This window comes from Eretmochelys imbricata, chromosome 12, assembly GCF_965152235.1.
Source record: "Eretmochelys imbricata isolate rEreImb1 chromosome 12, rEreImb1.hap1, whole genome shotgun sequence".
Classification (NCBI taxonomy): Eukaryota; Metazoa; Chordata; order Testudines; family Cheloniidae; genus Eretmochelys; species Eretmochelys imbricata.
The window spans coordinates 33,025,497-33,086,444 of record NC_135583.1 but is presented as its reverse complement, the minus strand read 5'-3'; the positions used below and the strand labels follow the sequence as shown (position 1 = coordinate 33,086,444).

The 60,948-nt window shown below is 40.0% G+C and overlaps 1 protein-coding gene across 1 annotated transcript; it reads right to left on the bottom strand.

Annotated features, from left to right (window-relative positions):
* Positions 1-12,628: 12,628 nt before the first annotated feature.
* Positions 12,629-55,938, bottom strand: GAN (gigaxonin). Its single transcript, XM_077831428.1, has 11 exons — positions 55,772-55,938; positions 37,822-37,936; positions 36,060-36,410; positions 35,328-35,545; positions 33,341-33,462; positions 32,750-32,862; positions 31,131-31,280; positions 29,876-30,012; positions 26,827-26,955; positions 17,420-17,529; positions 12,629-15,285 (listed from the first exon to the last, which is right to left on the bottom strand). The coding sequence occupies exons 1-11, from the start codon at positions 55,936-55,938 to the stop codon at positions 15,104-15,106; spliced, it is 1,794 nt and encodes a 597-aa protein (XP_077687554.1). The 3' UTR covers positions 12,629-15,103.
* Between the last annotated feature and the right edge of the window lie 5,010 nt (positions 55,939-60,948).

Here is a 60,948-nt window from a genome sequence, read left to right as displayed (position 1 = left end):
TGTACAATTAGAGGCAAACGTTTTCCATTTTTAATCGTGTTAACAAGGGGATGAGTCAAAGGGGATAGAAACACCACAAGACAAAACAAACTTTACTGGAAGACAAAATAGTGAGAGAACTCAGGATCTCTAGCAAGACTCCGGAGCACACAGGATCCATCTCTGAATTCTAATGTAAGTGGCAAAACCAAAAGAGTGGCAGAAATTAAACAGATTTAGGCTGGGTTTTTGGTATCTAACTTCTTTAGGCTCTTTTGAAAAGTCCAAGCTACAAGTATTTCTGAAAATATCAGCGGCACCAGTGGATGACATAGGGACACATGCAAGATCTACATTTACCTGGAAGGATCCAGTAAGCTACAATGACCCAATAAACCACTAGCATAAAGGAGTACAAATGCTATGAAGTTAATGGGATGACACTCACTCCAACTGGTGGTAGATCTGGCTCCATGTCTAGAAGCTCTGCTTCAACAGGAGGAGGTTATTGGCAATAGTAATAAGAGACTGCCTAGTGGGAGACACCGGGAAGTATATTATTTAGAGAGAGTCAGAATGCTTAACAAATCAGAGAAAAATCTGGCAGGAAATGGTGGATGTAGTTTATTTGAATGTAAGATTCTTGGGCATCAGTCCATCAAAAGCTTTCCGAAGCTAAGATCAGCATAGTATAAAGAGACAAGTATTTGAGTGGATAAGTAATTGGTTTTATTTTAAAGAAAAAATATCATAGCCAAAACATGCTGATATTAAAAACTAAGCACTTCAATAAGTTTCATCTTCAAAAAGCTTTAACCATTAACACCCCCATTTTGCAGAGGGAGTCAGAATAACCTGGGGAGACATTAAGGTGAGAAATCCAACCTCACCTCCATGACCATGGCAGGCCTCTCATGCAATAGAGCTATTGTGGTAGGGCTGATGGGGGAGGGGAAAGAGGACTGCATTTGGAAAAGACACACAACACATGCACCCCTGTGTTGCAAAAGGATTGGCTCCATGGTGAACCTTGTGTGACTGCACAGGGTCCCCAGTTGCACAGATCCTCCAGTCCTTCCCCTATGGAAGAGGCAGGGTGAGGCTAAAGAGGATTCCTACGATCATGAGTCAAGGCTCTTCCAGACCCCCATCTCTCAAGCAGATACACTCAACCTCAGCCTGATTCCCCGATTTGGCCCCGAGTGACTTATACTATTCAGTTTTAAGTCAATTAATGAAGATCCAGAGTGGGGAATAAGATGGAAATAAAAGATCAGTTTCCATAAATTACAAAAAAAAAAAAAAATAAAAAAAAAAAATCCAAGTTAAAACCTTCAACAACCAGCAAGTTTACAGAATGACAGTCTATGAACAATTCGGTGATGTATTAACCTTGTTCCTAAACTGCGTATATGGGACCGACCAGATAAGCACATCTCCAGAAAAACCTATACTTGGAGGCTTTCTTATGGAAAAGTGACAATATATTTTCCTTGACCCAGTCAGACAGGGTTTTACAGGAAAGTCCTCATAAGATAGTGCTGTCATAGAAGATATTGATGTAGGATACCGCAGGCGTAGCACTATGCAAAGGCTAGACATTATGGGGATGTCAGCATTCTGACTTTTCTAACACTAGTTTCACTCAATGACTAATGCAATTACAAATGCTCTATTGGGATTGTTATTGCATTGTCTAGTGCTAAAACATAGGAAGGAAACAAGGTGTGTGAGGTAGTATCTTTTACTGGACCAACATCTGTTGCTGAAAGATACAAGCTTTTGAGCTATAGAGAGCTCTTCTTCAGGACACCTGAAGAAGAGTTATGTGCACCTCAAAAGCTTGTCTCTTTCAACAATGGAAGTTTGTCCAGTAACTTCACCCACTTTCTGTGTCTAATACCCTGGGACCAACATGGCTACAACTACACTGCAAAAAAACATTAAGGGCCCAGTAGGGATTGCATATGATTCAGCAGCAAGACTGGACCTAATAAAAAGCATGAGTGTTTTATTATTCTTTAGCCCAACTCAACAGGATCCACGATATTGTATATACCTGGTTTAAAGAACGCAAATCCTGAAGTCAGAGTAAGAAGGAAAACTGTGACTTTTCTTTTGAAGGAAAGATTAGAAGAATCTCAAATAGCCAGACTCCAAAAGAAAAAATCGTGAAAAGTGTTCAAACAATTAATCAAAGTGTACACATCCCTATAGTTCTTTTCTATATGCTTGTAAAGAATTTAGCTGTCAAATTCTTCCTAATATTTATTACAATACTTGCTATACTGCCTTGTAGTAAGACTTCCATATTCTTCACTCCCAAATTTCCATTATCTTCCACCAACATGGCAATACTGCATAAGAGGACAATTAGTTCCTCTGCCACAGGTATTAGCAGGGCTGAATTAATCACAGAACCACTGCTTGCAGGCCCACAAACCAAAGGGAGCCCTATTCTAGCCTTGTTCAGAACAAAAATGTTTTACGTTGTTGAGATTTGCATTTTGTTGCAATGTGGCAAAAAACATTCCATTTTCATAAAAGGCCTGTGAAATTTTACTATTTCTCATTTTCACTCAAAACATCCTTTTTTGAGCAAAAATTCTAGCCTTTTTTAATGTCACTATTTTGAGTTTAAACTGTCTGATTTGGAACATTATCAACCTTCCCAATGAAGAACATGAAAAAATTGACTTTTTATAGCCATGCAAAAATCACATTTTACAAGATTTCAGAGGATGGACATTGGACAAGCATGGAGTTAATTGCAATGAAATTGGGAGAACTGAAACAAAACACTTTCAGTTTCCTAAAGCCCTACCAGTATCACAGCAAAGTAGAATCACAAACTTCAACCATGATGTAGTGACATGTAATGCCACCTACATCTCTCATCCCAGGGCTTGTATAACCCATTTTTTCTTGCCCTGCTACATAGGAAATGATGTGGACCCATCCTTACCAAAACTCTCAGAGAGCTGCAGAGGCCACGTCTACACTGCAGCAGGGAAACGTTATTCCCAGTTTGGGCAGATATATACATACTAACTCTGCCATTTTTAGCACGCTCGTTCAAGCAATGTGGCCACACGGGCAGTAGTTCAGGCTAGCCACCGAAGCACAACCCTGTCTGAGATCCTGGGTATCTACTGGGGCAGCAAACCAGAGCCACCAGGGCCACATTGCTCTTTACAGCATGACACCTTGAGCAGAGCTAGCTTGTGTATGTCCACCTGAGCTAGGAATTACACCTCCCAGTTGTAGCGCAGACGTATCCAGAGACGATCTGTCAGTGGGTTTGGCTCTGGTGCCCCCTCCTTCAGCTTTCCTAAAAAAGGGGGAAGAGTCTATAATGAAGTATGGGGATGCTTTAGGTTCCATTATGTTTTGGTGAATTCCCCAACAGGCAAGTGGACAATGCATATAACTCCCATCCCCCCTTCACTTATGGGTTCCCTGCATGGAGGATTCTTAGTAAGTTTGTAATGCTTGCCATGGGGGTAGCTGACCCCATTTTATGTTTGGAGGAGTGACATAGGCTCATAAATGGCTATAATCCCATGATTCTTCCCCCTCCCCCAACTGGTGCAGGAGCAAGAGCTTCCATGTTCTCCATGGCATCAAAAATGTTTTATAATTGTCAGTTACCAATTCCCCAAACTAAGCTGATGATCTTGATTAAAAGAAAACAGGATTAAAACACAGCTTTTTATCCCTTAGCCAGCGTTTAAGGAACTTGATCATCAGAGCCACTAAGACTGTTTTGTGCTGCTCTGCAAAGCAAATAAAGCTACACCACTTCAAGCTGGCACACCACGTAAGTGGCAAGGCTGAGGGAAAAAACGTGGGGGTAGAGGGAGGCCATATCCAGAGCTCCACTGTGGTGCAGTGGTCCCTAGCTGCTCTAGTGGCCCTTTGTAGGCCACTGCACCAAATGCAACTTGGATCAGCCCTGAAGACTGTGCCTCAGGACTGGCCCAACAACCAGAAAAATCAGGGAGCCACATGGGTGGGAATGCTCCCCACAGGCAGGATGCATGGGGCAACCTTCAGCCAGTTCTGAGGATCTGGCTCAAGAACTATGAATAAAAAGAATGTAATGGGTATCCCCTATGTTCCCAATGAAACGTTCCTCAATTCATAACTTATCAGTATACTCCACTGGCAGTGTAGAGAGCTCCTTGTTTCGTACTCATTAAGGGTATATCTACGCTGCAATCAGTAGATACAATCTAGCTAGATCAAAGCTTGCCCACGTAACAATAGCAGTGAAGCCGGGGCAGCTGATCAAGTATATACCAGGGGGGGTCCTGGGTGGGTGAGGCTAAATCATTCGGCCAGGGCTTCGCTGCTATCATTAATCTACCTAAATCGAAGCTAGCTGCAGTCACACCTCCCAAGTGCAAAGTAGATGTACCATTTGCTGGAACATGCATAGTCATTACAATTTTAGTTTAACTGGGTTAAATTTATCTGAACTGCAATTTAATATGAATATTTTGAGGAAAGCTTTCGTTGTGAAATGTTTCATATTTTGATTTTACAGAAAGATCTGACGGGTATTTCTTAAAATTTTCATTTGTATCTTTAAGGCCCTTACAAGTTAAGGAGCTGTACAAAACTAAAGGTAATTGCATATAAGCACTGAATATTCAAGAAAAAAAGCACTAACACTTATCAATTTACTAGTGTCATTTTAACAAGTCAAACACAGTGTTTAAGAAATCAGAAGTGTGTCAAAACAGTACATTTAGGAAAGAAAGAATGAATTGGTCCCTTTTTATTCAACTGAACAGAAGCTGGATACCTGACGGTTCCAAGGTAGGTGGAAAAATCATGCTCTCAAATCTGGAAGATGGAAATCATCTTAGATATTCTGCTCTCCCTAGATGGGCAGGTTGGGAATTCCACACAAAAAGGGCCTGATCCAACACCAATCAAGTCAATAGGAGTTTTTCCATTTACTTCAAAGGAGATGTAATCAAGTCCACACAAAGAGCAGAATATACAGTAGGAATAGAGAGAAGCTTGTCCAACTGGCCTAGTTCACAAGTACAAAAAATTTTAATATATTAAAATACTTTCCTATTTAAAGCCATAAGAACATATGCCTTTGACTGCTTCTTACATTTACGGTTTTTACCCACGAAAGCTTATGCTCAAATAAACCAGTTAGTCTTTAAGGTGCCACTGGACTTCTTGTTTTTGTGGATACAGACTAACACGGCTACCTCATGATACTTATAAAAGTTTAGTTACTTTCAAACAATTGTCTTGCAGCAGCTGCAGGAGAACCCCTATACCTGCTAGTGAAGACAAACATTGTTAAAGGAAACTAGGGAAAACCATCCTTGGACAATGGCAATATTCCACCCTGCTTCCCATTTGCTTCTAGCCTTTTGTTAAAGGCTAGAATGCAATCTAAAAAAAAATCCCACAATTTGGCAAAGTGCAAAAAATAAAATAAAATAAACCACTGAGGTAGCTGGGTATAAGGGTTTATCCCCAATCAAAAAAAAAAAAAATCAAAGGACAAATTATTAAAAAGACAAATACTTCCTGCTACAAATACAACAGATACGTGGAAGCGTGCTACACGTGGTCTATCCATAGACCAATCATAGGTATTCAGGTGAACTATAACCCATACATGTTGTAATTCTAGATGTTTGATGGAAAGCAAGTCTTAACTGAAAATGCACAACTGAATTATTAAAGATAAATAATGCAATGCGTAGCATAGAAGAGAGTACAAAGCCAACATAACATAAGAATGGCCATTGCCATTGGTTCTTATGTTCTTAACACAAGAATGACCATACTGGGTCAGACCAAAGGTCCATCCAGCCCAGTATCCTGTCTACCGACAGTGGCCAATGCCAGGTGTCCCAGAGGGAGTGAACCTAACAGGTAATGATCAAGTGATCTCTCTCCTGCCATCCCTCTCCACCCTCTGACAAACAGAGGCTAGGGACACCATTCCTTACCCATCCTGGCTCATAGCCATTAATGGACTGAAACTCCATGAATTTATCTAGTTCTCTTTTAAACCCTGTTATAGTCCTAGCCTTCACAACCTCCTCAGGCAAGGAGTTCCACAGGTTGACTGAGCTGAGTGAAGAAGAACTTCCTTTTATTTGTTTTAAACCTGCTGACCATTAATTTCATTTAGTGGCCCCTAGTTCTTATATTATGGGAACAAGTAAATAACTTTTCCTTATTCACTTTCTCCACACCACTCATGATTTTATATACCTCTATCATATTCCCTCTTAGTCTCCTCTTTTCCAAGCTGAAAAGTCCTAGCCTCTTTAATCTCCCCTCATATGGGACCCGTTCCAAACCCCTAATCATTTTAGTTGCCCTTTTCTGAACCTTTTCTAATGCCAGTATATCATTTTTGAGATGAGGGGACCACATCTGTACACAGTATTCAAGATGTGGGCGTACCATGGATTTATATAAAGGCAATAAGATATTCTCCGTCTGATTTTCTATCCCTTTTTAAATGATCCCGAACATCCTGTTTGCTTTTCTGACTGCCGATGCACACTGCGTGGATGTCTCCAGAGAACTCTCCACGATGACTCCAAGATCTTTCTCCTGATTAGTTGTAGCTAAATTAGCCCCCATCATATTGTATGTATAGTTGGGGTTATTTTTTCCAATGTGCATTACTTTACATTTATCCACATTAAATTTGCCATTTTGTTGCCCAATCACTTAGTTTTGTGAGATCTTTTTGAAGTTCTTCAGTCTGCTTTGGTCTTAACTATCTTGAGCAGTTTAGCATCATCTGCAAACTTTGCCACCTCACTGTTTACCCCTTTCTCCAGATAATTTATGAATAAGTTGAATAAGATTGGTCCTAGGACTGACCCTGGGGGAACACCACTAGTTACCCCTCTCCATTCTGAAAATTTACCATTTATTCCTACCCTTTTTCCTTGTCTTTTAACCAGTTCTCAATCCATGAAAGGATCTTCCCTCTTATCCCATGACAACTTAATTTACATAAGAGCCTTTGGTGAGGGACCTTGTCAAAGGCTTTCTGGAAATCTAAGTATACTATGTCCACTGGATCCCCTTGCTCACATGTTTGTTGACTCCTTCAAAGAACTCTAATGGATCAGTAAGACATGATTTCCCTTTACAGAAACGATGTTGACTTTTGCCCAACAATTTATGTTCTTCTATGTGTCTGACAATTTTATTCTTTACTATTGTTTCAACTAAGTTGCCTGGTACTGATGTTAGCCAGTAGCAAAATGCCAGTGTATACAAAAGTAGAGTTGTTTGTGGCATATTCCATGCAGTTCCATGCAAATTTAGGGATCAAAACTGGGCTGGAGCAGTAACAGAGCCATGGTGCTAGCAAGGAAGAAAATGGAGAGGGCAGGAAGTAGTTAAATAGCAGGCCCTCCACAAGAATGGCGGGAGACCTGTGACCGTCTGATTCCATAAGGATTTGAAAGCTGCCCCTCTGGATTTCCAACAGAGGTCTGCAAATCCTCTGCCCCTCGATTAGACAATTGGTCGTTAACACTGCAGAGTGAGCTCTAGGCCCAAATTACAAGATGTGTCAAATACATGATGGATGCAGTTGAGGAGAGGGTCAGAAAAGAAGCCAGTTGCAGCCAGATTTCTACAGGTCAGGCCCCTAGAGGCCATTCTGGCAGTTTAGGATTACTGGGGCACTGGATCATTCTAGCCATGGTTTCAATGCCAGGAGCTGCAAAGGAGGCAGCACGTGTGCCAGAATTTATGGGCCCTTTGCCTGGCATGCCACAAGACTCTAAGCGTGCGTGTCTGTCTCTTGGAGCTTGATATTTCCCTCCTCACTCTCATGTTTAATATTAATGACATTTTAAAAGCCCGCTATTAGTACTATGTAAGGTCTGAATCAAATGCACTTAAGTATCAATACAATATTGCACTACTCAGTATAATACTATCCAGTCTCAATGAGAAATATATTTCTCTAGTGTTAAAAAAAAACCAAACAAAAAACAAAAAACTCCAGGTATGAGGAGAAAAACTACTAGGTTTTGGAACCTCAGGAAAAAAATTAAACTCAAATGGGGCTGAAGATTAGCCCTTTTTTTGCCCCAAAATAAGGATGAACTGTATTTTAGCAGATCATCCGCAAATTATTCTGTGTGTGTGTTAGAGCCACCAACTAAAAAGTTTAACACTAATTCTTAAAACATTTGTTCATGTGACTGCATCTCTTGATTTCTACTGAAAATGATCTGAAACCGTAACAAGTGCTTTAATGAATGCTACCTTAGTACAGTACAACTTGATTACTATACCAGACATCCTTCTTTGTGCTCCTGCTGGCTCTTAGTCAATATACAACCTTAAGGGACGCTAGTAAATTTCTTGTTCCAAGTTTTGGGGAACAAAGTCTTATTTGTCTGTAAAGCATTTATCATTTACCAGCTCTTATTCTAACCACGAAAGGTTGAAAAGGTATTTTTCTGCTGCTCTAGTGCTACATTTTTGTAAACTCAAACCATTAATACAAGCAATAAGTGACACAGCTTACTTCTTACCTTTAAGCTAGAATCTATGTTTTCCTATTGTGCTCCATGAATAAATTAATCAAAACAAACAGATGCTGCCTAGCCGGAGCTCTCAAACATGAATTCACTAAAGAGAGAGAAACTCAGGAACAGCGAATGATAAATATGTTGTAGCCTACTTCCTATTGCACATTAAGACCCAGATTTTCAGCAATGGTCTTTGATTTTAAAGGTGCAATTTTGTGCAAAAAAATTGTTTTTAGTGTGCCATTAAACAAACACAGGTATTCATGTGCACGCACAAGATTACATCAATAAAAACAGTGACAGAGCTGGGACCTGGTTGAAAAATCAGGCCCCCAAACTGGATTTAAATTAAATACAGCTTTAAAAAAATACATTAACATTAGCACTGATTTGGAGAGGGAAGGGAGATCAGATTTAGAAGTACTTACTATGTATAATTAAAACCCCCTCCCCACATATTTACATTTTCATAACTGATCATTGAAGAAATAATTTAGGTAAGAATTTCTTCTAGAGATAAGAAGAAGAAAGCTTCCCTTCACCAAAAAGGTCTCAATATGACCTCATTTCATTATTAAATGAGAAGGCCATACCTAGCTGATGGCATAATTCATCTACAGTCTGAGCAACTCTGTGACAGACGTATTTGGTATTCACATGCTCATCCTGGTTGGAATTGAATATAAAAGACACCATGCAACAAGATATAAGCTATTATGCTGAAAAGTTCCAGCCTTCCAGTTTAGTTTTAAGGCATTACAACATGGTCTTTCAGCTGATCTCCAAATATTATTGGGTACAATTTCCCCTTAGTTTTAAACATGTATGGTAATTTAATTTTTATAAGTAGCATGCAAGCTACCTATTTTAGGTTTGCCAAGAAAATTTAAGGGATTCAAATCACAGAGAAAGTTAAAGTACCTCACCTGTTGGTAATGCCTTATGCTTTAATGCATTTATTACCATAGTCCCTATTTTACATAACAGAGAAAGCTTTGTGTCGGTTTAATTAGGCACTTGGAAAGGTCTTAAAGCATATATTAATCTAGATTTTATTTAAAAACTGGTAACTAGTCCAACTATTAAGTTACAGAAATGTCATCTGCCATTTTGCCAAACTCAGTAGGGCTGCCATGTTATTATAGCATTTAGTAAGTACTGTCTGTAAACAAGTGGTTCTTCCTAGAGTGATGAAATTTAACATCACACCCTACAGAGGTTTTGGAGATAGGTTGTGTATTCAAAAGGCCCAACCTACCAACAGACCTTAGAACATTTGCTTGTGCATTCTGAAGTAAAGCATATTTATATTTATACTCCCCCGGACTAAATCCTACAGGGAGCCAAGTGCTATCTTCAAGTCAATGGACACTGAAAGCAATCAGGCCCCAAATCTTATTAGATTAATGATGTAAGTGTGGTTGCCAACCCTCCAGAATTGTCCTGGAGTCTCCAGGAATTAAAGATTAATCTGTAATGTGATGAAACCTCCAGGAATATGTCCTACCAAAATTGGCAACCCCAGATGCAAGGCTTACAAAAGTAAACACTGTGCCTCAAAATATATGTATATTTTCCTTTATGATGTAGCATGCTCCTGAAACATGGACCCTACCTGGTAAAGAAAGCTTTTAATCACACTAATAAAGCAAGAGGATGGCAAACATTAAAAAAGTTACAGTACTAATGTCTGTCTAGAGCTGAACACTTGCCACCAGTTTAACATCAACAGCACCAAAAATCCTGCAAATTAACCAAGAATCAGTACATTCTAATTGAAAATAAATTTATATCTAATGAACCCTGGAGTCAGAATTTATACACGCAGCTCAGGAACAAAATAAAGTTAAGAGAAACCCAGACAGAATGCTTAATATGTCAAGAACAGAAAATATCCTGATCCTAAATTCAATTAAACAACACAAAACTCCTTGAAAAGTGTCATTGAGAGTGGCACAAAAATACACATTGGTTACAATATAAGGAACTGTAGCCTATGAGTACTTCTGTGTCCCTGTTAAAACTCACATTTGCTGTGACTTAACCTGAGACACAACCTTCTTTCTGCAGGCGAGATTAGTTAAAATGAATTGCACTTTATCTAAATATTATTATTGTCAGCTGCCATTTTTTATTTACATGCGTGTAACTAGTGCCCTAATAAAGAGCAGAGTGACCATACGCATCACGTGGAGTGATGTTTCAAGGCAGCAACGTACAGTAACACAAACCTGCAGAACAGTATTAAAAATAATAAAGAGATTTACAGTGTTTAAAAGAAGCATTATTTTACAAAAAAAAAAATCACTTTTTTTAACACAGTGAATTTTAAATATCCCTGTACCGCAACAGAAGAGTAGTGTATTATCTGTATATACAGAGAAAACCAAAAGTTTGGCACTTATAACAGCTTTCCTTTTGTTATTGCATACCACACCGTGTATGGCAAATACATAATACCATGAACAATCATCCTGTACAGACTGTATATTTATGGAACTACCGAATCAAGAAACTGCACTTAAAACGTAAAAATTCACTTTTGTACCATTGTGCAATTACCAAGACATGCAAGCACAAGAAATATTGCAAAAAAATTAAACACAACTACTACTGAACTCTTTTGAAAAAATTACTGTACTAACATCTCTACTGGAAATGAAACTGCCTGGGATTTTTTGGAAGGGGAACCCAATGCATAAAGGTAAAAGTCAAGTGCTGCAGTAGCTTTGATGAATATCCACCTTTTATATTTTCAGTGGTAACTCCGACTCATAAGACAGTGTATGAACACACTTTTGAGTATTAGGATTCCACAGGCACACAGGACAAAGTTTGTCTGCAGTGATTAATAAATAAGCCTTTAAAAATTGGGATTAATTTCCAGATTCATCTTTTCTTGTTAGTTTTAAAGAGAGCTTCAGGGCTACTGCAAGTCACTTGATTGAGGACAGCGAAGTTGACATGGCATTGTCAGGATAAATCATGTGCTGTTGCTGGTAAAATATTAAAAGGAAAAATGACCTGTTTTGCTACAGTTAAGCAGAGGACTCTTAACTAGAGCTGTATAAAGGGTAAACAAGCAAAGAGGTGGTGAATTTGAAATCCAATCTAGCATTGGATGTTCAGCAGCACAAATTTCCCATATGATTATCCAATGTGTAGAAACAGACTTGGATTCCCAGGCTTAAAAGACCAGAGACTGGTTACTATACTGAAGCCACATTGGTTGGCTGGGGAGGAAAAGGTGCCAGGTGGATCTTTCCTTAGCCTTTGCCAGAGTCCTCAAAGCAAAACTTTACCAGAAACCATGCACTATACTAGTTATTTCTGTTTTTGAACATGCCCTCTACCCCTCTGACAAAGAAGCCACAGGCTTACACTCTTAAAACAGGAATAGGACAGTGCCCACTATGGTTAAGGTTGCAGAACCATTAACCCCTATTTATTTTATTTATTTATTTTAATAACTTTCCAAAACATTCACATTTTATTCTGAAGTTCTCAATTCTAGCCTCCACCTTAAGGTGCATTTTTTTGGTAAAGTGAACAAAATTCTCTTTTCATTTATTTATTGTAAAGTTCAACCTAAGGGAAAGCAACACAAACCACCATTACCATTTTCAATTTTTTTTTTAAAGATAGGGCTAATACAAAAATGGCTGAAGTTTGAAACTTGACCCAAACAATTCTCACTGAGGCCTTTGAGTTTACAAAAAATACTTTTCATTAAGACACGACCATTTAAAAACTGCATACTAAGCATGCGTGATGAATGTTTTCCTTAACGCATGCACTGTGTACACAGGAAGTTAGTTAGCTGTACACTTAAATGTACACTTATTGGTTCAAAAAATTTAGGCCCCAGTCCTGCAGTAGTTAATAGAACTATTCACATGCTTAAAGTGTGTAGGTGTTTCAGAATAAGTTGCTTACACTCCTCTGTCAAATCCAACAGAGTATTTTAGCTACACAAGACAATTATTTTAATTTTCCTTTTTTAGAAAATCCAAAAATAACCCTAATGTTAATCCTACTTTACCTTGTTAAATGTAAACTAACTTTTACTTATTAACTTTTACCATAAAACATGGCCAGAGCACACAGAATTTGTGATTTATTTAAATTTATTTTGTGTATTTACTACCCAGTCTTGCTGGGTGATGAATAGCATTTGCTCTCACTAACTTCAGTTCTCAGGAGGTATTTCTTGCAAGATATTAGCTAAAGTTTTCAAAAGCATCTAAATTATTTAGGAGCCAAAGTTCATTTTCAAAGTGACTTGGGTACTTAGGCTCTTTAGACTTAGAGCATGTCTATACACAGCCGCTATAGTGCCATAGTATGGATGCTTCCCATATCAACAAAAGGGGTTTTTCAGTCAATGTAGCTAATCTACCTCTTTGAGAAGCACGAGACAAGTCACCAGAAAGCTCTTCTGTTGACCTAGCTGCGTCTACACCTGGGGTTAGGTCAACCTCTAACTATGTTGTACCATGTATACAATTTTTCACAGCACTATGCAATATAGCGAGGTTGATCTAATTTTAAATGTAGACCAGGCCTTAGGCTCCTAAATGCCTACATCATTTTTGAAAACAGAACTTATGTGATTTTGAACATTTTACCGTAAGCCTTTAATTTATAAAAAGTGGAAATCTTTACAAAACTTTTTCAACAAAAAAATCTGAAGATGGAAACAGAGGTTTACATTTTTGTAATAAAGAATATAACAAATTTAAAGACAAATACTAAGTCAAGTAAATTTCTACCGCAATGTGTACAAAACCATTAAAAATATAGTGATTAAAAATAGGTTACTACATACAGTTCAGATTCTGCAGCACTTCAGCATTACAAAAAAAAAAAATCAATGGACTAAATTCTGCCTGCAGTTATTGATTTAATTGGATTATTCTGTTAACATTACAGAATGATGATGAAAATTAGTAAGCCTTGGAATGTTTCATTAAGGAAAATTTAGATAGTTGAACACTAGCTATTTTGTTCTATTTGTGGCCTGTATTTGAGAAGATTATTTTGGATGGATCAAAGGAGTTAATCTGGATTTGTGTGTGTGAATAACTGAGGGCAAAACCTGGCCCACTGATTTTTGATTGAGGTCCTTCAAAGTTTCAGAGTGGAAAGAACAGTGTCTTGCAATAGTACCGGCAACACTACAAAGTATTAGAAGAGTATTTTTAGGGTGGAGATAGGGATAAGTTTCAACTGCATTTCCAGCTCAATTTCTTCCCCTCCCCCCTTTTCTTCTTTCTTTCTTTTTTTTTTTCAGTAGTGTTGTGTGTCACCCATCACAAGTAACAAAAATGAAATTAAGTAATGAGGTAAAGTGTGTTCTACCAGCAGATCTTTCCTACTAACATAACTCAATTAAATATTACTCGCAGTGGTAACAAGACTTAAAAGGAAAAAGCCATAAGACAAATTCTTCACTACAACTGAATTCTAAAACAAGCTTTCAAAGCCAAAAACCTTAGCACAGAAATCATAAGTAAACCAGCTTCTGATCCCAATATAAGTTGCCTGTACAATTTCCTTTAAAACAGGAACCTGAAATCAAGTTTTCCACAATACATATATATCCCTTTTAATGCCCCACCTTTCCTTCTCCCCTTTTGCACAAATACACATGCTCAACACTGCAAACGTGCAGTGATTTTTAAGTGATCTGAAGGGAAAAGGAGTCCTATTTCTCTCAGAAAAGCAACTTGTGCTGCATTCCTTTACCAGCCACAGTAAAGGTGTGACATATTCTACGCCTCAGTCCTTCCCTTTACTTCACTCATTGCAGCTTCCAAAATCCACACAAAGAATGCATGCTGGCCCACCAATACACGGAATCTTCAGAGCATTTGAATGACACAGTGTAGAAAAACAGTTTACACATCTACAATATATTGTAACTCTTAGTTCAATTTTAAATATATTTAAAAGATCCTTAGGAATGAAAACATCGGAAATGAATGAAAAACATATGTACACCTCCACCCTTGTAGGCACAGACTTTGACTAGTGAGGAAGGGCTAGAAATAAAGGTGCAATGACCAACATCTCCCTTGAACCGATTCAGATGAAGAACAGTCTTGCAGTATACCAGAGAGGTTGATTTTCATACAGCATATCTGTATTAAAGCTATCCAGTCGAAGACAGCATGCTAATTCTTATCAATTCCCCTCAGGGGAAATGCACCTTAAATTTTTTTTTTTACTTTTCGATACAATTTGTTATATTACCCATTCCTTCCTGCTTCAGACGCAAGGAACTCCCTCATTAGTGTAGTTTACTTTTTTAGATAGTTAGGACTGAAGGTGTTCCCTTTGTCATGGTATTTTTTTTGTTTAATATAGAGCTATTTATCCCCCAAACAAGAGCTGAGACTCAAGTTTTTAAGCATTTTAAAACAAAAACAAAAACAGATACCATACCAAAGCACAGCATATAATGTAAGTTTCAGTTGCAATAGCTTTGTTTTTCCTTATATAAAGCTATGTTACGGTGGACTGTGTTAGGTTTCTCCCCATCTCCTCCATTTTTGCAGGACTAATCATGGGGAAGGAACACGAATACGGAACAATCCTTGCTGAAGCTGCAGTCGGAAAAGCTTGCAGTTTGCAATCCGCAAGGCTGCGCAGCCAGTGCGGCGAAGGTCTGATGGAAATAATGGCTTAGTATGGTGCCATGTTCCTGTGCTCCTTTTAAACTCTCTAACGTAGTCATAATTGGTACCTAAAGTTAAATAAAAAACAGAAATTCATTGTACACTCAGTTACAAAGTATCAAGCAATTTAAATCTAATGATGCCAATATATTTCCAGACCAAATGGAAGAACAAAAACTGTTCTGATCAATTTCTGAATATGTTGGCAGACAAGTTTTCAAAAGAAAAGCTGAGAAAAACTTGTTTTAGAAGAACAAAACAAAGGAAAGAGCAACAACAAATTTGGTACCCATTTTACCTAATTTTCACAGTTACACATAGGTAGCTATGAAAGTAAATTAAAAATCTTTCAAGAGCCAGTAGAGAGGTAGGTGACATCGAGAGTAATTAGTTTCAAACATTGGTACAGGCAATGCCAATTTTAGAAGCTACAATGTTTGAGGATTTCAAAACACCAGTGGGATGGGTTCTTTGCTGGAAGATGGAGCACTCCATGTGAAAGAGAACATCTGGGAAAAAGAAGTTTCGCAATTATGAATAAAATATGTATGTCGTGTTCATATGACACCTAGTTTCTGTTGTGACAGATCATCATTTTGGGCAAGTTCCAAAGCAAAGAATTATAATACAGGCCTTTGAAAAAACATGTAGAAAACAAAGTCAGACATTCACCACAAGTAAGGAATAGGTCCATATATTTCAGAAGCTAAAGAGATGTTCTGTGGATGTACAAATCAATATCCTATACGGATGTAATGAACTAATTCTTTAATGTTTCAGAGACCAGTATCCCACTCTAATCATTACTGGAAGTGCCATGGGTACCTGCTCTTCTTTCTTTAAACTACTATAAAGATTTCTTAGTATTTGCTTGGCAACTATGCCAGCTCTGTGTGTCAGAGCCATTTCCAGCACAAATCCAGGGTTTAACAAGAACGTCGGGGGGGGGGGGGGGGTAGGAAAACAAAGGGAAATAGGTTACCTTGCATAATGACTTAGCCACTCCCAGTCTCTATTCAAGCCTAAGTTAATTGTATCCAGTTTGCAAATTAATTCCAATTCAGCTGTCTCTCACTGGAGTCTGGGTAGGGAGAAAACCTGGATTTGTTCTGGAAATGGCCCACCTTGATCATCATACACATTGTAAGGAGAGTGATCACTTTAGATAAGCTATTACTAACAGGAGAGTGGGTTTGTTTGGGGCGGGTGGGGGGGGGTGGGAGAAAACCTGGATTTGTGCTGGAAATGGCCCACCTTGATTATCATACACATTGTAAGGAGAGTGATCACTTTACATAAGCTATTACCAGCAGGAGAGTGGGGTGGGGGGAAAGAAAACCTTTTGTAGTGATAAACACCCATTTTTTCATGATTTGTGTGTATAAAAACATCTTCTGTATTTTCCACAGTATGCATCCAATGAAGTGAGCTGTAGCTCACAAAAGCTTATGCTCAAATAAATTGGTTAGTCTCTAAGGTGCCACAAGTACTCCTTTTCTTTTTGCGAATACAGACTAACACGGCTGTTACTCTGAAACCTATCTTGAAGAGGTAAACTTGTAACACTAGTTTCTAAAATGTCTCCTACATAACTTCATTGCTCTCCTTTCTTTCAAATGTGCGGTGATTGTCCTTGGTATATATTCTCTTAGCAACATTTACTAGTGCAAAGAAGCAATGACATCGTTGCAGAAATCTCCACAGCATAATCTTGCTATGAGTTATTATTGTTACTCAATTTGTAGGCTAAGCAGATGCACCAAATTGCTGACATACCAATGACAATGATTTTGAGGAACAGTTATGAGGTTCCTTCTCTATTGTACACACAAATCCAAGAACTTGCTGTTAGCCTTGGTCTATTTTCCTAACCGTAGCAGCAGTAATCAACCAAAATATCCTAAAAGAATTCTTAAATCTTCTGGGGCATTTTAAATCGTGTTGGTGCTCAGAAACACAAACATAGGATTCCCAGTCAAAAGGCTAAATTCTGCTGTTCGTTATCTGTCAATTTAATATAACAACTCCCCCACCCCCAAGGTCAATGGCAACTAAGAGCACAATGTGACTCAAAATCTTGAAACCTGGACCAAAATACAAAAATCTTACTCTTTTATTCTAAGAAGTCAATTTAAATAATTTTAAAACGTAAGAAAATTAGAAGAAAACAAGCAACCTGAAGTTACTAGTTCTGATTCTAACCTGTATCAAGATCTCCAATGACATAAATACTGGCCCCAATAGGTACAGCTCCATACACAAAGGAAGAACTGGCTGGGATGCATAAATTCTGATCATTTAGATAAATCCATCTGTAAGAAAAAGCAAAAATTTTGTACATGATTATTGACAAGATCTGTGCGCTAAAAACTCAGACGCTTTTCGACAAAACAGTTTTGCCAATTATAAACGTAAGCAAAATCATGCAAACTGACATTTTAGAAAGAGGCTCTCACTGGGAACTGGGCATCCAAGTTCCTTAGTGCTTGTCGATCAGCAAAGATATTGTGGAATAAGCTATTTAGTTGTTCCACAATAGCTCCCTGTGTGGACGTTGTTCCAGAATTCCACATGGAGAATTATTCTGAAATAGCTTATTCCACAACAGCTATGCCGGTCAATTTCCCTGGGTAGACAAGACTTTAGCAAGCTTTGAAAAGTCTCAGTCTTTAATACTTGCTTTTACATCTATGCTGATTTTAGGACACAGTACAGGAAATAGTAAGCTCTTATACTATGTTTTTGTTACCAGTATCTCCCCCCCTAAAATTCTCATGCCAACCTTGTAGTCCTACTCAGTCATCGTCAGAGGTAAATTATTACTTAAGAAGTATGCAGCAGTTGATGAGTTTTATTTTCAAACCAGGAACAGGAGAGTAAACACTCAGCGTGCTTGAGGATTTTTGGTAAGTGAATGAAATGTCTAGCCTTTTCGGAGAGGAAGACAGTTTTTCCAATTTTATATCATGCTCTGTTTGGTTTCCACCCCTGTTGAAATACTAGGAATCACAGCTGTTTTCTCATTAAAAGGATCCTCCATCTTCAACACCATGGCAGTCTGACTTTCTTACTGACTGAAGAAGACCAATTGTTCCTACAGATACCCTTGCAAGCCAGAAAACTAATGTGCATTCACAACAAATATGCTGACAAGACTGGTTTATACAGTTGTCTGATTGTAAATACTTGAAGTACAGAGCTGCCAATTTAATGGTCTCTTCCATGGTTTTGAAGCAAATATCTACAGATTCCTGCCACATTTCTACAGATGCTGATATACTTTTATTTACAGTTCAGTGCAGAATAATCAAGACTACTTAAAAGTAACCTTACAAGGGCCATAAAGGACAATATGGGTAAGGACAAGAACTTTTGGGGAAAAAAATTTACAGGAGTCCTGAAGATTTTGGATAAAATGCCTGGAGATTTAAGGAAAAATATCCCCACAGATGTTGCCGACTTTTTTGTATTCCTGTTCCATCCCCATCCATTACTCAAAAGTAAATTCTTTCTTGATTCAACTCAGTCAATTTGATGGGAAGCTGATATACAAATAAGTTATTTTAGAAAGAAACAGAACGATTTGTAAGGGCTGATTAAAACTAAGAATTAGACGCCTACATTTCTACTTTGCTCTGAGCTTTCTGTATTGTATGACAGAACCTCACTCCAGTCTCACGGTTCAGTACATTCAGATTTATATCTTTAAAACAAGCAAATAGCATCATACTTTGTTTAAAACAAGGAGAAAGGATGGTCTTGTGCTCAGGTACAAGGCTAAAAGTCAGGAGACTTGGGCTGTATTCTTTTGGACAAGTCACTTAATCTCTCCAAAATATCCTTTCTAAATCACCACTGGTCTGCAACACCTTGGTAAACATACCAGTGCATTACCAGGGTCAGTGCTAATGCTGTAAATAATTTGTTTTAAAATCCATACTTTTATAGAAGCCCAACCTTCAAACCGGGGTGGGGGGGAAAAGGAGGGGGAAAGTAAACAAGTTAGTCTGCTAAAAAACTGTAGTATCTTTCTCTGTGTTGAGACTGTTCAATGGGCTCAAACTACTTTGGAAATATCTTTAGAAAAGTGCTTCTGGGACACTACGCTGCATTCCAAGTTTCATCCAGAGTAAATTTTTATAGAACAGTTATAAATCCCTGAAAACAATGGGTTTGTAATGGAAACAGCTGTTCAAACTTAAGAGCTGTGTAGCAGCACAATTGAGAAACCTCAGAATTTATCATCATCAACAGTTGTTGCATCACTTCACCTTGAATAATGCACCCTTTTAAAACTCATAATTTTAGTTCTAAACTGCCATGTATATATTACATTGATTTCATCAGCAAGGCAGTCATGCAATACTGAGGTTTGTCTATAGAAGGTTCATTGATAGAGTAATAACTACATTATTGTTCCCCTAGTTGATTTGAAACATTTAAATTATTACAGGATGGATGGTAGTTTTCTTTCCACTGTTTACAGGCAACATAGGTAATACACATTGTAATTGCTACCTTTTCCAGGGATCTGGTGGTGATAAAATGTATATAAACCCCCCCACCAGCATGTCCAACTACAGTTGAGACTAATGTTAGTGAAGGACTTCTTTCCTCCAGCTTGCATTCCCACTCCCCGCCACATCAGCCTTCCTCAAGTGTTGTCTTAAGATGATGAGCTTTCGAGCATGCCTTGAAAGTTTACAATTTACTTATCCATCCATGTTAAGTCATGGGGCCCGCCCTTACAGAAAACAGCCTGCCAACAGCTCCCTCCTACGGACCAAGCGAAGCTCCAGCTTGAGTGCTTCCACTGATCTCAGCTGTGGTAGTATGGTATAGAGAGAGAGGCAGGGTTTTTTAGTTTGTTCCCATGCCCTAGTCACCCTCACACAAAACTTTTATGAAAGGTGGGTACAAATATCTGCTCTGCCTGATTCTTTCCATCCCCCAAGTTAACTTGATACAGCCTATCGGGTCCCTTCAAGTCTACAAGTATAGGTTTCAAGATCAGCTGAAATTTATGAAAGATCCAATTACTCTGCTTGTGGCTGCTCACTCTAGTTCCCATAGAAACTCACAGTGAATCACTATAACCTGGAAAAAGGACTTTTCAGTCTAATTCACCACTGCAGTCTTACTTTAAGATGGTGGGGTTTTATTCATTTATCTAGCACCAACTGGTACAACATCTGGGCATCTCGCATTATTTAACAAACCACATACACAATGTAACTTGTGTATAGGGAGAAAACCACAGCCAGTTCTGCAGGAGCCCAAGGACAACATTCACAATGAAAGGCAACATGAGACAACTTCTTCTATCACAGCACTCTAGAAAAGTTCAACTGTGAAGCCTACCAGAATAGTTGTGTTCACGCAGCCCTGCGGGTTACAATCTCGTGAATCAGAGGAAGAGAGAGTTTTACGGACAAACACCCCCTGCTGCAAACACACTGCTTCCCTTCTGTACCCCCGTGGGAGCTGTATGGAAACAACCCCTTACTGTTTTTGGCAATTTTACTTCTCTTTGCATGAATGAAGGGGATTCTGCAGAAAGTACCAGATCTTGTTATAGCTGTCATTTATGGCTGCAGCTGAAGAGATGTGGGGCAGGAGAGCAACTGTCTACCATCAGCTAACCCCTTACAGAGCAGACACTTTAGGAGGGCCGCTTCATTGGGTCTCTTCCATCTCCCTTACTAAAGGACAGTCATGAAGGCATAGATTCTAAGATTTCATTTTTGCTTCCACCTACTGCAAGGAATGCACATACCAATATTTTCACTACATCCGAGAATCTCATTCTGGATTAGATCTAGATAAACTGACAAAAATTTTAATGTGAATAAAAGGCAAACGGGGGGTGGGGGGGAAGGGGAATTTAATTTGATTTACAATAAAAAATAAGACTACTTTGAGTAGGAGGAAGTTCTGAGGTTGTCAACCCTCCAGGATTGGCCTGGAGTCTCCAGGAATTAAAGATTATGTTGTGATGAAATCTTCAGGAATTCGTCCAACCAAAGTTGGCAACCCTAGGAAGTATACCAATACAGAAAAGTACGCTGAATATGCAGAAGCGTGAGAACTTTTCACAACTCCACTGGAAACATGTTCTTTCTTAATGGACCTGACGTCAGTTTGTGCTGGGAAATCACGTGAATCAATTCAGCTTTTGGGTTCATTTACACAAGGAACTCACGGATTATGAGCCTATGTGACCCTAAAACTAGCTGAGAGCCCAACAGCTTTTCTAGTGTGGATTGGAACCAAAACCAGAAATAATAGAAGCTGTAATTACTCATGAAAACTATGTATTTAAAAAATAGCCAAACTTTTCAGAAATGATTACAGCAGTTCTAACAGTTAAGCAAGGAAGCAACAAAAACAGGAAGGGCAAGAGGTCATTTTTCATCAGAGTTTGATTCAATTCCAGCTTATTGTAGGTTGCTTATTTGCCTGCTGTTTGCATAGTATGCAACTATACTGTACTGAGAAGTTCACAATACGCAAGAGCTACGAAGTACTCTTTTGTAAGGCTACTCTTTTGTGCACTTATTTTCTGTAAATCGTTCTGCTGAAATCAAACTGAAGGAAGAGGCGGCGACAGCTTCCTTTGTAACTGTAGACAGAGCTGATAGATGATAAGGCATGTAAGACTAACAACATATGTTTGTATATCTCCATTGAAGATGACGGGGGAGGGAGAGGGACACTTGAGCTTTTCATTTTTTTTAAAGCAATAAGTGAATACAACTAAGACATGGCCCAAACAGCTGTAATTCATAATAAGAATTGGTAAGCGTTCTAATTCTGAATTAAAAGTGAAGTACAGAGACAGAATACAGCAGTTTACATGAAAAATACACTGTCTAAAGTGTGTACCTACTGTGAACACAATCCTTACAAATAAAAAAAAGTGTCTATTTTCAATTTTACTTTATACATTTGACAGCACTTCATGCATCGTCCATATCTCCTTTACTGATACTGAAGATATCCTGGTACATTTCATGGGAGCATTTTTCTGTTTCTGGTTATAAATTTTGTTGCAAATTAAAAAAAAAATAAAATAAAAAAAAAATCTGGACATCCTATTTAAAGGCTTCTCTCTCTATCAAATACTGGAATATTATAGAAATTAGTCAGTCATTTTAAAAAATTCAGTTTAACAAGGCATCACTTCTAAAACAGCCAAAAAAAATGCATACAAATTTTAATAGTGCCTCTCAACCCCAAGACTATCAAAGCATCTCAAATCCAATGTACAGAGCACCAGTGCCATGCAGCAGTTTATGGGGTTGAGGGCAGAGCCAGGAAGTCAGCTTTCTCACAGAATGTGGCACTATATGTTGGAGGAATGCAGAATTCTTATGGGCCACTCTGTACGTTTTTGAATGGAGTCATAGGATCCCCAATACTGACATTAAACAGGCAAAATCTTTGCTTAAAGTCATCATCCAAATTCTTCCATCCCCACACCTGATACACCAGGGTGAGCTGGATGTCGCTCAACAGATAAAACTTTGGAGGCATGAAAGACTGAGTTGCCTTGACCTGTGGGGTCTTGAGAGTTCAGACACAAAGTCTGGTGCTACATCATAAAGCCACCTCCACCCCATCTCTTCAAAACTTCCTTTAAAGCTATCTAAATATATCCAAACTGTTTTAACTAGGACATACAGTTCACAACCGAACTCAAACAACGTGGATTATAGAACGATCTCAAGAGGCCTGGAGAGCAAAATACATTACCTACATATTGTCAGTCAAATTCATACGCCTAGATGCAAGATCATTCCAAAACCAAACTGATGCAGAATTTTAAAAAGTGAGATTATCAGATATAGCAACACTTAAGACGTCATGAGGACTACTAAAACTATTTAATCTTGTCCACATCATATTATAGTGTATGCTGACACTCCACCTTGTTTCCCTTTAAAAGCTCTGACAGCTATTTTATTAATGGTCCTTATAATTAAGTTTTGTACAGGTCTCAACATTTAGACGTTTGTTTCTAAAAATGCCTCATCTGGTATGAAGAGATGTAGGCAAACTGCTAGGCATTATAAGAGTTTGTAATAACAGAAAAAGATAGTAATTTAGGTGGGGGCAGAGGGAAAACTATGAACACTAAAACCATATGTGGCAGCCTATTGTCAGAGTGAGATAAAGGCATTAACAAATTAAGGCCTCGCTCCTGCAATTCAGTTCATACCTTCTGCTTCCATACCAATGCACCCTTGAGCCTGTGCAGATCAGATAACCAAAATGAGGCCCAAGTTCTCAAGTAACAAGATCCAGGAGTTGGAATGCTACTGAAGGGGTGAGGGATATAAGAAGGGGATTGGATAATCGGCACATATATGTTGCTATATAAGTAATAAATATTATTAATATCAAATGGCTGAGTTGACAGCTGGGGATTTATTGAGAAAAATTTGTTTCCATTCACAAAGGAGATGTACTTGATGACAATGTACAGACTATTCCAGCATCTGCTACCTGTAACTAACCTCAAATCTCCACGATCTGCAAGTATGCAGCAGCTGTCGTTTTTCTGCTTCTCTCAGAGCTGTTGGGCCAAAACAGGCAAAGTTTTTGTTGTTGTTGTTGTTTTAATTCATTTTTGGGGCCCACTTACAATTTGATTTCCTGCTATGAACATATCAATGAGAACGTGAGAATCTTCCAGTCAATAGTCTAAAGATGTTTATTCATGCAGCAAACTGTAGAAGGGGATGTTGCTATCATCACAAGTGAAAGCCAGAGAACAGAAAACATTTAGTTTCTGTCTACACAACAGTAATTGGCTCTCTGTGGTACAATACACAAAAATCAACAGATAAAGGAAAAGTCCAAAAGGTTTTTTGTAAGTATCTTCCCAAAGTATGTATATTATGCACTAATCTCATTTCTGCTCCTCCATTTAACACAGAGGCGAAATCCCAATTATATTTCCTTAAACTTAACACTCTGGATAGCTGTGAGTCATATGCATACACACCAACACCACTGCAGCTTTAGTCAGAAAATAAGTGGTTCCAATATCATCCATGCATTTTAACTAGACACAAATTTTGAAGTGCACTGCCTTTCTAATGGTATTGGGATCCGAGATGTGTTTTCTCTTCCTTTATATAAGGGAAGCCTTTTTGAAGGGACATCTTCAAAGCATGCAGTTTCCTTCACAATTCCCCTACTATGGGAACAAGTAAAGTGTCCAGTGACAAACTACTATGCAGTTAAGAGAAGACGGATTAATTAGCGGCAAACAGGTAAAGATTTAATATTTGTGTATATCATAGTAATGACATACTGTTGAATCATTCTGTAATATGAGGAGCAAATGTTACTCATTTAATTCAAAACTCATGCTCAGCAGAGTGTTAATGAAGTTATAATGATGTATATACAAAGCATATCTTTTATAGGACATAAGTAGAAGATTCTGTACTCCAAGCAAAGCAGTACAGATATTTTTTATTATTATTAGAATATATTATCCACAGATTTGAACAATTATTTAAATTTCAGCCTTCCACTCAAATTCAAGTAATGAAAAGTAGGAAATGACAAGGCTGAATTAGATGAGAAAAATGAGTTGTACATGTTTTTCCAGTGACAGCCAACTTACCCTCATTTTGTTTCATTTTGAAACTTAACACACACTGTATTATATCAGTAACAAGATCACTTCATTATACCAGCAATCTTTCTTCAGAGAATATGAGCACTATTGAGACACTATAAAAAATGTTTTGTCTCTTAATATGCAGCCTCTTTGTATACAGTCTTTTTGAAATAGATGTGACTGCAATAGTTACAACTTCACTGGACTCTAAAATGCTTTTAATGACTAAGATGAACTATATTCAAGTTATGCAGCATTCTGAATGTATTTGAAATACTCAATGACTGCTAATCTTCATTACCAAGATTTATTCAACTAAAATATTACATGGTAATATAGCACCCTCTTCTGGTAAACAGCATTATAAAAAAAAATACTATCCCTTCTAGCTCTGGTTACTGAAGCTACCATACCATCCAAGACAGGAAGCAAATGTTACAAAGCTGGAATATTACCATCATTTACTTCTGGACTATGGGCCAAATTTTTATCTTGGTCTTCATCACTTCTCCATTTTTGCAGGCACCAATAAACCTAGCATAATTTTACACTTGTGCTTCAAGATGCTTAGAAGTCCAGGTCCCTAAATGCACTCTTAGTTATTGGCATCTGCAAGACACGGAGGCTATTGTCTGAAATCCTGGCCCAGATGATGACTAAAATGGAAGCGAAGGTTAATTTTTTCTGCGGGGAGGGAAAGAGACCTTATAGTCTTGAGAGATATTCTTTAAAAATTTGACAAGTTCAATTAACATTGACAGTTACAGTATTACTAATTTGCCTTTTCCTTTACTAGTTTTACAAGAGTCAATACCAAAACTTACTATAAAGAAACCCATCCTTGTAACTGCTGAATAGTTATAGCTTTACTCAGTTGAATAGAATCTACTGTGGTTCCTCATCTAACATCTCTGCCCAAAAGTGGCATCCTTGGAAGAGTTTTTAAACCATTGCCAGTTATCAACATTTGTACTAAACCCACTAAGAAGCAATGACAACAACTCACCTGTCATCCCATCCATATCCAAAACTTTTTAGAAACTTTAACATGAATCAATCAGCATTGCTGGAAGTTTTAAAATTATCATGTTAACATGGGATCTGGAGTCCTACTCCAAACAACTTTTGAAAAACAGATGCAACCTGGAACCATTTCAGTACAAAAGAGTGGCAGTCCGTGGGGGTGGGTGTTTAACACAATTTCAGAAGCTAGATCTTTCTTTTCTGAGCCCCCAACCCCCTTGCCATTTTTGTTGGTTTATAGTTACATTTTTCCCAAAGCCTCTCTCCCCTCTATTGCTATATGAAGGGACCATGGAAGCAACAGGAGACACCAATGACAGCTGGACTATACACAAAGTAAACAAACTGGAAAAAATATAGAAAAAGCTATTTTTCTTTTAGGTTATTTCAGTTATAGTCATCTTTGGTTTTACTTGTAACAATAGATAAAATATTTTCACACCAAAATTGACGATGTCACTTTAAATCTCCATCTTCAGAGATAAAAATCAACCTAGATCCCACTATTTTATTTTCGTTCAATGGAAAGCCCACAAGTCTTTATATATAAAGACAAGGTCTTGAGACATGAACATTTTTATCCCCTCTATCCACTCCAGCTCACTCCTTGAAACTCTTAGAATTTTTGACAATTATAAAAACTATAGCACATTCCTGATTTATAGTGAAATAAGGAGGGAAAGAAACACAGCAGATATTAGACCTTGTAAGTTATGAACAACCAAGAATTATGCATAGCCATTACCTTGCTAACAGCCACTTCCTTTGGTAAAATTGATACCACAGTTAGAAATATCTAGGTCAGTTTGTTTGAGGTAAGAGGAAGAAGAATAACTGGCATTTGTTGAAAAATTACATGAACTGCAATGCTCTATTATACCACAAGGAGAGAAAAAAAGAGTAGGAGCGGAGTTAGAGATTTTCTAGGTCTACTCCTAGAACTACTTACCTTTTAAACTCATCATGATAGAATTCAGATTTGCATGTCACCATCTCACTGGCCTGATTATCATCACGACTTCTGACTCCACCAAACACGTAAAGCTCTGAGGCAACTCCACATGCCACTGCCCCAAATCTGAGAGCCAAAAGGAGAAGGAAACAAAGAATATTTAACATATATACACCCATCACCCTGTCCATGCCCTAGCACAATTCTCTAGCTCTTCCATATTCAGCAGAATTAGATCAAGTATGAAGTAATATTTAAAACCGCTCATAAGTCATTGTACAAAATAATAGAGCAGCAGAGTATCTCTTTGGAGACAAAGATCTAAGTTCAAATTCAGTATGAATTGTAATACTGACACAATACCATTTATGTTTTTCATCCTGTATAATAGCAGTAATTCTTGCAACATAGGGAGTCTACATGAAACAACTATCTTTGGCCACAGATCCTCAGCTGCAACTGAGAAGTATCCAATGCTTCTAGGAGCAAAGGGGTCAAAGGTGGCTTTGACCATGGAGTTGTCTGAGAATACTGCTCTAACTTGCAGTAGCAATAGGAGAACCAAAGGACTGTTGAGGTTACAGGGACAAACCATCCCGATGAGTCGAAAGAATAGTAAATATGGCAGGCGACCGGCTTGGCTTAACGGTGAAATCCTAGCAGATCTTAAACATAAAAAAGAAGCTTACAAGAAGTGGAAGGTTGGACATATGACCAGGGAAGAGTATAAAAATATTGCTCGGGCATGTAGGAATGAAATCAGGAGGGCCAAATCGCACCTGGAGCTGCAGCTAGCGAGAGATGTCAAGAATAACAAGAAGGGTTTCTTCAGGTATGTTGGCAACAAGAAGAAAGCCAAGGAAAGTGTGGGCCCCTTACTGAATGAGGGAGGCAACCTAGTGACAGAGGATGTGGAAAAAGCTAATGTACTCAATGCTTTTTTTGCCTCTGTTTTCACTAACAAGGTCAGCTCCCAGACTGCTACGCTGGGCATCACAAAATGGGGAAGAGATGGCCAGCCCTCTGTGGAGATAGAGGTGGTTAGGGACTATTTAGAAAAGCTGGACGTGCACAAGTCCATGGGGCCGGACGAGTTGCATCCGAGAGTGCTGAAGGAATTGGCGGCTGTGATTGCAGAGCCATTGGCCATTATCTTTGAAAACTCGTGGCGAACCGGGGAAGTCCCGGATGACTGGAAAAAGGCTAATGTAGTGCCAATCTTTAAAAAAGGGAAGAAGGAGGATCCTGGGAACTACAGGCCAGTCAGCCTCACCTCAGTCCCTGGAAAAATCATGGAGCAGGTCCTCAAAGAATCAATCTTGAAGTACTTGCATGAAAGGAAAGTGATCAGGAACAGCCAGCATGGATTCACCAAGGGAAGGTCATGCCTGACTAATCCAATCGCCTTTTATCATGAGATTACTGGTTCTGTGGATGAAGGGAAAGCAGTGGATGTATTGTTTCTTGACTTTAGCAAAGCTTTTGACACGGTCTCCCACAGTATTCTTGTCAGCAAGTTAAGGAAGTATGGGCTGGATGAATGCACTATAGGGTGGGTAGAAAGCTGGCTAGATTGTCGGGCTCAACGGGTAGTGATCAATGGCTCCATGTCTAGTTGGCAGCCGGTGTCAAGTGGAGTGCCCCAGGGGTCGGTCCTGGGGCCGGTTTTGTTCAATATCTTCATAAATGATCTGGAGGATGGTGTGGATTGCACTCTCAGCAAATTTGCGGACGATACTAAACTGGGAGGAGTGGTAGATACGCTGGAGGGGAGGGATAGGATACAGAAGGACCTAGACAAATTGGAGGATTGGGCCAAAAGAAATCTGATGAGGTTCAATAAGGATAAGTGCAGGGTCCTGCACTTAGGACGGAAGAATCCAATGCACCGCTACAGACTAGGGACCGAATGGCTAGGCAGCAGTTCTGCGGAAAAGGACCTAGGGGTGACAGTGGACGAGAAGCTGGATATGAGTCAGCAGTGTGCCCTTGTTGCCAAGAAGGCCAATGGCATTTTGGGATGTATACGTAGGGGCATAGCGAGCAGATCGAGGGACGTGATCGTCCCCCTCTATTCGACATTGGTGAGGCCTCATCTGGAGTACTGTGTCCAGTTTTGGGCCCCACACTACAAGAAGGATGTGGATAAATTGGAGAGAGTCCAGCGAAGGGCAACAAAAATGATTAGGGGTCTAGAACACATGACTTATGAGGAGAGGCTGAGGGAGCTGGGATTGTTTAGCCTGCAGAAGAGAAGAATGAGGGGGGATTTGATAGCTGCTTTCAACTACCTGAAAGGGGGTTCCAAAGAGGATGGCTCTAGACTGTTCTCAATGGTAGCAGATGACAGAACGAGGAGTAATGGCCTCAAGTTGCAGTGGGGGAGGTTTAGATTGGATATTAGGAAAAACTTTTTCACTAAGAGGGTGGTGAAACACTGGAATGCGTTGCCTAGGGAGGTGGTGGAATCTCCTTCCTTGGAAGTTTTTAAGGTCAGGCTTGACAAAGCCCTGGCTGGGATGATTTAACTGGGAATTGGTCCTGCTTCGAGCAGGGGGTTGGACTAGATGACCTTCAGGGGTCCCTTCCAACCCTGATATTCTATGACTGTGTCAGCAGCCAGAAATCACTGGGGCCTACACAATGGTGCCCTGGCTATCCCCTTTCCCATCCCACCTCTCCAGCACTACATCTGAGGCAGCAGCTACTATGACAGCTTCACACCACCCGACAATTAAGTGAGACACACGGAATCCACCTTCAGGCCACTTTTGCCAACTTCAGGACTGCTTTGCATTACCAGAATGGCACAAAACAGCCTCAACTTACCAAATGACCCGGGCCTTAGTGTTAAAACAGCTGTTAACTAGTAAACATATACTAATGTCAGACACGCACACAGCCACACTGAAATTAACATTAACAATTGATTAGTTTTTTTAAAAATAAGTGGGTTTGGACCATGTTTTTAAATCCATATCATTTTTGGTTTTAAATGATAAACAAGTGTCCTTGTAACCTGGATGTGCACGTGCATCTTATTCACCTTCTCTCTTTTAGTGGACAGATGGCTGTCCATTGCTGAATCCGAGGGTCGTAACATTCAACAGATTCGAACAGTTTTCCGTAGGAGCCTCCGCCCATGGCATAGATTTTCTTCTTCATAGCTGCATAGCAGCCAATCTTTAAAAAAAAGAAAAATCAGAAGTTGAAATCTATAGTACCTTAAACAAACAATGTTCTGTGTTCTAAAAGTGGCAATAAATTCATTGTTCAGTAGTCAGCCAGTCTCATTAATACAACACAGTCTGAGCAGTAAGGAAGCAATTTCTAACAAATAAATAATACTGAATTTCTAGTTTTCAGCAAAAGAACAACATTTGTATTTGCTTGGAAAAGAAAAGAAAACAAGTTCACATTGAGTTACACACCCCATTTTCACTTAGAATTACTCTGTAGAAACAGTAGAACAAGTATCCCCTAAAACTGCCCCTTATAATTAGCTAAAAAATATAAGGCTTATTATGGATAGATAACCATAAATAACAGTCCGTTAGCTTATTAATCTCTGTCCAAAGGGAAAAAAGTACAGCAAGAGTGAAGGTAAAGCAATTTTCACATTGGGCTGCAGTTCAGTTTGTACAGTGATGCCTAAATTTTAAACTCATTTATTTCCATTTATTATACCTTCTTACAATGATTCCTGAGGTTCTCTTCAACAAAATGTATTGACTGTACAAAAATGCATTACCAACATTTTGCTTACAAAATAAAGCCAATGAATTAGCTGTAGGATATATTAGCTTTCAAATTTTCATTAGTCAGACTGATGTAGTTGCACTAGTTTTTCTTCAGGTTTATTCATTTTTAGTAATAACATAAAAGAGATCAGACCAAATGAAATAAGATTTTACATTATTTTGAAAGGGCAGTATCATTAAACAAGTAAACAACATGCATAAAAAAGCCCAGCACAGGTTCCTTCTTTCATTTTAAAATTAATCACCATTGATGAATTTTGCATCTAAGGGAACGATGAAAGCTATGGAAAGAAAAGGACATTTGGTTTACCCAAACTGCATCTCAAACAGCAAAGTCTATAAAAATTTGGTCTAGAAAAACATTTTGCTTTGATATATAAATTAAGAGAAGAGAGACTCCTTTTCATTATTATTATTTTCATTGAGAAATATTCACTTCAAGTAAAAGCTGTAACATAAACAGTGCAAGTATTTGAATAGGGACTTTAAAAAGAGAGTTTAACAATAATGCTTTTCTAAATTATGATAAAGTTCTCTTACCTTTCTAACCATGGTCAGATCTGGCTGCTTGGTCCAGGTCTTGTTATAAATGTCATAACACTCCATAGAGCATAGCTCCCTTTCTCCATCCTCACCTCCCAGAATATACAGAATTCCATCAATCTCTACCAAACCAAAATTATGTCGTGCCTATAGGAGACACCAATAAACACTGTAGTAGCATATTTACAACAGTAATGGTTGTGTAATCATTTTTAACACTTGCCCTACCTGCAGAAGTTTGTAACTCAGATCACCTCTGTTTAAAAAAAAAAAAGTCATGATGCAAAATATCAATCTCCAGAGCAAGCTTTTAATTCTCTAATTTAATATAAGAACATAATATAGGACAAATAAGATCATTATGTTAAAACAGAGGTTCAGCAAGTGAATTGTAGCATGTTTCTTTAGTATTCAAGTATCTGAGCTATGGACCATGCTCCATTCTTCAACTAATCCGGAAGCAAGAATTTCCCCTTCCAGTGACCAAGTCTGGCCAATCAATGCTGCAAACAAACAATCCGCACCCATAATTCCCCATTGGTCCAGCTCTCCGGGTGGTAGCAGTGGTGGAACCTGTATTTTAGTCTGAGTACAAGTATTTTTAAACACGTTTTCTCTAACCTTATTCAAAGTAGGCTGTAAAAACACTGCTACAGGTTCCACCATCATCACCAAAAGAGCTATGCTAAGATCTTCTCAGGTGCAAGGATAAGTTATTTAATAGGAGGCCTTTGGTGAAGAAAATTCTGCAGCACAATCAACTTCTTAAATAAAATAAAATCCCAAACCTGCTTAAAAAAAATCAACACCCCATAAATGTGACTTTCAGGACCTAAATTCATAAAAATTGGAATAGTCACTTTTTGATGGCAGCTAAAACATGAAAAAAGAACCCCCCATCCCCACCCACGAAGCCAAGCTGGCAAGTTTACGATAAGGTTCTAGACACTATCTATGTGTTGCTCTGCCCCCATTTCCTGCCCATCCTTCTGCATGGTCCAATCCTCTCATCATGTTAGATTCTCAATACTATTTTTATATATACACATTTTTTTTTTTTTAAAAGGCCAATAGACTCTAATGGGTTACTTCATGAACAGAACCAACCACCAGAGTTCATAAGGAATTCTACAGCTCAGCTCCATAGCTAGTTCTTCAGTAACAACCAATGTTTTCCAGCAGCTGCAGTTATTACTAATCCAAGCTTGGCATCTAGGAAATATACAAGAAAAAAAATCTGCACCATGGCTTTGGTTGGATCAGGTGCAAGCAGCTGGAAAATCAAATTGGTCTGACCTATATACTTCATCCTATAAGTACCATCTGTCCATGGTATTTACATGAACCTCATCAACATAGCATCTGAGTGCCTCCAAATCTTTTAATGTATTTATCCTTACAACATTCCTGTTAGGTAGGGAATTACTATCATCATCATTTTACAGACCGGGAACTGAGGTACAGAGAGGCCAAGAGACTTGCCCAAGGTCACAGTAGAAGTTTCTGGCAGAGCAGGGATCTTCCAAGTCCTAAGCTAGTGGTCTAACTACTACACCATCCATCCTGTATTTTTCAAAGGAAAAATAAACCCCCATACAGTTGGATAGTGATCTTGCCTCGTTCATTGCTGGCAAGGAACTCCATGAATTGGTATCAGGATCATATTTTTCTCCAGAGCTCAGAGTTTCCTTATTTTCATCTTGACCTCCAAGTACAAACAAAAATCCTTCTGTAAAACAAAGTGCATGTGAAGATTTTAAAATGGAAGTCACACCAATACTTGTCACAGGGCATTGAGCTACATCTTGGAAATCACGGGTTCCTAAAAATGCCTTATTGAACTCCAGACTGGCAAAGGATAAAGAATGTACTTTTCCCTGTGGTTTAACCCACCAGTGCAGACTCTACAGGCAAATTCAGCACTGGTGTATCCAGTGCAACACTACTGAAGTTATAGTGTGGTTACTTGAGTAAAACATTCCCATAGCGACAGATTCAGCAGACTCCAACAAAATATCAAATTATGATTCCATCAGAGGGAATCCTCACAAAACAAAGCAGCAAACTGAGGGAAGGTGGGTGGGGGAAACGAACAGGTTCGAGTGCAGCTTGCTCTAAGAAAGCAAACTACATTACAAACTATACCCCATTTTGACAATCTGGTGAGTTTACACTCCATTGGCTTAAAGTAACATGCTGTCATTTACCTGCTGAGAGTACTCCATGGTTGATTCTTGGAATACTCATAGGGGCAAGTTCAATCCAGAGTTGCCTATTAGGATCATAAAGAGGGCACATGCATCGCATCACAGCTGTTGGTTTCCGTGACCTGAAAAAGGAGGAAATACAGATGTTCTATTTTATATATGTATGAATGAATACTTACAATGCAGGGTCACTAAAATTGTTTGCTCAATCAAGTATTTTAAGTATAGATTCATAAACGTGTGCATCTGGAAAATACCGCAAAGACACGGTCCCAGCACAAAAGAGCTTACAATCTAAGTTTGTAAGCATACAAGCAAGAGGGAGGGAGGTGGGGAGAATATGTGATGCAAGGTAATTAGATATGGCCCTAGCCAATGAGGAATTTTATATAAAAAGCAGAGTATACTATCATAGAACATTAGTATTTCTTCTCCCAGTAGAATGAGTTTTAAATGTAACTGAACAGGATGTGTTACTGAGTTTTTATCAATAGTGAGTTAAGGTCAGAGCAGGGTCAGCAAAGAACAATTCCCTCCTCCCAACCCCACAAAATACTTGAAAAAGGAAAGCAGAATGGACAATGTCACCTTAAATTGCAATGTAACAAACAAAGAATCTACTTTGGCACTGCAGGTAGGTCCTGATGCTAAAGCAGAGATTTGATATTTTATTAAAATGTAACACTGATCTGAAAAAAAACCCTGTAAAGTAAGTGTTACTTTTGGTGTTCCATATTTATTCTTATTCAGGACTTTCACATCAAACCCACTCAGTTTACAAGTCTGAACAAAATTCTTCTGGCACCAGCATATGGCACCACAAAAAGTGAGGCAGAAAGCCGAAGACACAACAACTATCAACACTGTTTTAATCCGAAGTTTGCTATGGAACCACACTGCTATTATAAGGACTCTCAGAAACCTCACTCAGCCAATCAATGGACTTATGATTAAATTTGATTAGAATAGTTTTTGTTTGTATGGTGTCTAAGGACTATGATAATGCTAAATATTTAACAAGTATTAAAATACAAATAAAGATGGATTTTCAGAGGTTTAAGTTAAGTAGCTCGTTCACTGAAGAAATTTGACATTCTAAAATGGATCAAACATCAGGGTGTTCTAGGCACATCTAACCATGCTAAAAAACAAGTTTTGTAAATGTGCCCAATTAATTCAGCACTAAATGGGCTAATATTAACTTCACTTCTTTATCATTAGTAAGAACATAAGACTGGCCATACTGGGTCAGAGTAAAGGTCCATCTAGCCCAGTATCCTGTTTTCTGACAGTGGCCAATGAATGCCAGGTGCCCCAGAGGGAATGAACAGAACAAGTAATCATCAAGTGATCCATCTCCTGTCACCCATTCCAAGCTTCTCGCAAACAGAGGCTAGGGACATCATCCCTTCCCATCCTGGCTAATAGCCATTGATGGACCTATCCTCCATGAACTTATCTAGTTCTTTTTTGAACCCTGTTAATAGTCTTGGCCTTCACAACATCTTCTGGCAAGGAGTTGCACAGACTGACTGTGTGTTGTGTGAAAAAATACTTCCTTTTGTTTGTTTTAAACCTGCTGCCTATTAATTTCATTTGGTGACCCCTAGTTCGTGAGTTAGGAGGAGTAGCAAATAAAAAATTCCTTACTTTCTCCACACCAGTCATGATTTTATAGACCTCTATTTTATCCCCCCCTTAGTCATCTCTTTTCCAAGCTGACAAGTCCCAGTCTTCTTCATCTCTTCTCATATGAAAGCTGTTACACATTCCTAATCATTTTTGTTGCCCTTTTCTGAACCTTTTCCAGTTCCAGTATATCTTTTTTGAGATGTGGCAACCACATCTGCATGCAGAATTCAAGATGTGTGTGTACCATGGATTTATATAGAGGCAATATGATATAATTTTTATGAAAGTTACCATCGTCCCACTAATTGCTTAAATAGTGCAAGTCATTTCTGTCAGTAACATACTGAATACTTACACTCTTTCTTCACCACCAACAGTCACTATACACTCAGAATAACCTCTGGGCTTGAAAGAGGCTAACATTGCCTCCCCTTGCTGTGGTGGAGTAAGTGGAATGTTGTTACATTCTTTGACAATCTCCCGTACCAGTGGTTCGCTCATCATCTGCTCACGCAAATAAGTTGAATCTAATCCTGAAACCCACACTGCTGACATGACATCCTTCAGGTGAACCTAGAGAACCAGAAAAATTCAGTATTTCCAGAACAGTTTAAAAAACAGAATTTTGTTCACCATACTTTAGAATATAGCTTCAAGAGAATTCTTATGTGATGTATTTATTTTATACACAGAAAATACTGAAAAGTATTTTATGGATAAAACAACTTTCTAAATAAAACTATTTTAGTAAGCACAGTTTAAGTCTCTAGGTCTTGTGGCAAACAATGGTTACTTCCCCTCACCCAACAATAAGCTCATACATCAAACACACAAAGACTAACAACTTCATTCAGTGTTTTTATCTGCAATAAGAAGGGATGCAGCTACAGTATAAGCAAGACTTCAGCTCAACAGCCCCAATCTACTTTCCATCTATATACACAGTGTAATATCTAAATCCTAGAAATGCAAGAATACAGGAAAAAGAAAAATTTATCTACACTGTATTCCCATCAGGGAACTTTAAACAAGCATAGAATGTGAGCCCAATTTACTAAACAGACTACTTAATTTAGTGCATCCTAACCTTTCTTAATTCTGAATCATGGGAGATCCATCTAATTACTGCTTCAAATACATATCTTTCATTTCCAACATTCAGCTTTTCCAGGGATAGCACTTCTTTCAGTTTTTGGGGACTCAGTTCCAGGAACTCCTCTGTGCTGCTGACATCTCGGAAGTGAGTTTCCAGATACTCCGAGGCAAGGTAGTAAACGTGATGCAAACAATAGTGCAGTGCAAAGTCTCGAATACCAATACAGTTCTCAGCAGCTATACAACCTTCTAAAAACTCACAGCACAGAGTTTTAAGATCTGTAAGAAGCAGGAGATCAGCTGCCTGCAGAACATCTTGGATAGTGTCTTCATTTAGCCTGATCTGCAAGAGTTTGTTGTAAAAAGTTACAACTACAAATCACAATTCTGTCTGATATAACTTTATAACTGGTTTCAGAGTAGCAGCCGTGTTAGTTTGTATTCGCAAAAAGAAAAGGAGTATTTGTGGCACCTCAGAGACTAACAAATTTATTTGAGCATAAGCTTTCATGATGAAGTGAGCTGTAGCTCACAAAAGTTTATGCTCAAACTTTATAACTGATTCTTAGGGCTGGTCTACACTATCACTTACGTTGATGTTCACACTTACCCAGGGTATGAAAAAGACAGCCCCCTAAGTGACGTAAATTACATCCATGTAAGCGCTGTCCACACCTTATGGAGGTGCAGTAATTATGCCAACAGAAGAGTGCTCTCCTGTCGGCATACCTTGTCTTCACCAGATGCGCTGCAGCTGCGCCAATGTAGGCTTCAGTGCAGACTTGCCCTTAGTGGCTGAATAATGGAATATAACACAGGTGTAGAGGATGATTCGAAACTACCATGCAGAAGGATAAAGCCACTGCTGGTGGGCAACTTAACTGGGGAGAGGGAGGGTGAAAGCTGGGTAGAGGGCATCTGAAGGGGTGTTTTGTCTGAAGGAACCATGAAATTGGTAAACTCATCTGGGAAAATGAACTATATTTTGCTGGTAAGACAAATCAGTACACGCAGAAAAGAGACATTACAGCCCCAAATGCACTTTTTTCTTCTTTATTGTGGCCTTGATGATGAAACTATTTTTAAAAAAATGGTTTCAGCTAACCAAGAGCCGATGCCACCTGATGCCTGTCTGGAGACCTGTTTGAAATTAATTTGGCAATGTCAGTCTGGTTCCTGATGGACAAAACAAAAGTGGATTTTAATCTGAGTTTTGCTGGGAGTCTTAGTAGGGACTAGGGAGGACTGAACGGCTGTGGAGACAAATAGAACTTTGCCAGCCTTAAATGGCTGGAGTTGATGGATATCGGCAAGGCAATGAGGTGGGAAGCGTGGACTGCCCAGATAGAAAATGTTCTGTGGGAAGGTCTTCAGTCTCCCAATCCAGACACCTTTCACAAGTATCAAATCACACATGCTTTAAAACCAACTCAGTGAAGAAACTAGTAGGGTTTTTCTTTTTTGTGGGTTTTTTTAAGTTTAACGTTTATTGTTTAGAGTTTGTTTCTTGGGATACATGACATTAAGCAGAGCAAGAGAAGCACATCTGAAGTGCTTACAATCTATTTTTGGTTCATACCAGTAGCCTGCATTCTGGCATACAGAAGTCATTTCATAGCAAAGACTTAAAGCACAAAGTTCACTATTACTGCCTTTTTTGGATGACAGGATAAGACAAAAAGCAGGGGTTTATCTCTAAATGGTACTGCTGAATTAGACAGTGAGAGATGCAATAATTCTGTTAAGCACCGTACCTGCCCACTGAAGATGTAATCCAGTATCTCTCTCATGATTTCGACAGAGATCCCTTCGAGTTCAATCTTATATGTAGATCCATCATCCTTTGGAGGATTATAGTTCAATTTTGTTCTGGGGGGAAAAACAATAACCAATGAGTCTGCAGTATCTGATTACCAAAACATCATGGGTAGTACTTCCTTGCAGAAGCTGTCAAAGCAAGGTACCAGGATATTGTTAGAAGAAAGGTATTTTTGTGATATCCTACACAGATACCTGAGCATTCCAACAGGGTGAGGGGATCTGAATCTAGATGTAATGTATATAACAAACAGACTTTATACCAGCTATGTTGGAGAAATTAGGTTAATATAATTTAAGAGGCTAGTCCGATTAAACAGTAATCATGATTATGGCTACAGTTTAGTCACGGGTATTTTTAATAAAAGTAATGGACAGGTCACAGGCTGTAAACAAAAATTCACAGCCTGTGACCTGTCCATGGCTTGTACTATATACCCCTGACTAAAACCTGGGTGCTCAGGGGGGCGGGGCACGCCTAGGGTCTCCACTAGTGCTGATCTTAGCATCAGAACCCACCCTACTTAGATCACTTCATTGTATGGACTTCACACAGAAACCCTCCTATTAATGAGACAGTGCTGTTTAGAGGTTTCAGATCTAACCAAATGTACGACTGTCTTAAACAGTGTCCTGTTTCAGGCCATAATAATGGTTAACCTGAAATCACTTACTTTAGCCCAAATCCAAAAAACAAGAACAGAAAAAAAAAAAAAAATCTTGAGAACGTTGTACTTTTACAGAATGGGCGATTATGTTTTGGAGAAAAAGTACAAATATAAGAAGCCCAGAAACATATATCTATTCAGAACCATGCAAATGCACACTGAATATACCCCTTTCAACCTTAACTCTATCCCCATATTCTACCCTGAGGACAACTGGAAACAATTAGACCACATTATCTATCCATTAGACAGGTTAACTTTATCAGTGAGCACAAAAATGTTAATAGCTTACTTTTAATCTTAATTAATTTATGTGATAGATAAAGTGGTCTTGGAATTTCTATTTGTTCTCAGTGTGTGAAAAAAAGGTAGGTATAGGTATGGAGGCTGGGCTGTGCTTAACTGTGAATTTCTGTAATTTAATTTTAAAAGATTTTGAAATTGTTTAAATAGAGATGTTTCAGCCAGTAAGTACACACGGATGGTAGAATAGCAGATATTTAATTAAAATTCCCAGGACACTGATTTATTCCGAGTGTCTGAGTTGCATACCTGCTGCATAGTCACATATCTAGGTGACTGGGGAGGCTGACAGCTGTTATTAGCAAACCAGCATGAATTGATTTACATAATTGCAGTTTGGTTGTTTCAGTCTCTAATTTGGGAATAGGCAAAGGTCTTTTCTCTGATTGGCTCCTATACAATTCTCCGAACTTTGGAGTTGTTTGGCATCAACAGATAAGGCTGCTTCAGCTTTTCTTATGTTAACTTAAGGAAATACAACACTAAGATTTACATGCAAGGCAAAAAACAAAACAACAACAACAACAAAAAAACACACCCCAACATATCAAAACAGCAAAGAAAACATTGTATCAACCAGTAAAAAGGGAAATTAGGGTAAGGAAGAAGGGGTAAAGTGGAGTTTTTGTTTGTCCACTTCTCAACTCGGCCCTCCCCTTCCAGAGCATCAATCTTTTTCCCTACCAGAATAGCTGCAATATTTGTTATTACATTGTATGCCCTGGGAGTAAGTACAGCCTCTTGCTCCAAATTCACCTTTGAAAACAATGTAAGCAAAAGTATATTGTTATCCTGGGGAGAAGAGCCCTGCTGACTGAAGTGGAGAGAGAGATTTCTATAAGAGGAAGAAGAAAAATAAGGGAGAAAGGTTAAGAGGATTTTTTAAAACTATTTTCTTAAACCATTTAATTTGCAACAGGTTGAGAGCATATTTTATTAGGGTATTTTGAGAATTTGTTTTCCCTACTTTCACTTAAAATTTGAATACAGTGCTTAATTTCTAATATCAGTATAATACCATGAAGTTGCTTCCTATTTATTCAGTAATAAATACAAAATGTTGTGTGTGCAATTATATATAGATGCCCATAAATAAATAAAATTATGAAATCCCGTCTTCCTGTTACGAAGCCACAGTGCATGTAGGATATCTGAAAAAATGAGCCAAAAAAAGTGTGTGATATCAGATGTGCAAATCCAGAATCTGCTCTTGAAAAACAATATGAAAAAGACAATATGAAAAAACAGAATGACAGCTGTTTAGTAAACATATAACAATTCACATATATAAAGGAGTACTTCAGATGAAAAGAAAAGGCCCATGTTTAAGGACAAAGTCTGAAGTTGACCAGAACCACACATTCACAACCAAGGGTATACAATGAGTTCAGCAGATTCATACAATTTCAAATCAGTAAAACTCAAAGTGACATTACTCTTGGTCAATTTAAGTTTGATCCTTCTAGGCACATCTAGAAATAAACATTTTACTTAATGACATATCCACCTTCCATTGTGCTGTGACACTGGGAATACCTTTCCCAGACCTAAAGAAGAGTGTTGTGTGGCTCCAAAGCCTGTCTCTCTCACCAACAGAAGTTGGTCCAATAAAAGATATTACGTCATTCACCTTGTGTCTCCAATATCCAACCAAGTCAGACACATTTGTGAAAGGGGAAAAAAATATGAATAAAATGCATAGATTACTTATTGTGAACTGACAGTAACAAGATAGCAGTATATATTTCTATAGTAGTAACACCAGTTATAATACAGTTTTAACCTTCAGAATGCTGGCATGTTCCTCAATGACACACACACACAAAAAAAGCAGCCTAAGTGGAAGACATAGACATTATGTCTGCAAAGGCTCCACACTCTCAAAAAAGAGATGCAATTTCAGCCTTTTTGAAGAGTACTGCCCTATTCTTGTGTACCTCCACTGATTACAAATTGGAAGTCTGGGGCGCAGTCTTCATGGCGAGTTATTTTACCTTCGATAGGTTACAATAAGAAATAAATCTTGTCTTTGAAACTCAACAGTAAATAAATAAGTTTGCTAGTCTCTAAGGTGCCACAAATACTCCTTTTCTTTGAACAGTGAAAAATTCTCAGCTACTTTATCTCACATTGAAAACCACCCAGCTTCATAAAAATGCCTACAAAGCTATTGTAGAATGACAAAAAACAAAAATCAAGAAATAAATACCTACAATTTCTCACTTTAAAAAAAAAACAAAAAACCACCTTCCTTCCCGGATTATCACTTTGCACCAGAAAGACTAAGCTATAACTAAACTATAGGTAGACCAACAAACCCTCCTAGCATAGACACATCTTAGATCAACAAGAGAGATTTGTTTTGCCGGTATAGTTTATACCAGTTCCTTGAAAAAAAAAACAAAAAAACTGTATCAGCAAAAGCACTTTTTTGTTGGTATAACTGCATCTACACTTGGACTTTGGGCAGTTCAGAAGTGCCAAAAAAAGGAATATCCTTTACCAACACTGCTATTCTGACAAGTTTTTAGCGTAGACCTAGCCTAAGGCTAAAACATGTTTGTCGTAGTGACTCAATCCCAAATTTTAGAAAGTGAGCTCTACTCAATACTAGTTAGAGAGATTTGACATGTCAAGGCAATACTCCAGACTCCCCATCAATAATAAGCATTGAAACCTCCTCTGCAGATTTAGGTACAAACCTGCTCCACGCCAAGACACAATTAAGGCTAACTTGGTCTCCTCCCAATTCAGGTCCCACATATGGGTTTGAGAGACATCAGAGCACCATCTCCCCACATTAACACTAAGTCTTGTTTAATTTTACCATTAAAAAAGCTAGACATCTGATAATGTGTTTGGGTTTATACCTGTAACACTCTCCTCTCATTAGGCTTGAATTTTGCGCGTGCAAAATTTTTTAGATCATATTATAAAATAGGTCAGACATAGAAACATGATGAAGCAGTTTAATACCACCCATTTCCTCCTCCAAAATACATGTTACAATGAAAGAAGTAGGATTTCTTTTTCAGGTCACACCCCGGCCCTTTGGCAGCACACATGAAAGATATCTGTCTTCACCACACCCTGTAAAGAGTGCCAGCTTTCCAAATATTTTGCCTACGTACTTGGTTTTTAGGTGCTCTGTAACGAATGAGCAATGTCAGATCCCAAGGCAAATAATCCACACAACAGCTCAGTGTAAAAAATAAAAAAGGGGAGGGGGAGGGGAAAAGGAGAATTTTTTTTTTAATTATTTTTTATTTTTTGTTTTGTAAGGAGGAGGAGAAGAGGATTGCATATAGTTTAAAGCTTTTCAGAATATAGAAAAATTAAGTTTGGCTAAAAATTAGATAATTAAGTGTTTGCATATTAGAGGAGGAACAAGACAATTCCTTCAACAGCAGCCACAGAGACAGTTAATACATAGCATTCAGCATGTTTTTCTAGCACTATCAGCATTTCCAAGTTAGGGCCCCACTTCTATAATGTCACTGGAATTTTTGATTCATTTTACTGTGTTTTAAAGGCATTGTGCTGGATCATGATTTCATTTGCCCCACTAGAAATCTGATAGTATTCTGCTGCAGTCAATGGATTTAAGATTTACAGCCAGTGTGGATTGGAATCTGGCCATCAAGCCTGAGGCCTTCTCTATAGTTGGGATTTAGCCATCAGCGGCAAGATGGATTGATTTAAATCACCATGTGGAAAGCCTTGATTTAAATCATCATTTTAGTCAACTTTTCTATTTGTTCTTCACTTATTTTCTAAAAAAAGATATATCAACCAGTGAGAATGTAACTACTAAAATATGTTGATTTACAACTAAACAGAGCCTTTCTATTCGATTTAGTACATCTTCTTTGCTACCTAGGAGGGTAAGCTGTAACTATATACATTTATTTAAGCAATTACATAGCTTACTATTTTCAGATTCTTATTAGCTGTACATTGTTAGAAAATGGTGAATGATGGGTGGAATCAAATATTCATAACTTGAGAACTGAGCCAAGCAAAGCTTAGGGAAAGAGACTATAAAATAGGTGCATGAGACCACTGGGGTGAGCTCAATGGATGATCCTGATGATGGTGTATCCTGGAGTCAGAGGCTGGCTCCCAATGCCTGTGATGATTTTTCCAGTCTCTTGCACCCAGTAGGATAGCCTCTAGCTCCCCCACAGGATCAAACCCTTAATATAGTACATGACCTATTGAGACATATTTATAAAGCTTGATCTCAAAAGTTAGATGTTTTCCCCTGATTTTTCTTTATAGAACAGAGAAGTAGCCTTTAACTAAAGTTTTTCATAAAGGTTTATGCGGATTCAGCATATTTTTTTAAAAAGAAAAATTATAATTTAAATAAAAACATGAAAAATATCCAATATAAATTTAAAAAATTACATTTTGATTCCCCCCCCCAAGAAAATCACTTCTTTTTATCCACCCTTATCAGTGGGCAGAAACTACTTAGCTATGCCAGTGCAAAACCCAAGCACAGACAAAGAAGCTACAATTTGCAACAGTTGAGTTCATCTTGGTTCTAAAGTTAGATAATCTCAACTGGTACAAATTGCAGTTTTCCTTGTCTACGTTTGTGATTTGTACTCATGTAGCTGCACAGGTTTCTGGCCACTGATGGAGAAAATCACAACTAATCCCAACTAGAAAATCTTGTCCACCACAAACACACTCATTAGTGACAACAGACATATCTGAAAGTGTCGATCACAGCTTGTGTTTGTTTGAACTGTGATCAGAACCAATTCAGCTATGGGTACATTCTGCACATAGACAATCCTTAACCTTTTTGTGTCAACGCATTTGGAAAGTGAACTGAACTATTCTAAAGTAATCTTTAAAAAACTACAAAAACCCATACAATATTATTCAACAGCTAACAGCTTAGCTAGTATTAAAAAAAAGCTAGTTGTCATTATCTCTCTTTGATTAACTTTAACTTAAGAGTTTCAATTATAAAGCTTCAAGCCATCATTCTGCTGCAGGTGCCACCTAAATTTGGCCATTATATAGCTCATGTTTTCTAACTTCCACTTCATAACAACTTGAAATTGAAAATAGCTTGCAGATTCTTACTAAAACATTTCCATATGTATTAGGCATCATTTTGAAACTATTACTTGTCTACTTTGTCGTCTCCACTTCTGTTCAAAGGATGCCATGCCTGGAGTTTGGCTCTTAACCACATGAGCTGGGCCTTTGCCTTGCTTAGAAATACAAACTGTCTGCCAATTTGTTCACTCTGCTCTCAAACATCTTACCAACATGTACTAGAAAGGAACAAGACCAACTGCAGATTAGGGTTGCTAAATCTACACATTATAAAGAATAAGATATATATTAAAAATATGAGATGGCAGGTCCCTGCTAATAATTTAGAACTTGCAACCTTATGAGATCATCATAATTGGAAAACATTGGCCTTAATGAGTTACTAGAGAGAAATCTATTTTTTCAGGTCTTTATACATGCCCATCACCATGGTACCTGAAAGAAGAAAGCAGCAAAATGCAGCCAACCTTTATAGCAACCGGAGGATGAAGCAGTGTGAATGAAAATAAATTATAAAAAAAAACAATAAAACAGTGTGAAGATAGGGGTGACATGATCATGCTACTTTGTAGATGTGAGAAGGCAGTCAGCTGGACAACTGAGATCTTGGGAGGCTATGAGGAAGGAACATGAGACAGTCAAGGAGAAAAAGAGATCAGATGAGGATTTCAGCAAAGGCAATGATGCACACAGCCAGTATTGCAGAGTGCAAACTCACTGGCACAAGATATTGGGTAGGTCTACACAGCAAAGAAAAACCTTTGCCAGCTTACTCGGGCTCCAGCCCAAGCCCAGAAGCCTACACAGCAATGAAAGAGCCCCGCAGCCAGAGTCAGCCAGCACCGGGTTTTTCTTTGCTGTGTAGACATACCCACTGAAGCCAAGACTTAGGAGGATTAAAAAAAAAAGGGGTAAATATTTGCAAAGATAGCTACAGTCGTACTAGATAGAATAAAACTGTAAAAAGGTATAAACCCACATGCCTCAGGATTTAACCTATCATTAAGTATTTGGGATTAGGAATGATTTCCCTTTTATTATTCCATAATGTACACTATAGAGTTTCTTGCATTTTCCTCTACGGCATCTGGTACTTCCGAAGACAGGCTACCAGACACTATAAACTGATGGTCTGGTCCAGGATGACAATTCCTAGGTAGTGACAGGCTGATTTACATAAATAGAAGTGTGGTAGAAAGAGAGTTTGAGATCAAGGAGAACGTACATGGAGGAAACAATTGGTCTGAACTGACAAGGGAGCTAGAAGAGAGCGCTATTTGATTCCCAATTGGTTTCTCAAATTTGAATTCTCTTGTCCAAATAAAAGAAAATACAGTAACTACAACGTTAAGTGAGGAGTTATGATCCTGAAAAACGCAACTTTAAGCGAAACGATGACAAGTGAATCCAATTTCCCCATAAGAATTCATGTAAATGGGGGGGGGGGGAAAGGGTCAGGCTCCAGGGAAATTTTTTCACCAGACAAAAGACTTATTTATATATATATACACACATACATACACATACACAGTATAAATTTTAAACAATTTAATACTGTACACAGTGATGATGATTGTGAAGCTTGGTTGAGGTGGTGAAGTCAGAGGGTGGGATATTTCCTAGGGAATGGCTTACTGCTAAATGATGAACTAGCAATTGGCTGAGCCCTCAAGGGTTAACTCATTGTTGTTAATGTAGCCTCACATTCTACAAGGCAGCACGAATGGAGGGAGGAGAGCCAGGGCTGCCAGTTCACCCTGGTTCCAAGCCCCCACCAGCTAGCTGCAACGGGCTGCTCTTCCTGCAAGCAGTGGACAAAGCAGGCAGCTGCCAATGACTTTATAAGGGAGCATTGCACAACTTTAAATGAGCATGTTCCCTAATTGATCAGCAACCTAACGATGAAACAACATTAACTGGGATGACTTTAAATGAGGAGTTACTGTAGTCTCTTTGTGTAGAACAGGCCACTGAAAACAAAATCAAGTTTATCAATTCAATAAACTGTGCATCTAGGGTATTGCACAGACCTTCACCAGTTCCATGGCTCTACATTCTTAAGGACTCGAGCAGTAAATATACATTTTTGGATTGACTGTGTTTAGTATGAAAGATAACAGATTAGTAGACATTCATATCTTAGCGACCTCTGTCTCTTTAGTATTACAACTTTTTGTGTAAAATCAAAATGGGTTAGAGGCACAAAGGGATTTAGGCACTTAAATCCAAAATTTAGATTCTTAAAACCCTGCTTAGCTGATGTCCAAATGTCTAGGCACTTAAAATCCCTTAGGTACCTAAATTTCTGCCAGTGAGACCTTCTTTGTATAGTCCTGCTTTAACAAGCCCTAATTAACATCTTCCTTATCAACCTTAGCATGAGCATTGTATACTGCATTACAACCTCATTTTATATACAGTATATCATTATGCTCCACCATGCCCCCATCCAAATAAACACACTCTTAAAAAGCACTTCTCAGGAAGGCCAGACACATTGAGTTTCTCGGCCAAGCTATTTTTTGGGATATGGTAAACCAAATGAAAGTTAGAGAAAGTTTTTCAGAAAGCCAACAACTAAGATAAATTTTCAAGCATGGCGTTTAAGAAGTAACTCCATTTAAGTCAATAGGAGTTTTTACACTGACTTCAGTGGGGCCAGGATTTCTCCCCATTACTTTTAAAACTACTTTTGTGATTTATTCCAAATGTCCTAGAAAAATTCTACCTTAAGACGCAGGGAGACTGGTAAAGAAGATTAAAGCTAAGGTGAAAACTAGCTTCCCATAACATCCCTGGACTACAGAATGGCTTCAAACCCGGCACATTGAAGAATGTATTACCATTGTATATCATGATTTGTGTGTATGTAATTAAAAAGTAGCTGAGCTGAAAGGAAGGGTGAGAGCTGAACTTTGGACTGTGGGTAACTATAGGAAATTTCAATCCCTAAAGTTAGTTTTATCAGTACATGTCAGAAAAAAACAAGGCCTTGTATCAAGAGTGCTTCTGCAGCTTTAACTACAGCAGAATTTTGCATTAAATTACTTCATTCTTAATGTCACAATCTCATTCAGTTAAGGAGACTGTTTTCAAATAGAAATGTTTATGAAACATCTATAGAAACCTTTTGTAACTGCAGAGAGCAACTGAACAAATAAAAAGCAAAGAGAAGATTCCAGCACTCATGAGGAAAAAGACAACATTTATATTAGCCAATAAATGCTGTAAGACAAGTGATACTGTGGCTGCTATATTATTTTCCTAATTAAAATCTTACATAAATTCTCGGACTGATTTTGAATAGCACTTGTTTATTAAGTCCAGTGTTAAGCAATGCTTAGAACTAAATGTATACAATGAGTAAGACATTTTAGTCATCTGGCTTCTCAGACTTCACAACAACAAATCAAAATGCTGTAAATCAACAGTACTTAGGATAGAGGGAAACACGGGATTAATAATGTGACACAAAGCCTTTCGCAGTTGGGTCTCCAATTCAAATCCAGTTCAGTTAAAAGTTGACAGAGACAGGTTAACATCCTAAGGTTGTTTATTGTTAATAATGTACACTATAGTAGTGCCTACAGGCCAACTGAGAACAGGGCCCCATTGCACTAGGCACTGCACAAACAGAGTAGTAATCAATCCCTGCCCCTCAGAGCTTACAGTCTAAATAGACCAGACTGACACAGGATAAGGGAAGGAGTACAACACAGGCAGAGTGAATTGTGTAAAGGCAGCAAACATCTTGTTAGTTTCAAGGCTTGTTTTATTTAAGAACCTCCATGAGATGAGTTGGTCTCAAGTTTTGAATGGAGAAGTTTGCACATGACCAAAAATACATAAATAAACTACAGTATTTGTTTGCCTGAAAGCTATTTCCATGAGACTGGGGTTAGAGTTAATTTTAAATAAATTGAAAAATACCGTGTGCTTATTTTTACATATACCAGATTATTGTACTGGAGACAAACCAAATTAGATTACTAGAGAAAAAGTAAGATGTGGTAATAGATATATTACTAAATTAGGAGATTATTTAGTAATAGCACCATGTGCATACGTCAGCTGCAGCTAAGCATAGCGACAGTTTGAAAACGAAAGACAAAAACATGTCCATGTAGCTGAAAGTCTAAATTTCATTTCAAATACAATACTTAACGCTTCAAAGCACTGACTGTATAATAAAGTTTATTTTATCTATAAATATGACCTCAGAAAATTTTTCTTTGTTAACAATAATCCTCACAGGCATATCTACAGCAAGGTCTATCATAAAATAAATGAACTGATTTGATCCTATTAGAGGATCATTTTAAGTCTCCTAGGCTATGTCTTCACTGCAGTCAATTCAGGTGCTTAGCACCCAAGTCAACCTAGATCGGGAGTGAACAGCCATAATGCACATCCCAAATCAAGTTACTGCATCCTCAGTGCTGCAATCACATGTGTGTTGCTAGGAGTCTTGGTCATATTCCATGTGCTGCATGCAGTAAGCTGAGCTGCTGTATAATCTTTTCCCCAGTGAATTGTGGAAGAACTTGTCTGTCCTTCTGTGTACATGGGAGCAACTGTGGGAAGGCACTGGAGGATTATCAGCACTCGAGTAATTTATTCTTTGTCCTCAGTGCAAAGTGGGTCAGCTACTAGCCTGAGCACTAACCTACACCCCCCCAGCCAGATCAGCTAGCCTGGAATTTAAAGCATCACTAAACTCAGGTGAGAGGGTTTTCGTGTGTGTGGACAAGTGGGGGGATCAAGGGGCAACACCCAAGTAACAACCTGAGTTAACTGCCGTGGAGATGTACCGAACTATCCAGCTCAGTGTAAATAGTGTTCTCTTTAATACGCTATTACCCAGGTTAGGACAGATAATCTTTGCATGTTACCTACTGAATGTCACTTTTTTTAAAAAAGGCAAGAGAGAAATAACTTTGTAAAGTGCTTTAAGATCCTGTGAGGAAAGATACTATAGAAGTGCAAATTAATTTAAACAGCCCCAACAGTATTGTGAAGTAGAAAAGCATTATTATAGCAATTATACAGATGGAGAAAATGTGGCACAGAGGGCGTAAGGGTTACGTTTTCAATGAGTCTCATGCAAGCGCACAGCACTGTTTGTAGGCCTTTGCAGGCCCTTGCTGTTCTGCACATGTAAGACAGTTAAGATTTTCAAAGATTTAGGTATGCACATTGAAAATTATGGTAAAAATACCAGCCAAGAACCTTAGTACAGATGCAGCTTATTCCAGTAAAAGAATGCTTTTGCTGGTATAAAGCTTATACCAGTTCCCTGATGGGAGGCAGGGGATCCGAGAGGTTAGAGTATTGATTGGGCCTCAGGTGACCTGGACTCTATTCCTGGCTCTGTCACTGGCCTACCGGGTGACCTTGGGCAAGTCGCTTCACCTCCCTGTGCTTCAGTTTCTCCCATCTGTAAAATGGAGATAATGACTCTGTTTCATTTGGTACAGCACTTTAAGACGTAATGATGAAAAACCCTATGAAAGGGGTAGGTATTATTATTACTCTAGAGCTTTTACCAGTATAAAAATGTTGTAAGAAGCCATCATCAGCAGTACAGACCTAGCTCTATTCACCTTCCCTGGGTTGTGTAACAAAGTCCCTTTGGACACGTCAAGATATCAAAAGGGCCATTTCTAGAGGCTGCAAAATGGTATGCTGTAATTCTCCTCTGCTCAAGCCTAGTGATGTACAAGATTCAGGTGCCAGAGATGCAGGTGAAGTCTTCTGCCTCTTGTGGGTGAGAAACTTTGCCCTGGTTACACATTGTGGCATCATATAAATATGTACATCTATAAAGTGCCTTTGGAAGCACTCACCCAGCCTCCCTGGATCTCACTGCCCTCATAGTATTACAAATGTGATTGGACGGAAGATCATGACAAGCCCGCAGGACAACTCAGCAGTGAAGACCTTACTGCCACTTCAGCCAACGAACATTCACAGATTAAGCAGATTTCCTTTACTTGCATCCCAGCTAATACAATATGGGTGTCCACAGGGAAGCAAAGGCAGATAGGAACTAGCATATGTAGACCTTCTGTATGGTAAGCCCGTGGAGGTTCAGAATTGCTGAGTATTTGCCAGACCCTTCTTTCCTTTCCTTTAGCAGCTGCTATTTTTAACTGCAGTGGGTAATCCGTCTGTCAGAGGACCAGTGGGAAACCACCGCATCTTTGCCTCCTAACATACATGTGCCTAAGTCACAACTATCAGTCTAAGCAATCCTCATGCAAATCTAAAAACAGACCATGCACCTCTCTCTGTAGCCATGCCAAGCAGAGCCTCTCTCTCTGACACACCCTAAACTAAGTATTTACATGTTGATTTGGGCAGACAGTACACAGATTTGGAAAATCTGACCAACGACTTGCCCAAGGTTTCAGTGCATGTGACACAGCAAGAAATAGAAACCAGAACTCCAGTCTTGACTCCTGTGCTCTAAGGATTCTCTCTACTTCCTCCCAATTTGGTTACATTTAAAGTGCCACCTCACATACTGGGTACATACAAATCTGATTTCCCAAGCATAACCACCCACTTCTTCCAGGCTAAGGAAAGCTGCTAGGACTGTTTCATTAATTCTAAACCTTAAACTGGGACCTATACATTGAAGTGAAGTGAACCCATATTGTGTTGAGACCTAGGAGATGGTGTCTGGCACTGAGGTCACAAGACAGACACACAAGGCCTCATTTAGAATCCTTAGTCTAGGCTTAAATTGGATGACTGGCTAAGCAGCAGTTCTGCAGAAAAGGACCTGGGGATTACAGTGAACAAGAAGCTGGATATGAGTCAGCAGTGTGCCCTTGTTGCCAAGAAGGCCAATGGCATATTGGGCTGTATTAGCAGGAGCATTGCCAGCAGATGGAGGGAAGTGATTATTCCCCTCTATTCGGCACTGGTGAGGCCCCACCTGGAGTACTGAGTCCAGTTTTGGTCCCTCCACTACAGAAGGGATGTGGACAAATTGGAGAGAGTCCAGTGGAGGGCAACAAAAGCGATCAGGGAGCTGGGGCACATGACTTACAAGGAGAGGCTGAGGGAACTGGGCTTGTTTAGTCTGCAGAAGGGAAGAGTAAGGGGTGATTTGATAGCAGCCTTCAACTACCTGAAGGGGGATTCCAAAGAGGATGGAACTTGGCTGTTCTCAGTGACAGCAGATGACAGAACAAGAAGCAATGGTGTCAAGTTGCAGTGGGGGCGGTCTAGATTGGATATTAGGAAACGCTATTTCACCAGGTGGGTGGTGAAGCACTGGAATGGGTTACCTAGGGAGGTGGTGGAACCTCCATCCTTAGAAGTTTTTAAGGCCCGGCTTGACAAAGCCTTGTCTGGGATGATTTAGTTGGTGTTGGTCCTGCTTTCAGCAGGGGATTGGACTAGGTGACCTCCTGATGTCTCTTCCAAACCTAATACTCTATGCTTCTATGACTTCAAGCTCCAGAATATCTTACAGTGACACCAAATATAGCAACGATCAAGCAGATCTCAGAAATGCAGTACCATTTAAAAATTAGTATGGTTTGTACAACAATAAATGGGACTAATGTTCACAGCACCTACATAAAAGTTAAAGATGAGCTACAGAGCAAAGTAATAAAATCATTTTAACTTTACCACTCCTTTATGATGCATAAAACTGACCTCATATTATTTTTAAGCTGGTTTTTGCCTTGTTTTTAGACTTCCTACATTTCACACACACATTCCCGTAACATCTCAGTCACAGGCTACTTCCTAAATTTTACGTTTAGATGTGAAGAGATAATTCCCTTATTTGCCATGACCTATTTCATCTGAAAGGGAAAAACTATTGAACTGTCAAGTTCTGCTCGACACTTCTGTTCTCCAATGCCAGTACCCTGTCTTACCAGTTTTGCTAAACTAAAGACCCTGAGAAGTCAGGGAGTCAGGCTAGACAGCTGCGATAAGAAAAGGAGAAGAGTATAGGAGGCAGGGAGAAGGGTAGAAGTAGGGAAGATGAGCAGCCTTGGTAAAAAGTGGTTGGGGGGTGGGGAGGAGCAAAATTACAGTTGTATCTCAGAGTTTGGTTTGGAAGAACCTGGTTATATGTTGGAAGCTCAAGGGAATTCACTGAAGAGATGAGGAAACTGAGAGAAACATGATCTTTGAGTGTTAAGATATGTCAATGAAGGTTACTTTTAATTAGCAAGTTCCTTGTGAAGGTGGGATTTGTGCCTGAGTAACCTTAACTCTTCTAGCACATTACCAAGGGGTGCAGTGCATGTACTCTCAAAATTCATGATATTTTTCTTCTTCTTCCATAGAGAGCATCTCAAATTGATCTTATGGTATCAATCAATAACTCTAGTCTTTTAGTTAAAAAAATGTATAGGCTTTTCAATTGCGAAAGTAGCCTACTTAATGTAAATAGATACACTGTTACCCTGGTTAAACCAGCCTTGCAAGAATATGATCTCTCTAAACCCCTCTCGGCAGCCTAGTAACCTCAAAAAGACATTAACTTCAAATCCTACTGGGGACTATCTAAAATACTAACAAAAATGAGTAATTCTAAGAAATATTCAGTTGGCAACAAGGCTTTTAAAATATTGGGCCAAATCCTACCCACATTACTCTCACTGATTTCAAACTCATGTATTTGATTAGCCTATCACTGACTTCCCTCCCTTAATGTTGATAGTTTTAAAAAAATATGGATAAAATGCTTGTTGTTACTTATACATCTCATTTTATTTCACTGTCACCTGTTTTCTATACCCTCTCTCTTCTTATCCCGCCGTGTCATGTCTTACTTTAGGCCCCAATCCTGAAAGCCAATCTACAGAGCAAATCCTTGTGCTCTTGCAGAGAGTAGGGCCCTAGCACTTAAGTTGAATGGGTAGGGAGTAGTTCTTTTTTGGTCTCTCTACTATCATGCAGAAGTAAAAGTACTACAGAAATAATCATGAAGTCAAATTTAAAATTTATAAAGTTCGTGGCTGTTTCATTCTGTATATTTTTATTTAGTTTTAATTGCTAAGCATGTTGAAGCTATAGTACTGTATGTTCAAATACCACATTATCTGAAGTGTGTGTAGAGTTGCCATAAATACAATAATACTGAAGGGAAACAATTTCTAGAATGCATTTTTCCTTAACCCAAATAAAACAATGTATCTCTGGGTGTGTCTACACTGCCCCACAGTTTGGGCAACAGGGGTGTAAATAGCAGTCAGCAACAAAGTGTTGCACTGTAACTCCCCCATGTGGATGCAGCAGGCACGCATCAAAAGGTTCCTAGTTCACATTAACATAGTCCTGTTTGAAGAGGACCGTGTTAATGTGCAGCACATTGGTGCACACTGCTATTCACATCTCTGTAGTCCAAACTGTGGGGCAGCAAAGACACGCCCTTAATTCTGACAGGGCTGATGCACGTAGTCAGAACTTTACTAAATACCTTAGGGAAACATGTTCAATATGTGATGCACAGCATTGTTCCAAGATGCTGATCTTCAGTGAGTGTGGGTTCATTTATGTTAAAAACTTCAAACAGTTTGTAAACTTGGACTAAATTAAACTGAAGTAGTATTGCCTGACAGATTACTGTTCAAACAACCATCACACATGTACTTCCCAGAAAGTAGTCAACTACACACGTCATCTACATCTAGCCCAATCTATGCAGATTATCATAACATTTTCTACAGGCAAATGCAACTGGCGTGGATCTGAGCAAGTACCCAAGTATTAACAGAGGCCTGCCATCATTTGGGATTTACTGTACTTTAATAATAGTCAGCCGTATACTGCCTCTTCAGGTACAAGAGAATTAGACATTTGTCACCTGCTAACAGTGGTACAATCCTTTAAAATGTTTAAAAAATAATCATTTTTAGTTCATGTACTCTGAGTCACACACTGCCACGTACTGTAAATATCCTGCCATCAAAGGCAAAATTGTCACATCATTGTGAGCACAGTCCAGAACAAATTGTTCAGCACCAATTCAGAAACCAGGATTGTGTTGACTATTGTCTGTTCTGTCCTACACTTGCAGTTAAACTGTGACCCCCTTGCCAATAACAGCCAGTTTTCGCAGTGCAGACTCCGCTATGGTATGTTTGGTGAGATCCAAAGAACATTTCATTATATTGTTAGGGTAAGAGAACTGCAAAATTTTGTACAAAGAAAGAAGCAGCCCATTCATGTTGTGTTTAAAGTTTTAAAGTTAAAATAGGTGTATTTCAGAACCAATAAGTGTCTGCTGGAAGCTTACATATTGCCAGAAATAAAACATCTGACACCATCTGTGACACAGGCAATATATTTAATGCTAAACCAAGCTTTAAAACAAACAAACAAAAAGCAACTTTAAACCAACAGTGAAGCAGGATAATGACTAGTTTACAAACCCTGGAAGAACCAAACTGTCACATGAATTTACAAAAAGCAAATACCCAAGTCTAGAGTGCTGACTTTGTTTAGAGCATCTGACAGACCATAAACCCAGCATTTATGAAGATGAAATTGTGCATTGCTCTGAGAGCACTATACAAAGTACATACTATTGAGAACAACAAACCATACTGAAACACTGCCCTTTACTTTCATAATCTCCCTACCACTCAGAATTAACTTTTGTTTTCCTGGTTTGTTGGTTTAAATCATGCCCTTAATATTCCCTAAGTAGTTTGGAAAAGACAAAGTGGGTGAGGTACTATCTTTTATTGGTATGAGAGGCAAGATCTCCAGCTTACACAGAGCTCTTCTTCGGGTCTGGGAAATGTAATAGTTTAGGACATATTCTGTTTAACAAACAAATAACCTCATAATAAAGGCATGAGTTAATGCAACAGAATATCACTTTTCCTCCAAAGGCATTTCAGACCATTCTACACTCAGTTATATAATTTTAATCAACTTGAATTGCAGCGTTGGTCAAGTTAAACTTTTCTTTTATAAAGCGTTTTTTGGTGTGTTTTAATCACTAAACTGTAGCAGCTCTTTCTTTAGAATGGTAAAATACTCAGGAAAGTATTAAAAGCCTTAGATTTAATTGACAGCATATCTATATAGCAGATTGTGAAACTTCCATCTCAGCTGTTTACAACTTGTCTCCAAAATGCCAAGGGCAATTAGATTTCCTCCTTAAAAACAAAAGCTTTTTTTCTTTTAAAGTTACAGGACCACAAGTACACACAAAAAACCCCACCCACTTTCTAATTATTTCCCCTAGGAGAATGTCAAAAAGCTAAATGCAGGATGTCTCTCCCCTTAATTTTCAAAACTAAACAGGTCTCTCCCCAGCTGAGATTGTGTTTGCCAGGTTGTAATGGAAACAAGTGGATAAGCACTTAAATAAATAATGTTGGTAAACAAAACAAAAATCAGACTTCCTGTATCAATTTACTGGCCGCCTCCTAGGAAGAGATGGGCTGGGCGGGGAATTGGCAGAGCCATCCCACACACACGCAGCAAGTGTCCAGGCACTGCAAGGCTGGCGCACGGGGCTGAACTTACTTTCGGGGGCGGGGGGAAGAACCCGCGCTCTGCTGGGCCCCTGGGCCCGCTGCCCTTCCCGCAGGGCAATGGGCTCGCCCGGGGCTCACCTGCCGACGGGGGCCGTGGGCAGGTGCCTCCGAGGGAGCGGAGGGTCTCGAGGCGGAGTCAGGGCCCGAGCAGCGGCCTCAGCGCGGGCCGGGGCCCGCTGCCCCCTTTCCCTCGCGGACACGCCAGGGCCCTGCGCCCCTCCACCTCCGAAGGCGCCGCCCCTGGGCTCCGGCCCGTGCCCCAGGACCCCGCTGCCGGCCTTGTCAACATGCCCCCGCCGCCCCCTCACCTGATGTAGGGGCTGGCGGCCGCCAGGATGTTCTTCTGCACGGGGATCTCCGCGCCCTCCAGCACCAGGTGGGCGTCGCAGAAGCGGCTCTCCTCGCGGAAGGAGCTGAGGGCCCGCAGCAGGCGGGCGGCGTGCTGGGGGTCGCTCACCGCGCTCGGTCCCGCCATGCCGCCGCCGCCCAGGGCCGCGTCCCCACCGCCCGCCAGGGCCGCCGCTGAGACCGGGGCCGGCTCCGTCTCGCCCGGCTGCCGCGTCCCGCTCCTCCGTCCCCCGCCTGCTCGGCTACCGGCTTCCTCCCTCACTGCCCCGGCACCATCGCGCCCGGCCCGGCTCGGAGCTGACATCATCTCCCTGCGCTCGCCGGCCCCGCCTGGCGGGGAGGAGCCGGGGGGCGGCGGCGGCGAGGGCGGCTCCGGCCTCGGGGCTGGGGAGAGGCTGCCGCCCGGTCGTCCCCGCGCGCCGCCCTGCCGCAGCGCCCGCGGGGCTTCCCGCCAGTGGCTCCGCTCCCGGCCCAACTCCCCTCCTCCCGCGCTGGGGCTGGCCACACCGCGCCCCTCCGCCTCAGGGCTGAGCCCCAGCCCCCTTCAGTTGACACAGGTCAGGCTGACTCGGGTCAGCCGGCGCTCAGGCCCTGGCTCTGGGGCTGCGCTGTGGGGGTGGGGCGGGGCCGAGGCGTGTTGTGATTTAGGTAGGAGCCCCGTTGGTTTGCTGCGTGGGTGCCGCGCGAGCCATGGGCCCGAGTTAGAAGGGCTGCATAGTGCAGTGTGGATGTGTTAGCACCTCAGACTCAGGTGTAAACACAGGTTTACAGGGCAGCGTGGGTGCTCCAGCGTGGGCTTGGAAACCGTGAGTCTGCAAGCCCAGGTCCCTTAGACCTGGCATTACAATGTAGTGCAGTGTAGACATGCCCTCTGAGGCCTCCCCTGAGCCCCACTGAAGGGCCTAGGAAGCAGGGACCTTCCCGCTGGCACAGGCCCTTGTAACTGCTCTGACATGGGAAGGAAAGTGATTCCTGAGGCTAGGGACTGACCATCTTACAGATCTCTGCCAAGGGCAATTCTGAATTCATGTAGCTGGTCTCATGGCCTTCCGGATGTTTAGGTGCAAGGTGCCTTGGCCTGGACAAACTGGAGAACCGTTTATTTTTGAAAATTTAGGGGGGAAACATCATCACTTTTGCTTTTTTGACATTATCAAAGGGATGGGACTGGATGCAAAGCATTATCCATATGGGTTTGGTCTTCCCGGAAGATTGGAAAAGGGCTAATGTAGTTGCCATCTTTAAAAAAGGAAAGGAGGAGGATCCAGGGAACTACAGGCCAGTCAGCCTCACCTCAGTCCCTGTAAAAATTATGGAGCAGGTCCTCAAGGAATCCATTCTGAAGCACTTAGAGGAGAGGAAAGTGATCAGGAACAGTAAGCATGGATTCACCAAGGGCAAGTCATGCCTGACTAACCTAATTGATTTCTATGACAAGATTACTGGCTCTGTGGATGCAGGGAAAGCAGTGGATGTGTTATTCGTTGACTTTACAAAGCTTTTGATACAGTCTCCCACAGTATTCTTGCCAGCAAGTTAAAGTAGTATGGGCTGGATGAATGGACTATAAGGTGGATAGAAAGTTGGCTAGATCATCGGGCTCAAGGGGTAGGGATCAATGGCTCCATGTCTAGTTAGCAGCCGGTATCAAGCGGAGTGCCCCAAGGGTCGGTCCTGGGGCCGGTTTTGTTCAGTATCTTCATTAATGATCTGGAGGATGGCATGGACTGCACCCTCAGCAAGTTTGCAGATGACACTAAACTGGGAGGATTGGTAGATACGCTGGAAGGTAGGGATAGGATACAGAGGGCCCTAGACAAATTATAGGATTGGGCCAAAAGAAATCTGATGGAATTCAACAAGGACAAGTGCAGAGTCCTGCACTTAGGACAGAAGAATCCCATGCACTGCTACAGACTAGGGACCGAAAGGCTAGGCAGCACTTCTGCAGAAAAGGACCGAGGGGTTACAGTGGAGGAGAAGCTGGATATGAGTCAACAGTGTGCCGTTGTTGCCAAGAAGGCCAAGGGCATTTTGGGATGTATAAGTAGGGGCATTGCCAGCAGATCGAGGGACTTGATCGTTCCCCTCTATTCGACATTGGTGAGGCCTCTTCTGGAGTACTGTGTCCAGTTTTGGGCCCCACACTACAAGAAGGATGTGGAAAAATTGGAAAGAGTCCAGCGGAGGGCAAGAAAAATTATTAGGGGGCTGGAGCACATGATTTATGAGGAGAGGCTGAGGGAACTGGGATTGCTTAGGCTGTAGAAGAAAAGAATGAGGGGTGATTTCATAGCTGCTTTCAACTACCTGAAGGACGGTTCCAAAGAGGATGGATCTAGACTGTTCTCAGTGGTAGCAGATGACAGAACAAGGAGTAATGGTCTCAAGTTGCAGTAGGGGAGGTTTAGGTTGGATGTTAGGAAAAACTTTTTCTCTAGGTGGGTGGTGAAGCTCTGGAATGGCTACCTAGGGAGGTGGTGGAATCTTCTTTAGAGGTTTTCAAGGTCAGGCTTGACAAAGCCCTGGCTGGGATGATTTAGTTGGGGATTGGTCCTGCTTTGAGCAGGGGGTTGGAGTAGATGACCTGAGGTCCCTTCCAACCCTGATATTTTATGATTCTCTGAAATGAAAAGTTGTACTTCTTTAACTAAAGATGTGATATTGCACTGATGGGAGAGACCAGGGGAAGCCTACATACCAAATTGTGGCCCCAATTTAAGGTCTGAGAGGGACATAGATGACTATCTCATTGCCTTTGAGAAGGCTTGCAGTTTGAACTAGGTTGATCCTGTGGACCGGCACCCCCGTAGTCACCCCCGTACTTGCTCCCAAGGTGATAGAGGCATATAGCCAGATGGATGGAGGTGATATTGGGGACTATGAACAGTTCAAAAAGGCTCTACTGACTAAGCTTGAATTGACACCTGAGGCTCAAAGGAAAAGGTTTCTGGGTCTGCAAAACACCAAAGGTGTGACACCCTGCAGGGATCAGTTCTGGGTCTGGTTCTGTTCAATATCTTCCTTAGTGATTTAGATAATGGCTTAGAGAGTATACTTATAAAATTTGCATATGATACCAAGCTGGGAGGGATTGTAAGTGCTTTGGAGGATAGGTGATAGTTAATGGGGAGATATTCATGTGGTAGAGAGATTCTGGGGGAGAGAACTCTTGGCAAACCCTGTGTGGTAAAACTCCATCAAACGCTGAAGGGATGTACAACTCGGAGTAAGGTTCCAAATGTGAAGCCATGTGCCCTGCCTACAGCTTGCATCCCTGTACAGACGCAGGAGTGATTGGTAGCAGGGTTCTTCATGATCTCGCCTTTGACATCCTCCTTAGGAATGACTATCACTTTAAGACAAAACGCAGTGACTCTTCTTGTAACAGCCAAGGGCTTGAACCAGGCGCTGACAGGGAGCCAGAGAGCTGCACAGAAGGTGTTAGCCAAAATGCAAATGGAGTGGCTGGCAGGGAGCAGGAGGGGTTTTCCCCCTTTATGGTAACACAAGGGAAAGGCTTTTAAGCTCAGGATACCTTCCTGTCTGTAAGCACACACCTGAAATTGAGTGGGGTGGTGGGAGGAAGAGCTCCCATGCATCTCCACACTGGAGGTGTGAGTCACCCTGGAGCTAAGGAGTGACCCCCCTGGAGCCCAATGCTATGACCAAAGGAGCAAGCTCACTGCCTATCCTTACACAGAAGCAGAGGAAGAGCTGAGCCCTGGTGGCTGAGACCCCAGCTGAGTACAAGGAGACACATGCAGGGAAGGAGGACTGCCAAACATGTTTGCCCTGTCTTGGCATGAGAGAAGCCCCAGAGAAAAGTAAAGCAACCAGAATACTGCTGCTAGTAAAAGAAGCATAGTCATGTAGTGGCTATAGACATGGTGGGTTCTCTTAACCAAGAGATCCCCAAATCACTTCCTACCGGGAGGGGGCAACAGATTGATTTCCAAAAGGGGAAATGTTTTCCTCCCATATGCACAGTCCTGGGGTGAAGACACAACTCGGGGGGGTATCTGTCAGTGCTGGAGAGCACCATGCTATCCAATTTCCAGAGTCCCAGAAATACAGCTAGGTTAAGATGAGCTTTCCAGGTGAATAAACCTACCTAGATCCCCCCAAATGCTCAAGAGGGGGGTCATTTCCTACCCCCACTAGAGCTAAGGACACCCCAGGCTGCAGCCAAGATGGCTGACACATGGAGGAATGTGGGATCACTGCCCTCCTCACCCCCTGGAAGGCGAGTGGGCAGAGGTGATGGCAGGATCCCATTCCAGTTTCAGTGCTAAAGGTGTTGGGATGGCAAAAGAGCAGAAGGATACATAAAACTCCCCATGTGCACACTACTAGTGTCATCTCAGACAAGTCCTAGGGGGAGGATGTGGAACTGCTCCGTACTGTGCTATGAAAACTGTGCTGTACATAAGAATCTTGAAAGTGCCCCATAGGATAGCTACCAGGCGGATGGGAACTATGGTGTAACATCTTTGAATAATGACTGGAGGTTCAAACTTCCCTAGGTTACTGGTTAAAGTGACCCCACTCCGTTTGCTCTCAAAGGGGGAAGAGAGGTGACACAGTGGGAATTTTTAATAATATTTTAAAGAATAATATGCATGCCAGTAGTAATTTGACTGGAGATTGCTATCCATTGGGTGCCGAAGGCAGAGCTGGAGACCTGAGGGAGGGTGTGTGTCACAGAATCATCTGGGGTGATATGAAAGGGTCATTAGAGGACTGGCTGAAACTGACCCATATCAGTGGAGGATCAGGAAAGACAATGGAGCCCCAACGACTGAACAGTTTGCACCTAACAACAGGAAACTCCATCAAGCAGGTGAACCCACTGTGGTCCTGCAGAAGGACAATGGGCTGAAAGGCATCAGGTGGCTTTTGGAAAAACTCAGCAGCTCTCACCTTGGACTGACAAAGAGCAATCTGGAGAGAGCCAAAATGGATTGTATAGCAGCTTGGCTACACTAGGGGCAGTTATACCATTTCAATCATACCATTACAACTTTTGTGTATAGACAAGGCCTTACATTGGTTTAGTTTGCCCCAGGACACTATCACACCTCTAGCTAAAGCATCCCCCAGAACATGTATACCTTCAATAATAGAATGTAGGGTT

Excerpts from the sequence above, each read along its gene's own strand:
- GAN (XM_077831428.1), bottom strand. The coding sequence starts at position 55,938 with ATGGCGGGACCGAGCGCGGTGAGCGACCCCCAGCACGCCGCCCGCCTG. Across the intron at positions 31,281-32,749 it reads CCTTGCCAGCAATGAACGAG|GCACGACATAATTTTGGTTT; the intron begins GCAAGATCACTA and ends TGTCTCCTATAG. Across the intron at positions 17,530-26,826 it reads TATCATGATGAGTTTAAAAG|ATGGATTTATCTAAATGATC; the intron begins GTAAGTAGTTCT and ends TTTTTCTTACAG.